Here is a 72,089-nt window from a genome sequence, read left to right on the forward strand (position 1 = left end):
GTTGCCCATGCAGCTGTTTTCTTCAACATGTGTGTACTTGCATTGTGTTGAAGTTCTGAATTGTAGAATTCGGAATATATTTCACCGAATATAGCAATCACATGCAAAAGAAAATGATTCTACTGTCCTCGTCCCTTCATGAAAGTATGCATTAGCCCCCAACAATGTCACCACTCATCCTTATCAAACAAAGACAATATGCTTCCTTTTCCCCAACCAACATGTCGTCGATTACCACCAACATCCACATCAACCATCTCGCCATAGAATAGCAAAGGCTTGTACATACCAAAAAACATAATGACACTACTCTCTTTATCCCCTCATGAAATTCCGCTTCTTCCCCCGACACCATCGTCGCTCATCCTTTACCAAAATAAACAATGTTCTTCGTTTTCCACATCAAACGTCTGTTCGTTTACCACCAAAGTCCTATACAAACAAAAATATAGTGAATGTGATGTCCTCATCCCCTCATAAAAAACTGCTTCAACCCCCAACCCCACCATGAGTCACTTATCCTTAGAAAATAGAAATTTTGCTTCAATGACCACATCAACCATCTCGTTGTATACCACCAAGGACTTGTACCTACCAAAACTGAATGAAACTACTCTCCTAATCCCCTCATGAAATTATTCTTCATCCCCCTACACCATCATCACTCATCGTTTACCACATCAACCGTTTATTCGTTTACCACAAAAATCCTGTACAAACAAAATTAGAATGAATGTGTTGTCCTCATCCCCTCATAAAAATCTAATTCAGCCCCTGACAACACCAACACTCATCCTTACCAATTTGAAATGCTTCAATGACCACATCACCATCTCATTGTATACCACCAAAGTCTTGTACCTACAAAAAACAGAATGAGACTAAAATTGCTTGGTTTCCACATCAACTGTCATCTCGATGTTTACCAACGAAATCCATCGGAATCCTCGACCATCTCGCCGAAACCACCAATATTGAATAAATATTGTGGACTTCCTATTAAGTCATGTAGAATTTTTTGGCTTGTTTAGATCACAAAATGTTTAGTTAGAGCATCAAGAATGTTTTGTGCCAAATGTTGCATAATTGATCAATCCTTATGAAGTGCCAGATCTTTTATGGTTACCGTGTTATCGTTACTACGAAGATCTTTTAGGTGAGTAACATTAAAAACAGTATGAATGTCAAAACCATTAGGAAGATAGAGGCATTAAGCAAATGAACCATTATGTTATAGAACTATGAAAGGATCACAATAGCGTAGGACTAATTTACCACACTTACATGTATAAATGTTGAGAGATCAAGCTCAACTTAGTTTAGTTAGTTAGTCAAGAGGTAGAAGATGGAGATCGCTTCAAACACATGTTCGAAGAAAGTTCGATTACGACCGAGCTTAGTGGGCCACAAGAGGCCCCACACGACCCAAGCACGTCGCGGCCAAGTACGAACTTGGACAAAGGCAAAGGTAAGATGCTCGAATACGAAGTCGATCACCCCGACGACAATGATTCGGATGGATAGGCTCCCTCACTAGATAGTGAGTTCGGTGTACCCATCATGCATACACCCGGAGTAAAGAAGGCGCTCACATCGGCAAGCGAAAAACTTTGACGCTCTTCTAGAGAGAAGAATCTCGTCGCTTGGCTCGGCTACAACGAGTATATGGCCCATCATTACGCCTTCGCTATGAAGGTAGTGGCCGATCAAGAGCCCAAGAGCTCCACCGAAGCGGCTCGTAACCCACGATGGGTGGAAGTAGTCGACCTTCACCCACACGCTACAAGCCTTCGTCACCGGCTTGAGGGGGAGGACTCGAGATTGCCAAGGTGAACAAAGCCGAAGGCCGGACGGAAGCCGCACAGAAGCCGACATCGAAAGTCGGACAACGCCGAAAACAACACCGGATGTCGGAAGCCTCACACTTGAGCTTGAGGGGGCGTGTTGAGAGATCAAACTCAACTTAGTTTAGTTAGTTAGTCAACACATGTAACTTAGTAGTTACCTAGATAGAATCTAGTTAGTGTGTTGACCATAAATCCTTAAATAGGATTTTGTACTCGAGTGGGATACATTGTAGATCCACCACTCCATGCTCATTTAATATAGGACTTACACGTTGTACCTATATTCTCCTAGCACATGTGCACCCTTGCACATGAAACCTATATATACCTCATTGAAGGTATTTTTGTATTTGATGATAGTTGATGATATTTACCTTTTAATATACTTTATCATCCCCCATCTTGTTTTTGTGTTCATAAGTGTACTTCTCTCTCTCTTCCTCTCACGCACACATAAACGCACATATCACTTAATCTTCCGCTACGTAATCGCTTAACTTAATCACATAATTAGGTAATAATTATTCCTTAATTAATTACCTAATCCTTAACAATAAACTTTTGGAATTTTGAGGTACATGCAAGAAGACTTTTTTACAATGATTAAGAACATACAGATGCTTATTATTAATAATCAACAATGGTTCGGCTTGAACCGAACTGAACCACGAAACCACAGCTTAACATTTTAAACAATTTGGTTCAAGTTCAGGTTTCTTTAAACAGTTCGGTTTGGTTTCGATTCGGTTTCAACAATTAGAAACCGCAGTTCAATCGGTTTAACGGTTTTTTTATTTTTTTATTTTTAAATATTTTGAAATTTTGAAAAACAAAATATAATTAAATTATTTTTTTAAGACAATCTTTTCATTTTCAATCCTTATTCTCACATTTTAGGAAAATCTTTAAATTTTTGAAAAGTTAAAATTTAAAATAATGAAATATTTTAAATTTTTAAATTTTGAATTTTGACCAAACCACGAAACCTCGATTTTAACGTTTTAATGGTTTAACTGTTTGAATCTTTTTAAATGGTTCAGTTTAACAGTTTCGTGGTTCGGTTCGGTTCAAGTTTCAATTTTTTTAAACAGTTCGGTTTTGACACTCTCAAACCAAACCATTACTGATTGTTACTTATTATGATTGGCACAAAAATATGTCATTTCTTTGGCAATCTTAATAAATTACCATTTGCAATATACAACATTTCATGCATATACTCTCTAATCCTCTCAATGAAAATTAACATCGATGGGGGCTCATGGTTAAAAGTCATACAACAACATAAAAAACTATTATCCAATTGTAAGTATGTTTGGAGTTGTTGTAAGCAAATTCTAATAAGGGGAGCTATTGTTCCTGTTTTGTTGTCTTCTTTGCTACATAGCCTCAAAGCATATCCTCAATTATCCGATTGTAAGTATATTTGGAGTTGTTGTAAGCAAATTCTAATAAGGGGAGCTATTGATCCTATTTTGTTGTCTTCTTTACTACATAGTCTCGAAGCATATCCTCAATTATCCAATTGTACGTATGTTTGGAGTTGTTGTAAGCAAATTCTAATAAGGGGAGCTATTGTTCCCTTCTTTGCTACATAGTCTCGAAGCATATTCTTTTCTTGTTTCTTCCGACTCGGTCGGAAGAAACAAGAAGGTGGCTCGAGTCAGGTGTGGTTTCGACCGACGTGGTCAAGGGACCATCCAAGGGCGTAGCTCTGGAGGAGGTAACGAAGATGGTACAAGACCTCCAAATTGCTCAGGCCCGAATGGAAGGCGGCGGCCAAGCGCGAGATCGGCGCCCACCAATAGATCAGAGATGCATGTTGTACGATGTTGTCAACCACGTGTGGAGAGACTGCGCTAATTTTACAGACGCACTCAAGAACAATGTTGTGTACCTGTGGAACGGCCGGGTATACGCTTGTGAGACCCGAAAACCCCTCGAGCTGAACACCGGCCGAGGGGGGATGAAGAGGATAATGGACGAAGTTACGGCACGACATGTCAAGGCCAACCACTACTCGGCCTCGGCCAGCATCCGGGTAGACATAGAAAAGGGCACCGCCCCGGAATTGACACCGGATTTTTGTCGGTTATACTGGAAAGATTCTCCAGGAAGCAGTTGAAGAAGGAAGAGGCGGACCGTGCGGAGATGCGAATCCAAGAGGTCACCGGGTGGAGGAGAAAACCAGTTTCGTGGAAGCAACGTGCTAGAACTACGAGGTTCTGGTTGAAGACAAGCGAGTCATAGGGGCCAGTTCCTCTAACCAATACGACACCCGGAGCGAACCAAAGAAAAATGACGGGGGGGCGACCGGCTCACGGGAGAAAGAGAAGATGAAATTCTCAAGCTTCCGGTTGAGCTCGGAGATCGAGAAGACAACAGAATTGCGGAAGGTCTTAGAGGAGTGGATCCTCGATAGTAGGGTGGAACTCTCGTTAAGAGAAGTATTGGGGATCGCAAAGAAGGAGTTCCACGACTCGATTATCGACCTCGTGAAGAGGAAGCAGCTCTCAACAGAGCCGAAGCTAGAGAAGCCAGTCGAGGTGAAGACGGCCCACATCGAAGAGGTGGCAATGGAAGAAGAGTTTTCGGAGGCCAAATTGGGCAACAACAACAATGGAGACCCTTATTCGGATCGGGGACGTGAGAGAACCGGTAGTGACTATGATCGACCACAGATCGGAGATAAACCTGATGTCAATTGACTTCTATAGGAAGGGAAAGTGGTCGATCAACACGAAGCACAACTGAAAGATACGCACGACGACCCACACTACAGAGGAACTACACGGAGCATGTCGCATGTCCGGGTGAAGGTCGAAGACGTTGAGATCGACCAACACTTCTTCGTACAGGAGACGTCCTCCCATCCAATGATACTCGACGAACCCTACATCATGGCAGCTCACATGGAGACGAAGGTGCTAGATAACGGTTCAGCATACGCACGGTTAACAGCCATGACGGATGGCACTCCGTCCAAATTTTGACGGTTCGGCCGAATTAGGAGCGGAACCATGACTCTTTCGGCAGCGAAAGCTGAGAGGATTTTTTAAGAGGACTATCAAGGCGTGGGGCCACAATAGTCCAGACATTCAGAAGAATCCCCACACTTGTACATTAGGTAGGAAATTTTGGTTCTCCGATAGCAAAGGTTGTACACTAATCGACATCGGTGGTCGGGAGAAGAGACAAGTCAAAGGCATGCGAAGCCTTGGGCCCCGACGACAAAGTCAGTGGCGTTGTGGAGGTGATCTCGTTAGATGACACCCTCAGGGAAATCGGGAGGGTGATCGATACGAGCTTGAGCGAAGACCGGATGATTCTGGCTAATTCCACTGAGATGTACGAGGTCATCGAGGACTTCGGGAGGCTGGTCGGACTATCGAGTCGACACCAAGTACAAGACTGTGGACTGGAAGGTGAGGCCAGTCGTGGCTCCCTTACCGGAGGACAGTTAGGAGCGAATGAAGGGGGTCGCGATCGACCTAAGTCTACGAGATCCGGTCGGCCTAAGGCATCGGGTCACCGACGAAACATTGCGGAAGTTGAAGATCGGTGGGGGTGGCTTTCTACTGTCAGCGGAGGAGGACCGGTTTCGGAGGATGCTCGAAAGGCACAGGAAAGCCCTTGCATTTTCGTCGGGGGAGATTGGGTGCGTCGACTCGACAATCATGGAACCAATGGTGATCTTCATAGTATCACATGTACCATGGAACCTCAAACCAATTCCAGTGCTAAGAGCTCACATCCCAAAGTTGATGGAGCTACTCAAGGAAAAGGTCAACATGGGGATTCTCGAGCCGTTGAGTGCCCATGACTTATATCATTTCTAGATATTTAAAGACTTGCGTTCAAAAATTACTAGCAAACATCAAATCTCTATCACTAACTATATCCATCAATAACATATGAATTTAGAATAAGTCGATTCATTAAATTATCATGTATTTAGTTTGTATAAACTTGGCTAATACGATTATTCAATCAACACCTCATATAGAGTCATGATTACCTCTTTGTGTTCAAGATAGATTAACAATAAAATCTATAGTGTAATTTCCCATTTATAGTTAGAATATATAGTAGATACGAATTAAGCCTTTAAGCCATTGTGCTTTATTTAACTAACATTGCAAACATTTTATTATAGAAATTTACATGTTGTGGCATAGTTTAGGCTAGAAAAAGGTTGTAGATGTTAGAATAAAGGTGTATCATGGCATAAAGAATATTTTTCTTTCTTTTTACACGAGGAAGATCTAGAACACAACCTTTCCCATTATGATTGAGAAAACTGCTAGAAATGGAAATGTCGACTTTGTGGGCACGGTAATTTCAATGTTTTCTTTACAATATTCAACTCTCATCTAATCTCTTTTAAAGAACCCGTCATCAAGTTATTTTCCTCAAAGTTCAAAAAAATACCATATTTTAATTAAGTGAAGCTAAGGATTTTAACTTCACAAATCCATCTAAGAGCATTAACATTTTTTTATCATTGAACGTTTGCAATGCTGAATGGAAAGTTTGAAGTCTTGGATGAGGTTTACCCATCACCCTTTATGATCAATGAGATCACACTAATTGCAAAAATAGTATAAAGGTTGGTGGTTTGTTGTGACTACAAAACGGTTTCAATATATATAAATAACACCTTCCAAGTTATAAGTGCATGAATCACTGCAAAAAAATCTTTTTCTTGAATTGAATATTGATGTTGAGTAGAATCAAGTTTCTTCCATTTACAACCATTAGGTTTTTCATCTTGTTAAAGAACAACACCTATAACATAATTATTAATGTTGGTTTCATCCTTGAAAGGTTTTGAGGGGTCAAACAACGTAAACGTAGGAGCAATGGATAAATGTTCCTTAAGAATGTTAGACTATTACTGTAAATGGTCATTCCTTGGAATTGGTTTAGTGGGCTTAAACATTTGATCTTTTAAAATATCACTAAAATATAGAGTCAATTGTATTGCGAAAAATTACAAATAGATTTTTGTAGAGAACTAATGAAAACCAGTAATGACTACAATTGTCTTGTTTGCCCTCTTTTGTTGTAATATCCACAAAAATAGAGAATGGTCTTAGTGTTTGATAAAACTCGTTCCTTTTATGTGCAAATTTGAACTCACATTTAGTATGATGAACATAATCCTTGAGGGAACCAATTGACTTATTAGAGAGAATCATTACATTTTGTATTGATTTAGTATGAGAAGGCAATTATAGGGCTTGTTGTTTAAAATAGCAACAAAGGACAACATATGAACATAAAATACCATCGGTGTCCTATACCACAGAATATTACCTCGATGAAAGAATCCAATAGAAGAGAGCTTTGTCTCACCAATAAAGTAGTGGCAATGTCTCAAGGTGTCCTAACAAAGGGGGTAGCTAAATATCCCCTTTCTATAGCCCAATAACTTATTCTCCTAGAGCACAAATGTCTGATGTCCTTATGGTTTGTCCCAAGTCCAAATATAATTGGTTCCCATTTATGTTGCCCTTGAACCATTAAAATAACCTTATCCTAAGGTTATTCGTACAATGGATAACTTCAAAGTAAAGCTATCTATCTAGGTTCATTGTATGCAATTAAAGGGCTTTAAGCATTAGAACGAGATTGTACTTATTTATTGAAAAGTCTATTGATTATTTCCAAAGAAGGCGTAAGAATTTTTGCTAGTGAATTTTCTTAGCCTTCGAAGCAAGCATATTCGAAGTAAAAAATAATGAGATCTCAAGAGGCCGGACCCCGGTGAATGAAATATATAGAGATAGAATATGGTTGTTTGCGTAACAAGTAAGGAACTTTAAGAAAAAAAATGAGAGTGTACTTGTTTATTTAGAAGTTCCTTGATTCAATTCCAATGAAAAGGTACAAAATTTTGTTTGTGCTTTTTGTTAGATATTTGCGAACATTCAAAGCAAAAATAATGGGCCTTCAAGAGGAAGCCGGTGAATGACATGTAAAGAGCTTTCCTCCAACATTCTTACAAGAGAATACATTTTGCCATTATTGTGAACGTATCATGCATTACTAGGAGTTGGTACCACATTCTTCAATATGACAACCATTGTCATTGGTCACATAAATGGAAAAACTTGGCCCTTACTCGTAAAAAAAATCTCCAATTTAGTTCACTACAAGCAATACAAGATATTTAACTGACATGATCTCTTCTTCATTTCAAAAGCTTAATTTACTTATTTTTGAAACAAGGAAATCAAGAAAAGAACTTTGTGCATGAGCATAACATCCATACTTATACTAGCATAAAGGAAGACTAAAATTTAGTTACCCAAGTTTACTTGCTAAAGAAGAATGTTAATTGTCAAATGAGAGACATTTGAAATTATTGCATGTATTGCTGAACACTTATGCCTTACAACTTAAGATTGTACACTCAAGTCTTCCACAATGGCTTGATGTTTGTCCATAATGACTACATTTCATAAATCTAGTTTGTGATACTATATTACTACACAGTAATGACCAGAAAAACATGGATAACAAGTATGGCATTTTAACTTTAAATATTGATTCAGTTTGAGGTCAAGCACAATAACAACGCGCTAACCACATTTATTCTTACCTTAAAGCAACAACACTATAATTAAATGGATACTTTGTAAAACTCTTACAACTTTAAAATAGCACAAATTTGACTTAGAACATTTATTTCATTGCACTCCACATTTCATTTAACAAATTTGTATTAGAGTGATTAACCTGAATGCAACTTGTTTGTAGTGGTTGTGTGGCTTTAAAGATAATGATGAGTTCAAAAGCAATGCATGTCCTCAAGTTGAGGATGTCTCCCTACAATTCTAAGGCTCAGCCGAAAGTACACTTTCAACATGATTTGACATTTCATCAATGAACAATTGTGAAATAAACAAGTTGCATGGATTTAAGGATTCCTATAGCTTATACACCAATGGTTGACAATCCATCCAAAGCAAAGTTTTACATCACAAAAGCAATTGTGTACAAAATATTAATGCCATCAAAGATAAGTGTATTCAATAGGTTGAGCCCATGGTGAGAGAGAGAGATGATTTATTATCTTCAAAGGTCAAATATGGGCTACGAGACCAAAAATATAACATTTTCACTTAGCACGTGCCAATGAATTCTATAATTGAAAGTGCACACTGTAAATATATGAGAAAATGTTCAAGGATTGGATGGGATCAAAGATCTGTGGAAAGCACAATCAAACATGATCAAAGTCAAAGTGTTGTATCAAATTATGATACTCAAACTCTTAAATTTGCTCCAAGAGAAAGATGCATAGTCGACTAATCTTATCACGTGTGCCTACATGTCCCATTGCACATCAAAATGAGTGTGAACTAGGTCATATGGAACAAATGGTTCAAATGGCGGACAATTAGATGGGCTCTAGCATGTGGCAATTTGTGTTATTTCCCCCATTTGACATTGTACACGATTTTGTACTTTGGTGTAATATAAGTAGCTCAATGCATGAAATGTGAGTTCCACATTTTTCCCATGTCATGATACATTAGGGTTGCAAAAAGACCTTGCTCACACAAAGGAATTTATTGTTGCATCATGGGCTGAGTGAATTGTATCCCATGTTTCATGTTTTGCATCCCGGAATACAAAAAATGGGGTTTATGTGTCTTTTGGACATGTTTACACAATTCCCATGCGATTATAGGAAGTTGGGTTTGAATATGGCAAAATGCTTCCGGGATCTATGGAGAATGGATCATTGAAAGCAATTATAACTAAAACATGTTTGAACATGGTCCATTAATGGTTGATAAATGTGCATATAAACATATGTCATTTGCCTCCTTGCCATATTGCTCATACAAGATATATAAATTGTTCATATCATACCATTATATCACGTTTTTTAGTGTAGCAACCATACACAATGAGAGAGAAATAGTTTTTGACCATCCATCCATTGTTTATTGTGTGCATGCAATTATATGCAACCCTTGCAAATCATCCCATCTAAGATCAAACATATTCAACTTAGCCTCATTCATGTACAGATGGCCTCTAAACATCTCTTGTACATATGGCAACCTCATTTTTTGTCATCGACAATGACATCACTATTTACCTCCGAAGCAAACATGTGGTTGATCCTTTTCGGCTCGTGATAAGTTTGAAATCTTTTATGGCATGTCTTGTCCAACGGACACAAATGTCTATTCTGATTATAAACGTGAGGATAGATCGTCCATTTGGCATTGCCGTGTATGTGGAGCGTGCACGAGCAAGCACTTTTAATGCGTGTGCGAGTAAGTATAGGGCTTCACAGATGCGTGTAGGGTGTCCCCATATACACGAACAAATGCATGTATATCTTTGATAGTTGGGATGTTAATGCGTGTCATATTCCTCAAATGTTTGGGGGATGCATGTATATCTTTGATAGTTGGGATGTTAATGCGTTTCATATTCCTCAAATGTTTGGGGGGGCAGCGGTATTTGGGGGGGGGGGGGGGGGGGGTAATATGGAAAATCATTCCACGTTATTTGTCATAATATTGAAACTACCATTGGTCAAATCATAGAATGTGACTAGGTGACAACACTTTCTAGGCCTTGATGGAAGGGACAAAGTAAAGACAAAGTGTTGGCAAGTTGGGTAAAAGGGGGGGGGGGGGGGGGGATCCATCACTTAAAGATCGTATGCCAAATCGAGCCTATTAAGGAAACATCCACACTGTTTTTTGTTGTTGTTGTTGTCCTTGTAGCACACTGAGATGGGCGCGACCCTTTGGGTGTGGACATTCTTTCGGTCGTGAGGCGCAATAAATGATATGTATGGAAGAAGGGCCGGGCGGGCAGGCGGGGGGGGGGGGGGGGGGGGAGGCCTTGGATACTAGGAACCGACCCACCCACATGAACCTCACTCGCTCACTCTCTTGCTTTGCTTTCAAAACGGAGTCTGTCATGCGTCATCATCACCATCCATCTATTCCATCATTATCATCATATGTACACATACATACATACATTATACATACATACATTATACATACATACATACATACACATACATTGTACATACATACATTCTTCCATCTCTCTCTCTCTCTCTCTACCTTTCGCTTTCTTTTCATTCTCCCTCCTAGTAACAGAAAAGAGAGAGAGAGAGAGAGAGAGAGAGAGAGAGTGAGACACAGAGAGAGAAGAAGAAGAAGAAGAAGAAGAAGTTTGAACGTGGGAACTGTGGCGGTCCCTCTCAGTAGAGGGCGGCGCAACTCTCTCTCTCTCTCTCTCGTTCGTTTAGGGTTTCCCTCCTCCTCCTCCTCTTCTTCTTCCGTAGGGTTTTGCTTCCATCTCTTCACCACCACCAGAAAGATCAGTATACCCCTCCCTGTATTCGCTCGCGTTAAGGTCGCTTTCTTCTTGCTTCTGTATGCAGACCACAGATCGATACCCTTTGTCATCGGCCTTAGCCGTTTCTTCTTGCTTCATTTGCTTGTCAACGTAGTTCGCGTCTTCTTCGTCTTCTTCGCGTTAATCTTGGAGCAGAAAGAAGATCCATATACCTCCTCAAGTACAGACTATTTCTGCTTCTCCTTGTTGATCTTCGAGCAACCTCTCAAGCTTTATACTTATTGGCCAAGCTTCGATCTTTCTGCATTCTGTGCTCTTGTAGCGGAAAGAGCCAATTAATTAGTTTCTTTTCTGATCTGCGTGCAGCAACACCGTACAATCCACGTTTCACACAAGGTTTGCTTCTGTTTCTATTTCTTGTCTATACCCTGTCCTATTCAATCTATGATAATATCCGATTCTGTTTATTCCTCGTTTGTGAGCAGAAGGACCAATAAATAGTACAGGCCATTGTCGATCTTCTGGATTCTTAACAAATCTTACTCATGGACTTGGATCATCATCATAATAATGGCGCCGGAACCTGCGCAGAGGATAGCGCCCAGCCGTCTGATTCACAAGTCCCTTCGAGAGATCGAAAGAAAGGTAGGAAAGGTAAGCAGATTCATTCCATTCCTTTCTAGACTGGTTGAAATGGATCAGCATTGTTAACTCTGTATGCTTGAAGTTCGATCTCCGTCCCTTGTCATTCACAAGTTTACCTCCATTTCCTTCGTCTGGTTCTTGATGCTCTAAAAGCGTCTTATGTTATGGCTATACTTGTCTTTTTGGCTTCGCCGCGAAAATACTACAGTGCTCTTCGTTCCATCTTCTTTTTCCCTCCATTTTTCTCTTTTCCTTTTATGAGCTTAACCGTCATCAATTTCTTTCTTTGCCTTTTTTTTCCTTCGCGTTTATCGTGCAAATACAATGCGCATTTTTCTGTCAAGACACTTGCAACGGCTTTGGATTTTTCCAGTACTCTCTTTCTCTATACATTGAGTTCTTCTCAAAATATCCGACTTTCATTCTCGCTTTCTTACTCTGCTTGCGAAGCTCTTCGCGGACACACAATGGATTCATTTCTCGCAATCTTTCTTTATTCTAAGGTGATATGTTTTTTCCATTAGTTTTGGCTTCTTACTCTAAGATCTTAGTTTTGTGACCGGAGTTCGTTTCTGACATAAGAAGGTCTATGATGCCTTCAATATTCTGAAACATAGATCTATTTAAAGGGAGAGAAAAACAATTTTTTCTTGATCCAGGTACTCCATGGACCGAAGAAGAGCATCGTATGTTTCTGGCTGGGTTGCAAAAACTAGGCAAAGGAGATTGGAAGGGAATTGCTCACGGATATGTTACTTCCAGAACTCCCACACAGGTAGCCAGCCATGCTCAGAAGTATTTTATCAGACAATCCAACATATCCAAAAAAAAGAGAAGGTCTAGTCTCTTTGATATCACATCTGAAACTGTAAGCACTTTCCTTACCTTAGAATACATAATAGCACATTTTCCATTTATTTGAAATCTGAATGTTTCAGATTTGTTGCTGATGAGAATATCTGGATGTCAAAATTTTGAGACAAGTTTTGCTGCTATTTTTCTGCAGACAGGACTTGCAGAAGAAGAAAGGGATGAATCATCTATAGCAGACTGTCCTCATCAACAGTCTCCTTCTTGCACTGAGGACCCTATGAATGCAGCTCCTTGTAGTCGAGATATGAAAACTGATGCTTCTAGTATAGGTTCTGAAAGTGGGATGTTGGAAGAGGAGGTTCAAAGGTTAGCTGAAAATGCTGCTATGCCACAGTCCATGCAAGAATGTTTTCTAACAACACCTCCAGCGTTTGCCTTGCTTGTCCCTGGATGGGGTGGCTTTTCATCGTCATCATCACGATGCCCTATTGTCAGACCTACACCTATCTTGCCGACTTCCCCGATTCAGATAGATTTATGGAATGGTGTTTCAGAGCTTAACCTCAGTGCGTTCCCTTCACCTCCACCTTTGTCTCTTAAGTTGTCAGAGCATTCTGCTTTCCAAGCAAATCCTTGCAAGAAAATTAATCAATCAGGTGGCAAGGTGATTAGTGTGGTGTAGGTCGTTGCAGCTGAATGAATGTTATAGGACACACATTATTATTGATAAATCAATAGCTTCCTTAACCATGGAAGTGCAGAGTACTAACAGGAATCGGGAAAATGTTGTAAGAGCAAGGGTGCTTGAAGACGCTCCAAACTCATTTATTGGTTTAATGTGTTGTAAGTTTTGCATCTCCAGGATGTTGTTAAAACACATTTTCAGAGCTTTTCAGTGTTAGATTACTGAGAATACTAACATGATTGAAAATTTTATCTGTAAGAAGAAATCTTAAAGAAATTTGGAAGATCATATGTCTCTAGGCTATTCAAACTTGGCTTCTTCATGGATGATAAAAAATCTATTGTATTTATTTCATGGGCTTCAAATGTATTTCCAAGTGCACGACACACCTATGTTAATCTGAAAATATATTCCATGGATTTCTCATATATTTCCGAGTGCTTGATTGACCTTTCTTTATCTGAAAATGAGTTGGTTTTGTAATGTAATAATTGAAGACGTGGAAAAGGGGTAATGTCTGAGTGTCCAACCCTTCTGCTGTAGTGCTTAGGACTGTATTGTGCCATGTCCCACTGTTTAATCTTTCTGTGATTTCACTCAGAGTTTACACTATGAACCTTCATTATGAAGTCTTTTTATTTTTCACAGCAGTGCATTTTTCAATCTTCATGTATTTTTCAATTTTTATAGTGATCGCTCTAACTTTAGGATTGATGTGGTGAAGCATTTAACCTAATGTATTCTGATATTGACACTCACTAGTTTTCTATATATTAATGAAATGCTTTAATACCAAATAAAAGTATTCTGATGCAGGAAAATCACTAGTGACGAATTAACTTTCATATCTAATTTATTAAAAGCAATGGTGCCCTAACTTGTGAGGGTTTTTTTCTCCGACACTGATGTGTATAGGCACAACACCAGTTCATTGTCTTGTTAGAGTCTATGGTGTTTTTGGTCAATGACTAGCAAGAGAATGAAAATTAACCAGCCAAAATTTCCGTAGGTTCAACTGAAGCACTTGGTAATGCCCAAGCAATACATGGTTACTAAAGTAAATTTATATATTGATGATTGATAGTTCATTATGTCACGTCCATGGAGCATGTTTCCAATATTGTAGCTTACCATTAACCAAACTTCCAATATGACAAGTTCATGTGGTGTGTTTCGATTTGTGTTTTAACTTTTAAAATAACATAGAAATGAACTTGCATAAACAACAGAAAAAGCACCATCCATAGCCATTCTATATGTTTTCAACGAGTTCTTCAAATTCTAAGTAATGAACTTTGTAAGGCAGGGGAGAGTGATTCCATGCCAAAAATGAAAATACAATATAAGAGGAGAATTCTTGTTAGGAGAGTGATTCTACACCAAAATTGAAAATAGAGTATCATGAAAGTAGTAATGGGTGGAGTTGGTGAAGACGCTTACATAGGTATGCCACATAGAACCATTTTAGGAACCTACAGGCATGTTTGAGATTTGTGGGTTTGTGTAGCTTGGATAAGAAATAAAATCTGTGTACTCTAAAGCCATACATACATAACAGTGAAATTACACATAATTAAATGTGTATAGGAGACTTAAGATGATGATACATATCTTGAATGGGAACTTTATAAAGTACTTGCAGTTGGTCCATCGAAAAATTTGCTAGTTATTGATGCATTTTACTTATATACAATTTGCCAATAGACATACCCTCAAATTCTTTTCCTTTAGTATGATCATGACAGCTTATTTCTCATGAATTTGTTTGGGCTATATGGATGTGCAAGGGTAGTTGGGTTGTTTTATGTTGAAGTATGATATACTGGATTGAAGAAGAGAAACCTCACTGAGGCTGAGAAATTTTTCTTGAGGGTAAATATGGCTTGGGTTCCAAATGGATTAGGGATCGGAAAAAAAGTTTAGGGAAGAATAACCAACAAAGCTCGAGAAGGCTTGTTTTGTGTTTGAAGAACCATAGTCAAATGAATCTCTAAGATTCTCTGAAGTCACTCACTTCATGCTACTTGCATCATTGAAATCTATTGAGCAGTCTACATACATGCCTAGAAGAGTGCACAAGACGGGGCACACCCTTTGGCCCAAGGTTGTGTACAAAGGCATCGATAAAGCTATCTTAGGTTTTTAGCATACAACACACTTGGTTATGAAGAAAAGATATCCTACATTGTATTCATTGCTACAAAAGTATTATATTCAAAGCTTTGAGGTATTATATTCAAAGCTTTTTTGAGATCCATAGAGAGACAACAAAGGCTTCTCCTTTGAACCATAAGGGTAATAAAACCGGTTTGGCTAATAGATGTTTTATCAACCTCCTTTGCCCATATACAAAAACAAAAACCCATGATTATGTGTTTAGTTCCTTTTTCCAGTGGCCCAATAAGGCAAAATACATATACATTCATTTGTGAGTACAACAGATTGATTTACACAAAAAACTAATTTGGGGTTTGTATAGATTGTACGCAAAAAACAAATTTGCTAAAACTATTTCTGTTACATCCTAGCCATATTTAGATTTTACAAAGGTTGGTGTTGCATTCAATGCAGTCTTACCCTGTAGTTTGAACCCACTCATTATGAAACGAATAACTACAACGGGTTTGTTTGCTTGCCTCTTGTAGATCCAAAGCAATGAATCATAACCTCTTGTATGGTTGCATGGATCTTCCAATTCTGATGTAGTCCATTTGAATAACTACTCTTTGAAATGTCAGCCACTAACCCCAGCATACTCTTGTTTCTTCACAATGTTTTCACTATCTGAAATTCTGAATCTTCTGAGATTTTTAGGGTTAATCCAGATAAATATCCACTCGTTTGAGCCAGCATTTAAGGAAAATAACACATATCCTCAATATCTTGAATCTTAATTACTTTGCCATTATGCTTATCACTCTCTTGAACCAAATGCTTACTGTGATATTTCCCGATTAGATCCCTAAAATAGTATAAAGCAGACATGCTAATTACGAGCCAATCTCTATCATTTAGCATTGTCATTATCAGTGTCCTTTTGAGGGGATCATACAGCCATCATGAAATGGTAGTTTGCAACCCCTTTTTATAATGAGTAGCAGCCCATCAAGGAGAAGGCAAAAGAGATGTTGATGAAACCCACACATCCTGTTACATTTGTGGGTTCACACAACATTAGGGGTGCCACATTCACATCCTACAATTACAATCCCAAAATGCCAGGTTTGTTGTGAGACAACCATCAATACATGAGCTATTCCTAAGAAAAGCAGTGGCTTAACAAAATACATGAGCAAACTTGACTTAAGAAGTCAATTTTAACTAGTCGTGATGGAACAAAGAGAAAAATTGGATGAGACCTATGATCCTGATTTCAGAACCAAAATATTACAAAACAGATATTGAGAGAGCGAGAGAATGACATTCCAACCATGATGACTTGGAACAAGATATACTATCTTAATCAAACAAGCTATATCAGATGCAAAGAGTTTGAACCATCTTAATCGGACAAAGTTGCCAGATGCAATGAGATTGAACCCTGAAATGTCATACCAATGGATTTATGGTTGTTCTCTATAGTGCGCCCTATAGATACAAAGAGACGCAAAGGAATATAATTTTTCTCTGGGTGCACTAACAGATAAATAATTCTCTGGATGTAGAAATGGAGAACCTATCTTTAGCCTTCAGCATTAGATTGTCGTTTCTTCCTACGTTGATGTACATCCCAGTTATATACCCTAGCAATTGTCACCTACAAAATAGTAAAAAATATATAATACAATAAGAACACTAATTAGCTATTTTTATCTAGTGGATAGTTTGGTAAAGTGATGAAAGATCACCTCCGTGATGGTTACTTGATCTCTTAAAAATAATGAGTCCTCAATAATGGCTTGTAAACTGACATTTGCATTCTCCAAGTTCCTTTTCAATAATATCTCAGCCTGAATTTACAGTATATGAGGCCATTAACAAAAAAGCCAAGAAAATGTCCATTCAAATTATAAAAATATAAATATTATTTGGTCCCTCGAACGTACCTCACTACAGGTATACTCTAACATCACGTTCGCACCCAACCATAAACAAACTGTTTGAGTCTCTTCTATCCAAGCTTGGGAGTATATTCCTTCTGCAAGCTCAAAATCTGCTATTATTGCCTGAATAGAAGAGGGTGAAACTTTAAAAGAGATACCATGTTAAAATTAAAATAAATTGCTCATAATAATTGACATTATATACAAAAAAAGAACCTCCAGCTTCTTATTTTAACAATAAAAACAAAACAATAAAAAAGCCCAAATACTCCAATGGGGCAAAGTTGACACAACTATATTTTTCCTATAGAATAACATTAAATCGAAATATAACTTGAACAATAAAGTAATGTGCATTTACTAATTAAAGTACTTGGGAAGAAAATGATAATAATCATGATATTTAATCATGGTGATGTTCTTCCATCTCTAACGAAAATTTCTGATAAGCCTCTCAGTCATCGAAAGCATCTGGGCATTATTTCACTTGCCACAATGATCCTCTCTGATGCCGCAAACATTTTTTCCTTATGCTGAAAAGAAAACAGAGTTATGGGCTCGCCCAGCAACAATATACGGAACAGTTCTATGACATGCTATTTGTCAAAATAATCCTGTTGGACATTTAACAGGTATATACATACATGCATGCATATAAACAAAAAAAAAAAGCTTTCCGAAATGCTACATGATGACTGGGCAGCATTAAACTGTGACAATGTGAGTTTCCAACGCAGCCTTAATAGTAAGTAAAAATTTATATTACTAATGGGAAAACTTAATACTTCATGCATCCATTTATTAAACATCCTATGGATCCTTGAGCCTAAGTTCAATGTGCTGGGCAAAGCATTTTTGACCTAAGATAAGTCAGCTTTACTTATTCAAATCAAGCTCAATTGATCTATAACTAATGTACTGCTCATGACATATTCACAAGAAAGACCTAATGCTAGTGATTTAGAAGCATTGTTACACTTCTCAACAGTTAATGAATCAGCTGCTGATTTGTAATTAAGGTCAATATTTATTTGAAAGAAACCAATAAAAAATATTATAGCTACACAAATTAATATCATCGTCAAACTCTAACAGAAAAAAGGGTAAAATACTAAGATTTCAATGATATTTCTAGAACATTGCTAACCTAAGCGAATCAAAATTTTAGTTCAAAATATTGAAGTTTCATGGCATGTTATTCATGGATTAGAATGAGTAATGAGAACGGTATGTGTAAACAAAAATAATGGTAACAACAGATTTTTTATGCAGGTCCAATGGATTCAAACATGGTCTTCACTAGATGCTCAAAAATCACCACAATAGTAAAGAAAGACGGAGAATAAGGTAAAGAAAGATGACCTCCCCAGTCCCCTGTTTCGATATCAAAGACTCCAGAATAGCCAGACACTTCTTGATATCTGGGATCTTTGCCTGAGAACAACCAGACAGAAACAATTTCCAGCACATTCTCAAAAAAGAAGAAGACTAAATCAGCTTCTGGAGTTGTAGCCAACCTGAAGTTCTCTTTTCTGAGCAAGTAGCTTCATCTCTGCGATCTTGTACAGTTGAAGCCTAGATCAAAGTAGAACCGCGAGAGATTCAATATTAAAGGAACACTTGGGGAGATAAATACTAGCAATATCGAATCAAAATTCCTTCAAGTACAAGGAATTAACATCAATAGTCACTTCATATATCTGTGTAACCAGTGATCAACCCTACAAGACAAAAAATTTCAAATAAAAAGGAAGACTGATCTTAATTTTCCTACATCTTTAATTTGGGCATTTGCAGAACACTTGAGTTGTTATGCAGCTAAAGCAGACATTAGGTGGCACGTCTTTTGTTTGCTATATTAGTAAGACACAGTTACTAGTGAAAGGAAATGCAGTACCTTTGCAATAGTGGCAAAGATAACATGAATACAGTTTCACATCAGGATTCAGGTAAAATTGATGTTACTTCTGCATCAATAAGGCTTACGCACCTTCTCCTTGCAGGCTCAGACAAGAACTTCTCTTTCTAGAGTGCAAAAATTCAAATGTGATTTTACATCAGATCAGAATCCAAATCACTAGGTAAAAGAAAATGTGGAACCTTTTGCAGCAGAATCAAAAGATTTCTATAAAAACCGGTTCTCTTCGAAAAGGGGTATCACAAACATCTGTCTTATCAGAAATATAGTAGTACCTTTGTAGCTTGCCACATCAGACATCATCAAATACTTACACAACTTTTCTTTCGCAAGATTTCGACAACCTCCCTTCCTACTGTGTCATAGACCTTGTGCAGTTTACACCATTTCAAAACAACGACTTAAAAGAAACGTGGTGCCTTTGCAATACACTCAATGGTTTTCTTAATGCCATTACCCTCGGAATAGGTATAATTCTCTAAGTAACACTTTCCTGATTGATCAGAATAGTCGGACTCTGTCAAGATGTACATATTTTACATTATCATAGTGTGAATAACCTTGTGCAATTTACATAAGATGAAAACAACTACTCAAAAGCAAAACATGATATCGTCTCGATCCTGTCGAAGTCTATTCGAAGCCCTAGGCCTCCTCATAAAGAAAACAAAGATACAGATTCATCCCACAGAGCATATGATAGCATTTACACGCTTTGAAAATTCTTATGCAATTTAAAAACCAGATCAAACAATCTATAACTAAAGGGCAAACGTGGCAGCTTTCCAACACAATCAAAAAAATTGCAAACCCCAGGCCTCTTCAAAGATGTTGTCTCATCACAAACAAAGTGGTGCCTTTCATGTTTTCTGTGTCAGTCAAACCAAGGTTATCCATAGGCAGAAAATTCCTATGCAATTTGTAACAAAGCGCTTGTTCTCGAAGCAAGAGATTAACGAAATCATGGTAGATTTTCAATACTGCCAAAGCTTTCTCAAAAAACTACCTCTCATCGAGAAGAAGACAATAAAGATATATGTTTCCATCCTCCATTTTGCATAGTGTGAAAAATCTTAAGAAGTTTAACACCAGATCGAAACAGCTATACATACAATCCTTCATCCCATATAACGAACACACCACTACATAGTGTGGAGATTCTTATGCAATTCACATAATTATGCGCACGCATACATGAATGCATGTACATAAATAGATGCGCACATACAAATATACATATGTGTGTGTGTGTGTGTATGGGGAAGACAACTAACCTTTCTTGGAGAGTAGAGAGAGCAGAGTTAGCATCGAGTGCCGACTGCGAGAGGTAAGTTTGCACATCGTGAACAAAGGGAGCCGCAGGGATACCTCTCCTCTCTGAAGGCGAGGACGCCATGGCTGAGCTAAATAAAAGCAGCACAAGAAAGGGAACCAGGAAAAACCAGAAGAAGAAGCAGGAAAATAAAACAAAATTGCTTCTTTTCTGTTTCGTTTCGTTTGTTTCGTTCTCGGCCGTCGAAGCAGAAAGCAAGAAAGAAAGAGACGGCAAACACACTCACACACATAGAGAGAGAGAGAATAGAAACCAGGAGGAGGTCATGGGTTCAAACCCTTAGATTCCAGAGGTCATGGGCATCTCTAGTGAATTAAGAGATATGTATGTAGAGAGGTAAGAATTTTTTGTTTCGAACCCAAGACGTATTGTTTGTACTTGTAGTTTAACAACTTACCACTGAGCTGAAATAATTACGACAAATAAATTGTCCCTCTGTGCATGTGTGTGTGTGTGTGAGAGAGAGAGAGATGGAGAGCGGTTGTGTATGGGTGAGAGAGAGAGAGATGGGGGCCCACGGGCTATGAACAAACAAACAAAAAGAGCGAGCAAGTTTGTTGTAAGCTGTCGTTTTTTTAAGTCTCGTTATGTATGTTTGGTATTAGAACACCATAGACACACCAGAGGACCCTTGGGCTACATATTTCTAACTCTACTTCAACACTCATGATATATGAAGAACAATGATTTCGCTCCACCCAAAGCCTTATTGGCATCGTCTCGTCGATCATGTGTTGTTGGCCCACCCCAATCCATGCATCGTCTGTCCCATTCCGTGGCTAGGTAGTATAGTAAGCAGCGAAAAAAACATGGTGCACGCGATCCTAGAGGAAACTGTAGACACCTCCATATACGTAGTAGCTATCAATTTCTGCCAAATGCTTTTGCACTCCAAATACTCAAGCCCCCCTCCAACATATTGTCGATGCATGGCATTTCGTTCTCTCGTGTTGTTCCAATGACACGATCAATCCACGCACAACACATCTCCCTTTTCCTGTTGCTTTGTATCCGCACATGCAAAAAGCCAAAAATGCTTTTATGCTCTTGTTCTTTTGTCACCCTAACAGTCTCATGTGATAACAAAACTACAAACATGGCCAATGTGCCACTAATGCTAATCACAAGGTTATCATACAAAATTTTCACTTTTCATTATTCCAACGTGAATTGTTCATTACAACATTTAGGTTGCAATTCGAGGCATTGGCCTTCATTTATTATTCATAATTTTGTTTGAGATTGTGAGTATTATCATTGTGCTCCTAAAACAACCATTGTATTGTACAACCTTGAACTTGTTGCATTTTTTACAATTAAAATAAAGAAAACAATACCATTATGATAAGAATTTAAATTAGCAATAAAGAAGAAAGGGTGCAAGACCACACGATCATCCCTAATAAAGACAAGTGATGGGTTTAGAGTCCTCCATGGATGTCCCATACCACCGAGTTTGAACATGGATCATACCTTGCATTTAAAGGAGGGATACATTTATGATGCTAGAGCTTTACCACACCACCAAAGCCTCTATGCAACATAGCAACAACCTACATAAAGGTAACTAACCTTTTTTATAAGCATAAACCCTAATCAATTATCTTTTTCATACTTGATTGTGTTCTAAGGTTATCTACTATAGTAGGATTGAGAGTAGCCTCAATCTTTACTTCCATAGAAATTAGCCCACACCAAAGAAATCTTTACATTTCTTTTGGTTAAGTGATGAAACACTCTAAAGTTATCTACCACTATAGGATTGAGAGTAACCTCAATCCTTACCCTTCATACCATATAAATTAGCCGACACCAAGGTTTGAAAACGACACTTCCTTTGGTTATGCCGGTAAGAATTACATTTTAAAAGGAAACATGAAAAAGACATTTTTATGCTATGCATGTGCTCAAGCATAATATTGTGTCTTTACACATTCTACGAAACTTTAATCAAAGAGGGAATTACAATTCTCTCAATAAAAAATTGTTGGAATAGATTTTCTTGGTTTGAATTGAAGCAACAATTGTTGGAAGCACATTATGGATCTACGTGGTGGTTGAATGTAGATTCACAAGCATACCTTGTGAAGACGTAAACAAAATTGATAAGCATGATATTTTATGGGTCACAAACGACCAAATTTTCTTCTTTTCAATAAGAGAGTAGAGTAATCCAAAAAAACAAATTAGGGTTATTCTAGATAGTTTGAAAAACATGTAATTTTAGGTGCATTTTTTCCAAGACTCAATTCACACATACATATAAACCATGAAATGCAAAAACCTCATCTGCAGCACAATACAACGCAGAGATACACAATGGTACCAATCCATATCCCAGCCATGGAAGGCTGAAAGAAGAAATAATGGCAGCCAAATGTCTTCTTTTTTGTTATGATTTTCATACAGAGTTTATGGTGTCTTGGAATAATGGCTTGCATATTGCCAATGGTTTTCTTTTTGCAGTTTTTGAATACTATATGCCCACAAAAGAAGAGCAAACAAAATCATATCTTTGTCGATACCTCTCTATATATGGGTGTTTGCTTTCCATGGACCAAGAATACGGGCCTTGTTTTCTTTCTCCTATCGTGGCATGAACTGACCACATAAACCTCTTCAATGAGGGTAAATCAAAACCCTTATTGATGATCATAGCTCATCGATTTCTCGCAGGGTATGAATGTTGTAGATGACAATGGCACAAGGAAGAGCCCTTTAGCATGTAAAAATTGCATCGCCAAGCCCATATCATCTTCCATAAGTTTCACAACTTGGCACTCAGCTGTCATTATTCCATCTTCATCAACCATGGGTCCTGCTCCACCTAGCCGACTCATGCTCAAAACCTGGGGAAAAAAACATGTAGGCGATTAGGTTCGTAAAGGAAAACCATCAAAACTACTGCATCTTCGTCTTATATTGTAATTATGTTTCTACTCCCCTAACTTGTTGGGTATTTATGTTACCAGAGTACCCATAGGAAATGAAGCTGAAAGTTATGAATAGGTTTACATATACAAATGAATCCAATTTACCTTTACTTGCAATTGAAGGAATTTCACATAATCAATTATCTCATCAAGCATGGATGCCTTGTCCGACTACATTAACAAACATTTAGTAACTCTTCTGACAATGTTAGATGGGTTCGAAAATGAACTAGAAAACATAACATAATACAATATACTAGAAAACAACACAAACATAAACACATAGAACATCTAGACTTGGAAGCTCTTTTTTGCTCACACACTTTGTTGGCATTTGGAATGAGCTCTTGCAAGGATTTCATTCTCTCTGCAATTCTTTCTCGTCGATGCTGCCGATGGACGAATGTTCAGAGAACTTCAAGTAGAATTTAGGAAGATCAAAGAGAGAAAGAGAGGAATATATACCCTTTCAGCAATGCTGTGAGGATCAGTGGCTTGTCCACGTCTTGCTCGGACTCCAGACCTCACACCTTTAGCTCCTTGAGGCAGATCTATGGTTGTATGAGTGCCAACCAATGTCATGTCAAGGACCCCTTGGCCGCATTGCATCTGAAATATTATTACACACACACATATCTCACTCTAAAAATGGTGATGGTGATGATTCCCAATTCAAACAAACTAGAAACCCCACAATCTAAAAGTTGCATAAGGCTATCATAATTGATAGGTGGTCATGAATTACAACATAACCAAACTAAAAATCAATAAAGCAACTACTGAAAAGTTTCACAAATATTATCAAAACGTACTGAGTTTCCCCCTTGTGAATTTTCCCTACACCTGTCTCCATTGCTTTGAATTGGGGCTGTGGCCAAGGCTTCGATGCCATGAGATTGACGCCATGTGCTTGAAGTAGTAGCTAACAGAGTATTAGGTGTTCCTTGTTGTTGTTGTTGTTGTTGGTTATGTCGATGCGAGACCACCCCATCATCTTTTATACTATTAGCACCACATTGATCAAATGATAATACTTGATTGATGCCTGAAGATAGCAGCATGTGATTAGAGTTAAGATGTTGTTGTTGATGTTGAGAGATGAATCTATCATATTCATTTCCATTTATACATCGATCCAATGAGAGTGATTGCTGTGAGAAAGATGAATCAGTTGTTATGACCGGTGGGGTGGGAGAAGTAGTGACCGCCAACAGATTAATGGTGACCTTGGAAGTATCCGTGGACATGACACCCCAATCCTCCACAAGAGAAGGTAGATGGGGATTCAGCATTGCTATTTGTTCGGATATCTATATAAACTCTGAACAATCAGTCAATCAATCGGCAAAACAACATTAATCTTTCTCGTTCTTTTTCTACCCCATTATGGAAGACGGATTAATATTTTTTTTCATCTGCAGTGGCTTGAAATGAATGAATGGTAGCTCCCACCATAACCAGGAGCTTTTAAAAAAGATCAATAATAATAATAATAATAATAATAATAAAACAGTGACAAGAGAAGCGCTCCTATGAATGGGAGAGCGAGTGGGTGGGTGTTGTGATGGAGGAGAGGATTAATGAATGAATGAAAAAAAAAAGAGCAAGAGCTTTTGTTCTGTTACTCTGTTGTTATTTTAGTTGAGAACAGAAACAGAACAGCAGGGTCCCTTTTTCCTTCTTCTACTACTACTACTTCTTCTTCTTTTTCTTCTTCTAAATTTGGTGGAAGTGTAAGTTGTAACTAACGCCTCTTTCTCTTTCTGGATCCCCCCCCCCTCCCCCCTCCCTCCTCCCTCTTGCAATTTGAATGTGAGTCTCTTCTCTCCATTTGTTTTGTTTGGCCTTGTCTTTGCTTGCCTTTTGCTTTGCCTGCCAATTGCGTCCTGCTCTTGAGTTCACACTCGGCCATCGCGTACTCCCGACCATCACGTACCCACTTCTTCAAAACCATCTGCTCGTCCATGTCCTCCTCTCATAACCACGATTCCCTTCCGATTAGCAATACCTCTTGCCATCTTCAAGGCTAGGTGGCACATCAAATATCCATGTTTATGTAGCATTTAAAACATTGCGCAACCTAAATCCTTGTTACAATTGATGGGGTTGGACAACAAACACATGGGTGCGGGCAAGAGCAAGGAAAGTGTGCCATCTAGCAAGACAACTAAAAGTAAGATATTTATCAACCAACCTCATGGCCATCTATAATTTGTTGCAAATAACAGTTTGTATGATGTACTTGGAAAACACATCGTAAGTCCTTATACTTTCACGTTTTTATTCAACAATTTTCATGTGTCTCACCTCTTCGTGTTGATCTAAGGAATTTCATTAATTCATTTCGTGTCATTCGTAATTTGTATTGTTCTTCTTCACATTCGTGTCATAAGAAATCGTAGGCTTCCAAGCCAAATAATGAAAGACTTGTCGAAGAAAATGGGTGGGCCACAAGAATGAGAAGTGTGTGAAACAATGAACTAGCAAGCGTTGTTAGGGGGAAATCTTATAATCTAAAAATGTTTACCACAATGTTACAAAGTGGAAGATGACACCAACATAGCGGTTTGTGGCAAAAGTGAACAAGTACAATGCATGGGAATGCATAAATCTACTCGTGATATGTTTTCAAAACATTAGCTACACATAGTCACCATAGGTAACATAACCACGAGGAACAAATTGATTACATATGAACTCTTATAAAGCATAGGGTATGTTGTCATGCCAATATCGCACAATTGTTGTAGAGCACAAAGTTGATTTAGCCTTATTTGTCATGTTATCACACGGTACAAACTAAATCTCAAGTGGATGGTATCATGGATCATATTGAGATAATCTAATATCTATTAACCCAATCTTGACAAATGTCAAGTTTTTCAAGAGGGCAACAAAACAACGCGATGAAGAAAAGGGCTAAAAATAGTGAAGGATTTATTGAATTTTATCCTTCCATGTCTCTTTTGGTTTCACATGTATTGGATAGCTTTAACACCTGTGAAATATCCGAGACTCTCCCTCATTCTTTTCTACGTATATCACAAAGGTTTTTGTCATATCCTCAAATGTGTCGGCTCTCCAAACAAATTTCCTTTATATTTCCCCAATGCCCTTAGGCAAAAGGCATGGGCAACAAGAAATAACAACAAAGTGGCTCGAGTGAGCAACACAGAAAATATAACGAAAAACATGAGTGGCCATCTCTGGCAGATGCTAGAAAGAAAGAAAGAAAGAAAGGGAAGAATATTGTGTGTTTTTCTATTTCTAGGTCGTCTTCTTCTTATTTTAGTGCGAGACGCGTACCAAAAAGAGGCAAAAAGGAAAGGCCGGGCGGCCGCGTGTGAAACCAAGGAGGTATGGGCGGACAGGTGTGAAACCTGAACGCGAATATAATTCTATGATTTCTTCGCGGACACAGCCCACGCACACAGAGAAGAAGAGGAAGAAGAAGGAATCGGAACAGACGAAGAAGACGAAGAAGAAGAAGAAGAAGCGGCTATGGCGTCCGCAGCATCCAAGAAGGCGTTTTCGAGCATCTTCTCCCTCATCCCGGCCAACATTAGACCTCAGACCGCAGATCTCTCTGCTGGTGTCCTATGGGGAGCCACTCTCGGCGTTGGTGCCCTCTGGCTCGTCCAGGTTCCTTTCGTTTCCCTTCCCTTCTTCACCAATCTTTTTTAGGGTTCATTCTATCTTGTTTCTCTTCCCTTCTCTCTCTCACTATAATATTCAGGGTTGAATCCTGTGTTTTGTTGCCTTCCTTTTATTTTTGCCATTGTTGTAGGGCTGTTTGTTGAGTGATTTCTATTTCTAAGGTTTTTCCTCATTCTGTATGTATCCGTCAGGCTTAATCTTTTATTATTATTATCCTTAGCTCGTTTTATGTGTTTTCTCGATTTCCGTTATGTTGTTTTTCTTATGCATGGGATATAAGGTTGGTTGCCCTCATCAATTTCAATGTGTTCTTCGTTTCTATGTATATTCTTGGAAAGTCCGTTTTTTCTGGAAGTTGCGTGAAGTACGAGTTTTTTGTATGATTTAGGATTAATATTTCTCGTGTTCCTTGCTGTGCTGGAAACACGTCTTTGATGTGTGCATTTCCTTTTTACAAAGTATTTGTACTGTTACGACATTTTCTCTTTTCTGTGTATTCTTCTTTGTTAAAAGATTACAAATTTTCCCGCTGTTTATATATATTATATATATACGTATATATGTATTAATTTCTGTATTAATTGCTATATCCGGTGCGATATTTATATGTTTTTAATGGTTAATCTTTCTCATTTCTAGTTTAGTTCTATATGTCCCACTATTTTCTTGTCTCGTTTAGTATTTTGATGTCAAATCTTTTCCTTTTTGTGACATTTTTTTATTGTCTTAAATTTACAGCCTTGTTTTTGGATTATTGTTTTGATTCTTGTAATGATTTAGACTCTCCCTATGTTCTCAAATGATCTGTTAGCAGAGACTTTCTCCATGATTATTCTTTCTTTTAGGTACTTTATTCTTGAGTTTGGCGAAAGTCGCATCATGTTTTTGGCTAGTCTTTTCTTTCCTGCATAGTTCGGGGATTAGCATTTTCTACATTGGATGATTTACTGAATAAAAAGTGTTGGCATTCAATCTTTTGCACTGGTGTGTTTCATGATCTCTGTATGTAGTTTTGGTATATTTCAGTGTTTGCGGTTAACTCATAGTTTTCTCATGCGGAAATTTCATGACTTTCTTAAGCATTTGTATTACTTATGGTAAATATTCACAAGTTCTCCTGCACAGTTGTATGATGTAGAATTTGTTTGTCCATAGCGGTGATAATATATCTTTAGTTTTTAAATCATACCATGTATGTAGTGGGATTCCATAGCTGAATGTTTTGAGTTGAACGTTTGTATGCACAATGACTCTGCTTGGTTTGTGGACTTTCTCATAAGAGTGAATAGATTGTGTCATTTTTGTTTCATCTCTAAACCTTCTTTGACTCAGCATTTCTACATTAAAATTTAGGGAAAAAGTCCTACTCCATACTGTGGCTGATTTTTCCTCAAGTCCCAAATATGCATAAATTTCCGTAATTTGCTCAAATGTCTGTGTTTAACCTTGCTCTCCCTCTGGCAATTTTAGATGTTACATGAACAATTATATGGCCAATGCGTACCTAGTTTTTACTTTTTTCGGGGGATGAACATGAACTAGGGGTAACATTTGTGGAAAGAAAGAGTTGCAGTGTATTTTGAGGTATTTTCTAGTTTTTGGATTGTTAAATGTTTTAGTATGCACTTCATCTTGCAATTGCCAATGGTTTGGTTCAGGTGAAACTAGTTTGGCACTTTTAGATATCTTAAGATGAAACCAGAAAAAGGAGCAGAGACTTCAACTCTACCAAACCAAACATGGAATTATACACCTTTTTTAAGAACGATTCAAAACCAAATCACTAAAACTGTTTAGGAAATAATTTCCATAGCAAATTAAAATGAAAATCATAAATTTTAAATTATAAAAAATATGAAAACAAATTCTTGTGCTATTATAAAATGAAGACATTGTACTACATTTATAGACCTGCACATAGGGTGAGATAACTTGTAAGAGAGGTGCTTTATATTAATTTATAATGTCTAATGACCATATAAGTACGTTTAAGCCTTTTACTTGCCATTTTCGGACTAACCAAACTGAAATGTTGAACTCCCCAGTCAAACTGTTTTAAATCAATGCTTCATGTTTCCTTTTGGCTTAAACCGAGCCATTACCTTTTGCTGATTTCTATTGGCCATAGCAAAAAATAGGTTTAACCCTCTTCTTAATACTTACAAATTAAAGAAACCCCTTCAGGTTTTTTAATGTAGAAGTAATTATGTGGAGAAGACGATACTAATATAGCTGCATAACATGGAGAATAGATAATAAATCACAAGTCATAGGACTTGCAGTGAAATGAAGACTATGTCCTTCGTGGAGAATAATTCTTATGTTGTGATCTCTTAAGTAAGGCAATCATATAGATCTTGCTGTGAAGTGGAGAAAATGAAATAAAGGGTAGGATTGGTGGGGTAACAATGACTATCCTTCGCTTGAAAATTTACAGCCCTTACCTTACAAACAATCAGAAGACCATGAAAAGGAACCTAAGAAGAATGTTTGACAATGTTTCAGAGATTCTTTGAGACATTTTGTGGTTAGCACTTATTGAGGGTTGCTATTTTTTCATAGAATTATTCATGTTTTTGTCATGTTATGGTGTTTTAGTCTGATTGTGTGATTTGTTACTTTGCTGCTGCTATATGTTCATGATTGGTCTCATTCATGCAATGTTTTTTTCTAATTTTATTCAGCCTTTTGATTGGATCAAGCAACAATTTTCAAAGAGTGAAGAGACATCTACCTCTTAATAGTAGTCATTTGCAACAGCAACTTCCTACAATAATTTCTTGGCGATTTTAACTATTTTCGAATTGTAATTCTCTGCCATTATTTAGTGGCGCATTGCGATTATTGAACCATTGTAAAAGAGAAGAATGTAAGGCTGGTCTGAACATATTTGAAATAAGATTGTGACAATTTGGACCCTAATCTAGTTTCTTTTACTGCTAGTTATTGAATTTGGAGGACTTAAAAATGCTGAATGCATTATCAGGATTTATATGCATAAAGCAGTAGCAAGATTGAATGTGGAACAGGGGCAATATACCTTGTTGAAATGCTATAGAGAGAAAACTGAGGTGCTAAATGTCAATTATAAGAATGTGGTATGTCATTTATCTTGCATTTCAATTGTTATAAATTCTCTATACCCCCTCCCCTGTAACGCTTGAAATTTTTTATCTACCAGTTATTCTTTAGCCTGGCCCTCAAATGACAGTGGAGGATCCTTCAACTTATAGAACTTTGCCCTTGAAAAACTTGTAAACTGTTCCAAGAGCATTTTTTTATGAAGTTATTGCAAATGAAAACATAAATGCTGTACATGGTCCTACTTAAGAGCACATGTATGGACTGGGATTTTGAATACATGTTACATCAGGTCAACCATTCTTAGAATTGTATAGGAAGCCTTGTTTAATGATGCCTTCTTACATCCCTTCATGAATGAATGTTCTTTGTGACAATAAAAGAATATGGATTGGGGGAGATATGGATGCTTGGATTTCTCATATTACATTCTATGTCATATCTCACACCAAACTAGAAAACCATATTCGTGTATGAAATTGTAAATTGCAGTCACTTTACACTGAAGGGCCTATTTGTTTGTCTTCTATTTGCACCGTTGGTTTTATGTCTCAGGTCACATTTTCTTTAATGTGAAATGGGGTGTTGTAGAAGGTTAATTGGTCTTGTTCATAAATTAACTATAGGTGACCAATAGGGTTTTGGCTCCTTTATTAGACTTTCCAATAGGTTTTGTTACCCCGTTTAAACATACGGGTAGTTATGGAATTTATGCAGGTTACGAGAGGTTAGGCAATAACTTTTCAGATGAACTTGCCTTATAGGAGTTAGGGGTAAATGAAAGGAAACATGTTCACTTGTTTTGTCTAAACAAATTTGTGAGTTTCAGTATTAACATACTACAATCTTCCTATTTTTTCAAATTCTAGTTTGCTTTTTCCACATTGTCAACGAGCATTGATTTGCACACACTATTCTCTTGCAATCACAATGTGAACTAGGGCCAACTAGGACCATTTCCTCCATGTGTCAGCATTGGTGTGCAATGATAGGAGCGGTTGTTGAAGCGGTTGCTAACCATGTCCAGTAGCCCTCGTAGGTAGTTGATAATTGCAAACCATATCTCCATGATCAACCCCTCCGGCGGTTGTACCTGATCTTGGAAGACCCTTCGACAACATGCTTTCCGCACATACAAGAAGGTGAAGCCTGCAATCAACGTCCACATCTCTTGGAAGCGGGGGGAAGCAGTTCTCAACCCTCTCTCAAACTGGGTCTTGACTATTTAGCCTCATGTGCATTTAGAGCACCAATTGCTTGTGTTGAAAGTGTTTGCCCAACAATCAGGCGAGGGAATGATCCAGGTTGTTACGCTCCACGATGTTTTCCCATCCACCTTGTATGCTACGAGGAGCTTGGGGGCAATCCCATTGATAGTGTCTTAGAGTCTCAATAGGTGTAGGGTGGAGTGGGGTCCCAAATCCCTCTCACCAAATTTGCGTAACCCATTCGCCAATGGGGACCACTTTATGGTTGATCTGCCACCAAAACAACTTGATCTTCTCAAGCATGTGGAGATGCTAGAAGGCCGTCTAGAATGTACAGAGTAGCTTGTTAGGATTGTCCAATGTCCACCAACCATTGCGCACGCGGCCTTCCAAGTGCATTTGTATAGCTTGCCCTAGTTGAGTTTGTAATCAAAGAAATGGTGCAACCTACTACCATGTTTCCACTTGAAATCCCTTGGGTCCCATTTGAGTTCCTCGAGGGGGCGATTATCATAGACCCACAACTTCCATTGGGGTTCCACTTGATCTTCCAACCTGGGCCATCACTCGGATCGGTTGCCAAGTGCCACAACTCTGGCTCTCCCAAATACTAGCATTTTATCTTCATTGTTTGCCTTCGTTTTTTTGCATGCTTTATAAAAAACTTTTCCAAAATGTGAAGACAACAAAAACGTTTTTTTGCAAGCTTGATAAGTTATTGGTTGATGCACATACTGCCAATTACATAGCATACAAGTGCAACCTTTTATTGATCATGCCATATGGATTGATACAATAAGGAAGAACAAAATTCCAAAACAATTCTAATGAGTGGGGCAGTAATAAAGAGAGCAACTCTACGTAAATAGAGCTATGGAAATAAATAGGGAACAATGTTCGACGATATGGTCACGGCCCACTTACGCTTTTTGCAAAAATGGAGGAACATGCCGATGGTGACGCGAGGAAACTACCAGGCCCCACGTTGGCTGTTTCCTACTCACCTCCCACCCTCCCTTCGTTGAAGGCTAGAGGACCAGGCTCGTGCTGGTTGACGATATTAGAGACATGTACTAAAGTAAGCATTAGATAATGATAAATCTAGGTAGATAGAAAGAAAGGAGAGAGAGAAAGAAGGGTGTTGATCCACCCAACCACCCTCGAGCGAAGGGATCGAGACGGACTCGAGCCTCGATTGGCGTCCCATACCACCGTCGTGGCGTCAAGTCGTACCTGGTGCTGGCGTGCTCGTTACAAGAGTTGACCCACCACAAGACAGAGTCTCGACGTAGTCAACAAGATAGTGAAATGAGGGTAGCTAGGCCTCTTATTTATAGCGATACCCAAGGCCCCCAAGAAAGTTCAGACTTGGCCTAATGGGTTGTCTCAATCCCGAGGATTTAAAAGTAATCCTCCCCTTCTTTACACTCTCGATCCACGTGTATAGAATACTACGGTAAATTCTTACCACGAGATATTATATGGTCATGCCCGTAACATACTCCCCTCCCCCTCTTTAAAACATTGCACTCTTGCAATGGAAAGTTAGGGAAGATAGTTCTGAGAGTATTTTCGCGTTCCCAGGTGGCAACTTTTATTGATGTATCCATCCATTTTATTTTAAATTCTCAGATTTCTTTAGTACGTAATTTTTTTGTTTTAACATCGAGAATTCTTTCTGGTACATGTGGTTTAGAAGATAATTGTTTAGAAGTAACTAGAGTTTCAGTTGTAACTGTATTGTTGCCAGAACCTAGAAGTTCTTTTAGACGACTCACATGAAAGTCTAGATGAATTCCAACACCATCGGGAAGAGCGAGACGATAGGCTAATGACCCAATGTGTTTGAGGACTGTAAAAGGTCCACAAAACCGTGGGGCTAACTTAGCGCACTTACCTGTAGACAATGTCTTAGAATTGTGAGGTACACGTAAAAATACCTTTAGGTTGCCTATGATGATCGACGTATGAACGCGCTCTATCTTGAGCCGTTTTTATATTATCTCGTGCAATATGCAACATATCTTGCATATCCCGAAGAAAGTTTTGCGTACTTCGCAACTCATCATGATGTATATTAACATCAATCGGGGCTCGTGGCTGAAAATCATACATCAACATAAAAGGACTATATCCTGTCGACGTATGCTTGGGGCTGTTATAAGCAAACTCCAATATTGGGAGATACCGTTCCCATTTTTTGGTTTTGCACCAACATATGCTCGAAGCATGTCCTCAATAATTTGATTTACTTGTTCTGTTTGTCCATCGGATTGAGGATGATCCATGGAGCTCATGCTCAACGTAGTTTCTAACTTCTTAAAGACTTGCGTCCAGAAGTCAGTAGTAAATTTTGGATCTCGATCACTCACGATATCCATCGGTAAGCCATAAAAACGAAATAACTCGTCAACGAATTGGTAAGCCAATTCAAGAGCTGTTACCGTGGTTTTAGTAGCAATAAATCTGGCCATTTTAGTTAGTCTATCAATCATAACCCAAATGGCATCATGACCTTTTTGGGTGTGAGGAAGGCTAACAATAAAATCCATGGATATACTTTCCCACTTATTGTTGGGAATGTCCAAGGGATGTAAAAGTCCTGCGGCTTTAAGTCGCTCGGCTTTGTTAACCTAACATTGGTGACATTTAGTCACATAACTATGTATGTCAGGGCGCATCTTAGACCAATAAAATTGAGTGGAGATGAGAACGAGTGTACGATGTATTCTAGGGTGCCCTACTGAGGGTGCATCATGGCATTAAAAAAGAATTCTCTTTTTTACCTCAGGCAAATCTGGAACACAAACCTTCCCATTATGGTAGAGCAGACCGTTAGCAATGTGGGAGTATTCATTCGAGGATGTGGTGGTGTTTGTTCCAGACTCAACTCTTGCCCAATATTTTGCGAAATAACTGTCATCAGGATACTTCCCTCGAAGGTGATCATAAAGATCTGATGTTATTTCAGTGAAGCTAAGCATGTTAACTTCACGGATGTGACTTAGTGCATCAACGATAGTATTCATGGAACCTTTACGATATCGTATGGAAAAATCAAAGTCCTATATGAGATCAACCCATTGTGCCTTACGACCTTTCAGGTCTTTTTGGTCACAAAAATATTTCAAGGACTTGTGGTCTGTAGTTACCACAAAGCAATTTCCATAAAGATAATGGCGCCATGTTTTGAGCGCATGTATAACTGCAAATAATTCCTTTTCTTGAATGGTATACCGACATTGAGTAGAATCAAGTTTCTTACTCTCGAATGCTATTGGTTTACCATCTTGATATAAGACAACACCTATAGCATAATCGCTTGCATCTGTTTCAACCTCAAAAGGTTTTGAAGGATCGGGTAAAAGAAGTGAAGGAGCCTTGCAAACCAGGTCCTTGAGTTCCTTAAAGGCGAGGTCTAGTGTAGCATTCCGCACAATAGGTTTTGTAGACTTATGCGTTTGACCTTTTAGAAGATCAGTAAACGACGTCGTCAATTGGGAGTAATGACGAAGGGATTTTCGCAAAAACCCGACAAAACCAAGGAATGATCGAACTTCTCGAATGTTTCGAAGAGTGGGCCAAAGCTTGATTTTCTCGATGCGAGAAGGATCAATTTCAACTCCTCGTTCGGTTATGAGATGTCCAAGATAAGTAATTGATTTCTTGAAGAACTCACATTTTGAGATCTTCGCATAAAATTGTTTGTCACACAATGTTTGTAAAACAAAGCAGACATGTTTAACATGTTCTTGTAATGTACGACTATAAACTAAAATATCATCCAAGAAAATAATGGCAAATTTTCCAAGTTGTTCTCGGAAAATGTCATTCATTTCTTGTTGAAATGTAGCCGGAGCATTGGTCAAACCAAAAGGCATAACCAAAAACTCATAATGGCTATAACGCGTACGAAATGCCGTTTTAGGAACATTGTCCCCACTCATACGAATTTGATGGTAGCCAGTACGGAGATCAAGTTTCGTAAAATACCGAGCTCCCTGGAGACGGTCAATTAGATCGTCAGCCCGGGGCAATGGATACGAATTCTTGATCGTCACTTTATTCAAGCGTTGGTAATTAATACACATACGCCATGTGCCCTCTTTCTTTTTAACCAAGAGAACTGGTGCACCCCATGGAGATTTACTATAACATATATAACCCATTCGTAAATAGTCCTTGAGTTGCTTAGATACCTCATCCTCTTCGGATCGACTTAAGCGATAAGGAGGTATACTTATTGGTGCAACACCAGGTACAATATCTATACGATGGTCTATATTACGTTTAGGAGGTAAGCCATCTAGTAGTCCACTTGGAAAAACATCACGAAAATCATTTAAGATTTCATCAAGTTGTTGTTCAAAATATGTTAATTGAACCGAGACATTATCGATATTGTAAACGTGAATGTCTGGATCAAGTACACAATAAAATAGAGTAGAACAAGACAACTCAGATATTGATGGACACGAGGAAACAATTGAGAGGGATTGTTTTTTTACACATTGAATAAAATGAGTACAATTGTTCAGTACAAATGTAATTGAATGATGAACCCAATCAATAGATAAAGAAGAGTTTTTATTATAAAACCAGGGATAACCCAGTATTACATCGGTGGTACAAAGATTCACTACAGAGAAGTCGACTTCCTCTATATAAGTGTCAATAGAAATTCCTAATGATTGAATCGCCTCGTTGATGTACTGTACTCTTCCATCAGCCAAGTGCCATCACTTATAGTGGGTTGGATTCCCCATATCTGAACCAAACGATCATTCACAAAATTGTGTGAGCTTCCCGAATCAAATAAAAATTGTACGGGAGATCCATTGATATACCCGTTTGCACGTAGTAAATCATTGGGACCCAATACATAGTGAGGGAAAGAACATTGACAATTACTTAAATGATGTGTATAGACCTGAAGGACATTAGGAATCTGACCTTTATGGTCTGCAACTTTAGCTTTGTTGTCGTGCTCTTTCCGATGGAGCTTTCGACATTGATCTTTTGTACAACCCTTCTTTTTGCAGAATACGCAAAAAGGATGTTGTCGCTTACAATCGTGATCCATGAATTCGTTGGGTGTCTTGCGTTTCCCAACGAATTGCGACTGCTTAGTCCCGAGTGCTTCGTTGGGTTTGTTGTGGTCCTTCTTCGAAGTGCGTTAATAGCGAAGAACTATTTCAACGGCCTCTTCGAAGGATTTTGGATCCTTATCGTGCATTATCCAGTGATAGTCTGAATTGGGGATGCCATTGACAAAACAAGCTATTAACCAATTATCCCCCTCTAGACCCGATTTTTGAATTTGGGTTCTAGCATGGTGGACATAATCTTCTAGCGAGGAAAATTTCTGACTAGAGAGGTTCATTAAAGCTTGTGCTGCCTCGGTTCGAGAGGGAGGTTGTAGAAATTGGCCCTTGAAAACTGTGACAAAATCTGCCCAGGTATCGGGCAATTTCCCCAATGTACGGAGCCCACACCACCAGGCGGCGACCTTACCCCCTAGTTCTCGGCCGACATATGCAATCTTCGTACTATCTGGCGTGGGATAGAGCTCAAAATGAGACTCCCATCGGCCCAACCACGTACAGATTGCTTCTTCGGTTCTTTCCTTTTTGTCTCCCGTAAATGGCTTAACGACAAACGATGGTTCACCCTATCGCTCATCAGGTCTATTAGTCTCACATTGTAGACTAATGACACATGCCTCGAGAGCACTTTGAGATTGCCGAAGTTCGGTCATCTGTTGAGCGGTGAAACTAAGGTATTGGGTTATTTGTGAAAAATACATCTCAATGGACATTTGTATCAACGATGTTGTATGGTCTTGGTCATATTTGAACCCGAGACCTCGAGAACAAATGCATTAAACACTTGAGCCAACCAAGTAGGTTGCTCTTCTTGAATGTTTAATGTTTCATGCGTATAAGAGATATGCGAGGCATTTGCCCATATATGTTTTTTTAAAAGAAACATATATGTTAAGAGTCCTTATTTCGCCCTCATTTACTACAACTATGTTGGTATGTTACCTAACCTCAAGTCTCGTAATTATGATGGCATATGCCAAAGTGCAACCTAATGGTCAAGCCAAATGAGCACTCCTTTCGTAGTAGGCCCACGTGGCCCATCACATGGTCACGTCAATACGAATGCCTCTCGTAAGAATGATCTCATGGTGGCATCGTATCCATGAAATGAGGGAGGGATGTTGGATACGTGTGTCATAAGAGCAACCTCACATGAAGTGGGTCAAACCCTACGTACTCACCATCATTATGGCTATTGGCGTTTCTTTACGTAACGAAATATCGAAGTCACCAACGGGGATTTCAACAATAAAAAATTGTTGAAAAAAAAGGATGGTGACAACACGATTCTCACAAAAATGTGAGGACGGCCATCAAGAACCTTTCCCCGAAAAGGAAAACATTTGATTTAAAATCACGTAAGAACGTATATACACATGTATATTATCAAATATATACGATCAACTACGTATACACGTGACCACATATGCCTATATTAAAGAAATCGTTATATTTAATAGCCAAAAATGACGTAATCGAGATACGTAATCGAGGCATATACCTCTACGCACACGAGACATCAAAAAATAAGGGTTCAACATAATACGCAATTGACCTCTTACGCATACGAGACCAAACACATATCATTTACAACAAAATCGAGGTGTTGACCTCATACGCAAACGTAACATATGTTCGTGAACGTAATACGTAATTGAGGTATTAACCTCGTACGTATACAACACTCATCACATATTATTTATATGTCAAACAAGGTATTGAGCTCGTGCACATATATAAACGTTTTAGATAACCAATTAAATACCACTACAACATCATTTAATTAATGAAAATAATCTACATATTAACCATACACATGATTAGATGGGAGAAAAAAATAGACAAAAAATAACAAGAAAGATTACCAAAGTTCCTTGTTGATCCTTGTTTGCATGAAGGCCAACCGCACAATGATCGATCGCCATCCATCGAGAAGATAAGACCAACAAAAGAAAGATTAGTACATAGGCTCGGATACCAAATATTAGAGACATGTACTAAAGTAAGCATTAGATAAGGATAGATCTAGGTAGATAGAAAGAAAGGAGAGAGAGAAAGAAGGGTGCCGATCCACCCGACCACCCCCGAGCGAAGGGATCGAGACGGACTCGAGCCTCGATCGGCGTCCCATACCATCGCCGTGGCGTCGAGTCGTACCTGGTACTGGTGCGCTCGCTACAAGAGTTGACCCGCCACAAGACAGAGTCTCAACGTAGTCAACAAGATAGTGAAATGAGGGTAGCTAGGCCTCTTATTTATAGCGATACCCAAGGCCCCCAGGAAAGTTTAGACTTGGCCTAATGGGTTGTCTCAATCCCGAGGATTTAAAAGTAATCCTCCCCTTCTTTACACTCTCGTTTAACCCTCACACTTATCCATGTGTATAGAATACTACGGTAAATTCTCACCACGGGATATTATATGGTCATGCCTGTAACAGATGATTGCCATTAGTTTATAACTCTAGACACCTATTTACATTAAGTAAAAAGTAAGAGAGGATATGTACGCAGTCTCATATTCTTGACTTCGGTCGGGGTGTGATTCCCCGTTTTCTTGTATAATCTTTCTTTAAAAATCTCATAATAATGGGAAAGTAGCTCCTTTTTTAGAAAAAAATAGGGAACAATGTTTATGAGGTTTTTTGAAGAAAACACAAAATGCAATTTTGATAAAAGAGTATTGTGAATGTATCTTCAAATAAATGAACACAATACGACCTATATTGCTAAGTGAGTCATCGATGTTCTAAAATGAACAAGAATTATATTCACTCGAAAATGCGTATGCGTCTCCATATCAAATACATATTTTCTTCTCTAGTGCACCTTGACCAGATTTAAGAAATGTGTAGTGAATGTGAGTAAGCTAAGACTGTAAGTGAGGGTTTTCTTTAGCATTGTATAGTCTTTCATTTGAGTGGACCGTTTGACATGAGGAAGATTCAGGGTTAGGTATTGGGGATCGAAACATTGGAATGGTAGCACCACTAGATATGGAAAGGGGATTGAGAGATGAAGCCCTATTTAGCATCTCTTCTTGATGAGTTTTAGACCATTTTCATCTCTTTTATCACCTTATTCTCTCCCTAGGTTTGCTTCAACATTAAAATGTTGTCAATATTTTTTGAAGGTGGTGTTCGGCATTGAATATTTTTTCACAACAAACCAAGCTTTCAAAAGTGACCCATGTGAATAGATATTTGTGGATCTTTACCCACCACCACCACCATAATCTCATTTCCACAAACAAAAACAAAAAGATGATTGGGACATTTGCCCTTCATGTCTTGACATTATCATGCTATATAGTTTATTTTTTCATTCTAAGGGTTTGAAGATGGGTTGTAATCACTTTATCACATGGACATTATAGGTTGATTTTTAGGTTCACTAGATTGTTAAGTATACATGATATTAGTGTGCAAAATTTCCCATTATAAAATACAACAAGATTTAACCACAAAGAAATTCATAACCTTTAACTTCCAAGTTAAGAAAATTCTCCTCTAATATTGTAATGTGAAACTATATATCCTCCATTGCGCACTTTTATATCAAGGGTATATGAAACAATATGTACTAAAATGTATTCAGAATGGATAATGTCAACAATTCAAAACAACGTAACACCTCTCATTTATCAAATGATTTTTCACTGACTAATGGGATACATGTTGACATAAACTAGACAACATGTTTCAAATGGCAAGTCACTCGTCTTTTTTGGGTTTGGTTCTCTTGCTTTCAGAAAGTTTAATACAGTAGCCGGAAAACATGTCAAGAAGATGCAATAAAAAAAGAAATTGGAATTGTGAGTGTGTTGTCGGAAGCCAAATTGTACGTAGAGTCTCTTTTCGCTATTTGTCTCTATTTAAGTAAAAGCCTTTACCTATAGGTAGTATAGTTTGACCAAATGTTCACTTCAATATTATATAGGCTTTTGAAGGTGCGCGTATTTGGTGGCCACAAGATGCAAATGTTGTAGCATAGGAAAAGCCTAGAAAATGGGAATAAGTATGAATACGACGGGGAAAGAATATATTGTAATGTGAAACTATATAAAGAATATATACTTGATTAAACTTGCATCCCTCAACATAATCTCATCCACATGAGGATCGAGCCATAATTATATATCTTGATTCCTTTTTTGATATAATATAAACAAGGACCACTCACAGTGTGTAAGTGATGTACATTTTCAGCACAAGGGAAATTGTCTTTATGGAAACTTGAGAAAGTAGTTGGAAGGATAAGGAGGGGACGAGCTCCCTTTCAGTCTCGCTATAATGAAAGGACTTCTATCAATTGTGTCAAATAAAGATCTTGAAAACAAGGTACATTCCCTTTCACGATTGTCCCTTTCAAAATCTTGAAAAGCATGAGTGAATAATAAGTGAATCATATTGAAAAACAAGATTCAATTCACTAAAGAACTCCCAAGTGGAAATTTCTTATATGATATGAATAGTTCAATCAAAGTTTGATCAAGCTTTTCTCCATATATAAAAAAAACTTCCAACTAACTCATATGATATGAATAGTTTGTTATATATGCTTATGCCTATGAATTTATTAACATTGGTATCCAAAGGACAATGTTAAGGTTTTAATCCCTTGTGCCATTCACCGTTTAATCTCGTGTTGTGGAAAAATGTTAAAAGTCAAATTTTGTAAAGAGAGTATACGAAAACACCATCAAATCTATTGCTCAAGACTTGAACCCAAAAACTCAATACAAACTTCATTCTTCATAAACTAAATAGTCATTTGGGTGAGATCAAACAACAGACTACACTATCTTGTTTAGAGTTTTATGTTGAATAAGTTAACATAATGTATACAATTTCTAGAGACATGTAGCAACTTGCATATTGTGTATATTGACCAATATTCCATATTGTGCTTTAGGAAAAAAGTGGTGTTCTATTATTTTCCATCATCATTAATTAATATATTGTTTAATGCCAATGTTTCATTCTTCAAGAAGTACAATTTTGGTGAAAGGCCAAAGGACTCTTTTCCCCTCTATTCATAAGGACACAAAAATCTTGATAAATTGTTGCTATCTCACGGTTCTAACATTAATAGCACAAATGGAACATTAATAACTTTGGGTAAATGGAACATTAGTAACTTGCATATTGTGTATATTGACCGAGATTCCATATTGTGCTTTAGATAAAAAGTGGTGTTCTATTTTTTTCCATCATCATTAATTAATATATTGTTTAATGCCAATGTTTCATTCTTCAAGAAGTACAAATTTGGTGAAAGGCCAAAGGACTCTTTTCCCCTCTATTCATAAGGACACAAAAATCTTGATAAATTGTTGCTATCTCACGGTTCTAACATTAATAGCACAAATGGAACATTAGTAACTTTGGGTAAATGGAACATTAATAACTTGCATATTGTGTATATTGACCGAGATTCCATATTGTGCTTTAGATAAAAAGTGGTGTTCTATTTTTTTCCATCATCATTAATTAATATATTGTTTAATGCCAATGTTTTATTCTTCAAGAAGTACAAATTTGGTGAAAGGCCAAAGGACTCTTTTCCCCTCTATTCATAAGGACACAAAAATCTTGATAAATTGTTGCTATCTCACAGTTCTAACATTAATAGCACAAATGGAACATTAGTAACTTTGGGTAAATGAAATGGTTTGGTGGGTTAAGCTCTAGATTTGCATTTATGATGGATTATATTCCCACCTTGTCATTCCAGTGAATAGTGACCATGGATTTTAACAATGAGAGAACATTCCTTATCAATTTCATAAAGAGTGCCTTATATGTCTCTAAATTTATTTAGAATTAGGTATACTCCTTAAAGGCATTTCCAAGGAAACCTTTTTCCAACTTACATGTTGTCATCTTTCTCTTAGCTAAGCTTTTCAAGAGGAAGAAGATCAAAAGAGAGCATCAAAGTCATTAATGTGATGTGTGGAAGGACAAATTTTGAGTTTGGAAGGTTGGCTTTTATGTCTCAATGTAATATCAAAGTTTACCCTTCATAAGATTGGTTCAATGTCACAATTTTCGTCATGACTCGATTTAGGAGGATTCAGACAAAGCAAAAATGGCAAGGTCAAAGTTTTTGTTGAAATGGGGGTGGTTCTCCCATGTTGGGCAAATCTTCAACTGGGCCTAAGTGGAACTACCAGGCACCCATGTGGCAGCTTCCACTGATGGCTCCCAATATTCTACAAGAGATGTAAATATGTATAGTTGCGTTACAAGTAAGTTACCATAGTCGTGTTACCTGGATAACTTTGTTGTAAAAGAGTAGGTGGGATAATTTTGTTGTAAAAGAGGGGGTGAGGATAATTACAAGATTCGTGGGGGGGAGGGCAATGTGAGTTTTGCTGAATTTGTTGTTGTTTTTGGAGTTGTTGTATACATCGATCCCTCAAAGGTTAGTCCTTGTGGATCTTAGTGTATGAACTTTGATGTATTTTGTTTGCTAACTAATGCGAAGTAGTGTTTTTTTTTTGGTAAAAAAAACTCGTCATAAATATTAAACCACAAACATTAACTCTTCATCTTTACCTCTAGTTCAAAATATGCACTCAAATTTTGTGGGATATAACTTCTTTGAGGTTCCTAACCTGTAATTTTTAACTCTATGTTTGCATATAGTGATGTGTGGTTAAAACATACTCATTATCAATAGAAGAAGGAGAGTTGCATGTATCGTCAACCTTTCTCTTTGGTCGACATAATGAATTCCAGCTATATAGTCTTACAGACATAAACTTATTATGTATCTCTATCTCTCCCTTTTCTTACTCATAAATAATGGCGTAACACACATCTTACTTATTCTTTTTCATTATGTATATACATTTGATCCTCTATAGAACTTTATCATCTTTTTCTTCACATGGTAGTAGAGTGTGAAGGTTATTAATCTCCATTGTCCTCGTTCCTTGTGTGTACCCTTGAAGGTGTCCATTCATAGAAGAATTGGTTCATTGTGACATGGTTGTTCATCACTATCATTGTGTGAATACTTGTGTGATCTCAAGGTGCACACCATTGAGAGCATGTCTATTAATCAATTACGTTCTACCTTCATTTTGATGTCATGAGCCACAATATTCAGACCCTCGTAAATACTTATTGGCAGCAAACCAGGCAAGAGTGGTCTTCATTCACTCTTGAGCCTCTAGTTGCATAACCCTAACTTCAAGAACTCTCACTCACACTTCGTTCATTCACATTTTGAAATACCTTTAAACATCGAGCCTTCTAAATATACCAAATTGTAATACTACTTACCAATTGTCATATTTGAGGTTTATCATTTTGTATTTGTGAACTTAAAGGGATCAAATTTTTGTCCATCAAACCATATCTCATCACAATAGCATCTACAACCTCCTCTTGTCATATACCATAGGTTTATCATGTACCACCGCCCATAATATTGCACCCCATCCATACACTGGTGTAGGATATACTTGAGTTAATAATTTTATTATTTGTTTCCATATTACCATAACAAAACCACAACTCCATAAACGATGTTCTTGACTACATTTCCTACATTTCCTTTTCGCCACCCATTAACTAGTATAGCTTTATGAAGCAACAACCATCGGAAACAAACAATTTTCCTACTCTTTTTTATACCCCATAGCCATTTCCGAAATTGTTTGAGATGTTGTGGAGAAAGACCATTTCGTGTCCAAAAAACAAATTTTGTTGTTGGCTCTTTCCATTATCTAGCACCTAATATTTTCCTACCAATCTTCACAGAATATTATAAGAAAGGCACATATTTTATGTGATCTTGCACCCACAACTTCCAATACAGTTGTCCAGGATCCCAAGTTAATTGAGATATTGGTCTCCTTTCCATAATCCAAATCCTCCAAAAAGAATTCACCTTTTGAGGATCCGGGTCTAAGACCCAATTTAATCCATCATTTGCAATCACCCTCACTTCTTTATGCAAACAAAACCTAAACAAATTATGTTCCTTAGGTGTAAAGATTAACCTACCATCATCTTGTAGATAAAAAATCACACACATTCCAAATTAGGGGTTGTCTATAGAATTCAAATTCTGTTTTTGACAATCTCTTAACTAAATTAAGAAAACATCTTTCCATGCATTAAGAACAGATCGAGCAAATCTGACTTCCCAGTTTGTGGCAATAGCCAACTTATTATGTTCCATAAACGCCCATCTAAAACTAGGCCTTCAATCCCCACCAGTTTTGGGACAAAACTTTTGTAATTCATAAAATAAGTCATGTCATTCCAAATCAGGGGTTGTCTACAGAATTCAAATTCTGTTTTTGGGCAATTTCTTAACTAAATTAAGAGAAACATCTTTCCATGGATTAAGAACAGATTGAGCAAATCTGGCTTCCCAATTTGTGGCAATAGCCAACTTATTATGTTCCATAAAAGCCCATCTAGAACTAGGCCTTCAATCCCCACCAATTTTGGAACAAAACTTTTGCAATTCATAAAACAACAATTATTTCAAAGGTTCTGATCTTGGCAACAATCCCCGAATCACCAATTTTGCAATCAAAGCTTTCGTCTGATGTAATCGATCTACAATCCCCAATCCTCCCTGATCCAATGGCGTAACAGTCGTGGACCAAGAGACCTTTGCCCTGGCATAACTTCCAACATTACCAAACCACAAATAATTTCGGATCAATCTTTGTAATTGTCACATACATGATCTGGAAAAAACTCCAACATGAGATAATATACCGAAGGCTAGATAACAAAACTTGATTAACTACTATCACTCTACCCGCGAATGATAGTTTAACTTTACTCCAAAACAATAGTTTTTTCCTAATTTTCAATAGCAAAGAAGCAACCTGAATTTCTGAAGAAATATTCAAACCTACTTAGCATCCCACTTCATCTTGTTAACTCTTAATTAAGAGACTAATTCAATCCTAAGAAGAGCTTCATCGTGTTAACTCTTAATTGAGAGACTAATTCAATCCTAAGAAGAGATTTAAAAGTACACATGCACACATATAAGTAAAGACAAACAATATATGTGTTCATGTTGACACCATCTCAATTAATATAAGAATTTCCAACACTCTTATAAAAGGAGGATTGATTAAAGTATAACTAATTAGTACTTAGCCTTAATTCCTCTACTCACTTAAGTGCAAGATTAAGGAAGGGGGACAAGAGAGCTCAAGTTATAGAAATAGTGAAAAACTGCAAAAGTAACCAAAAGTGTTTTAACTCTTAATTAAAAGACCATAAGTCCAAAGAAGAGCTTCATTTTTACACATACACACATTATTTAACACAAACAAGTTATGTATTAATCTTGATCCTAGTGTCTATATTAATATAAGAGTTCCAAACACACTTACAAAAGGAATGATTAAGGTATAGATAATTAGTGCTTACTCTTAATCACTCTACTCACTTAAGTGAAAGATTAATGAATGGGGAGGAGAGAGCTCAAACATAGTTTATTGGAGGAGAGAAAAACACAAGAGGGAAGAAGAGCTACAAAAGTTACTAAAAGTGACTTTTATGGATTTTTACCATGAGGTTTGACCTCTTTGACATTGGGTTGGCCCTTTCACCTAGAGCTTTGAATAAAGTCTTTGTTATATTCCTCTTTTCTATAATGTTCCATTGAGCTTGGTCCCTATGCTAATTAATTTTGATGTCTTCATGAATCGTGTTATGTACGACGGGTACTTAACAAGTCACACCTTGTTGTCATTCGATATAATAGTAGATTCATGGATCTGATAGGTTTGCCAAATTGTGATCAATGTAGCTCCAATATCCGAACAACTTCAAGAATAACATAAGAGCAACTTGAAATCTATGTTCACTGTTAATAATTAGGTGATTAATTATGGGTTAATTAGTACCTAATTATGTGATTAAGTTAAGCAGAAGATTAAGTGATATGTGTGTGTATGTGTGTGTGTGTGTGTGTGTGTGTGTGTGTGTGAGAGAGAGAGAGAGAGAGAGAGAGAGAGAGAGAGAGAGAGAGAGAGATACACTTATGAAGAACACAAGATGGGGAATGAGTAACTATATTAAATTAGCATTATCATCATCATCATCAAATACAAAAATACCTACAATGAGATATATATTGATCTCATGTGCAAGGGTGCACATGTGTGAGGATAATATAGGTACAAGGGTGTAAATCCTATATTAAATGTACTTAGGAGTGGAGGATCTAGAATATCCCACTTAAGTACAAGGTCCTATTTAAGGTGTTATAGTCAACACTTCTAACTAGATTCTATCTAGGTAACTATGAAGTTATATGGTTGATTAATTAACTAAACTAAGTTGAGCTTGATCACTCAACACGCCCCCTCAAGCTCAAGTACAGGGCATCCGATGTCCGCTTTGGCTTTCAACGTTCGGATCTTCGATTTGGTCGAATTGGCTCTGGCTTTGGATGGCCGGTATTGTTTCTTTCAGGGTCGACATTTTTGTGGCAGTTTCGGTTCCTCCCCCTCAAGCATGTGATGAAGGCTTGTTGTGCGAGATTGGTTGATTGCGTTCACCCTTTGTGGGTTACAAGCCACTTCTGTAGAGCTCTCGGGCTCTTGTTCGGCCGCTACCTCCATGGCGAAGGTGTAATGATGAGCCATATACTCGTTGTAGCCGAGCCGAATGACGAGATTCTTCTCTCTAGAAGAGCGTCGAAGTTTTTCTGTGAGCGCCTTCTTTACTCTGGGTGTCCGCATGATGGGTACACCGAACTCACTGTCTAGTGAGGGAGCTGACACATCCGAATCACTGTCGTCGGGGTGATCGACTTCGTATTCGGGCATCTTACCTTTGCCTTTGTCCAAGTTCATACTTGGCCGCGACGTGCTTGGGTTGTGTGGGGGCTCTTATGGCCCACTAGGCTTTGCCGTAATCGGACTTTATTCAAACATGTGTTTGAAGCGATCTCCATGTTCTACCTCTTGTTCGACGGATTCCGGGTCGAGCGAAGTCGGAGTTGTAGTTGTCTCTGGTGCGTACCAGGATGCAGACTTGTCGAAGACTACGTCTCGGCTTACCCGAACCGCTAGGGTAGAAGGGTTGTAGCACTTGTATGCCTTCTTCTTGGACAAGTATCCTATGAGGATACATTCCTTCGACTTCGTGTCGGGCTTCTGTTGTTGTTCGTTTGGGATGCGTACATTCACAAGGCTTCCGAACACCTTGAGGTGTGACAAGATCGGCTTCCTTCCGATGAGGAGCTCGTATAGAGTTAGCTCATGCACTCCATTAGTGGTGCATCAATTCATGAGATAGACAGCCGTGGATGCCGCTTTGGCCCAATAGAAATTCGGCATGTGCTTCTCATCCATCATGGCGCATGCTACCTTGAGTATTTGCCGATTTTTCATTTCGGGGATTCCATTTTGTTGGGGTGTGTGTCGGCATGATAATTCTCTACGAATGCCTTCACTTTTGAGGTAGGAGGTGAATTCATCGGAGAAGTACTCCTTTCCTCCATCCGATTGTAGGCATCAAATGTGTCGACCGGTTTCTTTTTCGACTTGCCCCTTGAGCTTTTGGAAGTGGGAGAACACTTCGCTCTTCTTCTTCATTGGGTAGATCCACGCGTAGCGTGAGTAGTCGTCGATGAAGGTTACGTAATATCGGCATTCGTCGATCATCGGCGTTTGAGCCGGTCCCCATACATCCGAGTGTATGATGTCGAGGAGGCCTTTGCTCGTGTGGCTCTCCTTCGGGAATGGGAGTTGACGTTGTTTGCCGAGTTGACATGCTTCGCACACTCGGCCGACGCGTTTCGACTCGAAGGTCGGAAGTCCGATGACGACTCCCTTTGTTTGCATAGCTCGAAGCCGTTCAAGGTTTATGTGGACGATTCTCTTGTGCCACAACTCGATGTTGGTCTCGGTTTTGAGACCTTTGGTGTACATTGCTGATTTCACCTCGTTCGAATCGAGGATGAACATTCAGCCGTCTCTCTGTCACTCGCTATGAGTCGGCCATCTTTCTCGATGAAGCATCCTTCTTTGTTGAAGCGAACTTCCATTCCTTGCTCCACGATTTGGCCTACCGAGACCAAATTCTTCGTTATTGTGGGCACATGCAAGATATTCTTGATGCAATTGTTCTTGTCATCGTTGTCGATGTGTCGAATGGGATGCGTGGTGTCGTCTCCCGTCTCTATATAGTTGGGTCGATCTGGTGTACGCAAGTCATTGAACCACTCTTTGTGGGATGTCATGTGATGTGAGGCGCCGGAATCGACGAACCACACGTCTTCCGAATTGGAGGTGCTTGCGGAGTCGGAGGCCGTCATAGAGTTTGCTCTATGCCTCATTACGAATAGTCCGTCGTAGTCATCGTATTCGGAGTTGACGGCGTAATTCGGGAGTTGTCGACTTGTGGAAGCTGACTCGTTTCTTCTTTTTCGGCACTCCTTCTCGCGGTGGCCGATTTTGCTGCAATAGTTGCAAGTTGCAGGCCTCATTTGCCGACCTTGTTCAGTATGGAAGCTCCCCCTTCTTCCGAAGGTTCCTCAATGGCTTCCGTGAAGGTTTGAGTTCCCTTCGTGTGATGGGTCGAATTGGCCTCTTCTACCGCCGTGACCTCCTCCTCTGCCACCATCCAAATTCGAAAAGAACATTTGTCCTTCCGATGTCTTGGTTTTGGTTTGAATGTGGTTCTCTTCAACCATTGGCATTGATTGAAGGTCGACGAACGAAGGAGGGTTTTCCCTCGCCAAGATTGCCGTCTGCAACGAGTCGAATCGTTGTGCGAGGCCGCCCAAGCATACTTGAACCATCTCATCTTCGTCGACGTTTATTTGGATGGAGCCAAGTGAGTTGCAAATGCTCTTGATCTTGGCGGTGTAGTCCAACACGAACATGTCTTTTTTGCCGAATGTTGTTCAACTCTTGTTGGAGTTGAAGCTTTCTGGCGGTTGTGTTGGCGGTGAACATTTTCTTTAAGTTGTCCCACGCCTCTTTGGGCGTCTTGGCGTCTTGAATGTGGCTAAGTATGTGGTCGTGGACACATGTTGCCAAGCAATACATGACTTGACTGGCCGCTTGCTCCCATGTTGAGTAGTCGGCGTTCGTTGAGTCGGGTCGATTTTCTTGAGCGTCGTTGATGTAGCTCCAATACCCTTAGCCGACGAGGTATCGGGTTAACTTGTACTCCCAAGATGAATAATTGCTCCGGTCTAGCTTTTCACTAGGGAGCATACTACCCATTTGTGTGTTCATGTTGATTAGTGTCTTCTCTTCTTTTGCTTTTCTTCCTTCGATCACGTGCACGTGCTATGTAGTGGCACTACAGTAGCCGATAGCCGGATTTTGTTGTTGGCGTCTCGAACACACTATTATGAAGAGGCGGATGGGTTTAGTGAATGTGCTAAACCACACGATCTGATACCATGTTAATAATTAGGTGATTAATTAGTACCTAATTATGTGATTAAGTTAAGCAGAAGATTAAGTGATATGTGTGTGAGAGGGAGAGAGAGAGAGACTTATGAAGAACACAAGATGGGGGATGAGTAACTATATTAAATTAGCATTATCATCATTATCATCAAATACAAAAATACCTACAATAAAGTATATATAGATCTCAAGTGCAAGGGTGCACATGTGTGAGGATAATATAGGTACAAGGGTGTAAGTCCTACATTAAATGTACTTAGGAGTTGAGGATCTAGAATATCCCACTTAAGTACAAGGTCCTATTTAAGGTGTTATAGTCAACACTTCTAACTAGATTCTATCTAGGTAACTACGAAGTTACATGGTTGACTAACTAACTAAACTAAGTTGAGCTTGATCTCTCAACATTCACTAAAAACATTGATGCTCTAATGTCATCTAAATAATTTGACGTTCTTTAGAGGATTAAGTGTTTATATAGGTGTGTTCAAGAGATTGATAGATAGATATCTTTTTAATGTCCACTGAAAACCTATTGTTATCTATGAGAGGGGTCCTATCCCATGGCAAGGATCATATCTAGAGAGAGAGAGAACAAGCCAATATTAAGAATTTGCCATGATAAATAGGGAATGATTAAATTAACGAATACTTCAAAAGATAATCAACACTTGAAAACAAGAGGGAACTTGGTTTAACTAGAAATTCTATGAAGGTACAAACATACGTTAAGCACAAGCTAGTAAGCATGTGTGAGTGAGTGAGGTATCTACGTTATTTTCGCACACATAAGATAATCCTCTTTTATTGAGTCCCCTATTTAAGGCTTTCCGCGAGTTCACCAATGTTGGGATGGGTGACCACATAGTGCCATTTGGTGATCATATCATGGGCTCTTGTAGTGCACGTGTGCATGTGCGTGTTTCATTATATAAAGGTCAAGGCTCAAAACCAGCCACACTTTTTTTTTGTTCCTTTACAAATATCTATAAAAAAGACCTAGCAATAATGTAAAAAGCCCAAGCTCTAAATTGATTGACAACAATAACTAGCTCGGAATTCCAAGTAATTGAGAGACTTACACTAGACAATGTTGGACAATTGAGTAAAAATACCCAAGGGATCATAGATGGTGTTGGATTTTACCAATATGATGATGTTTCTTTATTGTTGAGAAACCACACATGTTACTCATCAATTGGTGTAACAATACAACTCGATTGAAGGGAACTCGGATGAAGCAGAAAGGGCTCGGTCGAAGTTTTTGCTGAAATGGGGTCGTTCTCCTATGATGGTAAATTCAGCGTCAGGGCCTAAATGGAACTACCAAGCACCGAGATGGTTGTTTCTGCCATTGGCTTCCATGAGTGGACAGGAGTTGTAAATATGTGGTCACCATGTACAAAGTGTTAGCGGGATACTTTTGTTGTAAATAGTAGGGTTGGGATTATGTTGTTTTGATTATGGCTGATCTTTGATGTACTTCTTTTGCTAACTAATGGGAAGTAGTGTTTTTTTTGGAAATAAAAATAAAAATGTACATCACCATCTACTATGACATTCTAAAATGCTCCATCATGGTCACCAAATGTTGTTGGCCAATTTGAAAACATGCACGTTGCTCATCAATTATCAGAGGTTATGTTATTAATGCAATCATCAAACATACATCGCCCTTAGTGACTATGTTTTGAAAAGCTCCATCATAAAATGTTGTCCTCCCATCTCTTTTCAACTTGTGGAGGTTATATTGTTCCGATCATTAAACATACACCATCTTTTGTCACTGCCTTCTAAATACCTCCATTGTGGTCACTACATGTTTTTATCTTTTCTTTTAGGCCAAGGTTATGAGTTCTGGGCTCCAGCTATGTGTGCTGATCTACCACATCAATGAATCTCCAACTCTCTATTAAGTTCATTATTGTTCTAACCTACTTAATATACAATTGGAGTTATGTCATTTACTCATAGCTACATGGATTAAGCGGCGAGATCAACAAGACAAGGTGTCGATCACTCTTGAATGTGTCAACGAAGTATTAACTCACCTATAGAATTGTGTTCTCACAATCACTCTACACCTTAAATAGCTAATTAAATGTGTTTAACCAAAAAAACTAAACCAACATTCTCGCCCAGTAATTAATTACTTAATTCTTGATGAGACCAACAAGACAAGGTGTTAATCACTCTTGAATGTATGAATAAAGTGGACTAGCTCACTTAGAAATTTGTGTTCTCACATAACATACACCATTAATAGCTAATTAAATGTGTTTACAAAATGACTAAACCTGCATTCGCAAAACTAATTAATTGATTATAACTCTAGTAATGAAGAAGATACAAGAGCACATAAATAACATTTATAATCTTTTGTAAATTTTGGACCCTTTCTCACTACTATGGCCTCAAAATCTCCATCTCTTCCCTTTTGCCTCTTACCCTTTTTCCTTGCCTTGAGACTTGTCTCCTTAACACAAATGCCAACTAGATGACAGTAAAGGTATGTGGTGTGAAGCATACAATTTGTATTTAACATCCCCAAGCCATGGAAAATTAAATAACACCATATATACTAATCGTTAATAGGTTAGCAAATTATCACATTCCTAGATGTTTTCCTACTTCTTCATCTTTTAGGATTAGGAGAAGGGCGAGGATCCCCTAAGTGCCATTTGACCACTATTATTCTCCTCCGAATCTCTTACACATTACCACTCTATGCATGTCTGCACTTTACTAGAACATGATTGTAATGTGGAAATCAACTTAACCATTGTAGCTTACCGTTATTTGCATTGGTTAGATTGTTTAAACCATTATGTACATACATACATACATCCATCCTTGCGAAAGAGATCAAGGCCTTTCAACACATAAAGTATATATGCCTTAAAAAACTCAAATCTAAGAGGTTGTGGGTTGTTTGGGATACTTTTGATGGAATTTTCCATTTCAACACATTAAAGTGTGACTTGATTGTGATCTTTGATTGTTTTTATAGGTCAAGCTAGTTGGATGATTGATTGATAGAGTTTCCAAAAAGGTTTGTTGTGTGATACACTATTCTTCCATCAACTCTTTTTTTTTTTAAATGCACTCTATGGAAAACACTAGACTTTTTCATTCTATAACATGTTTGAGTTGTTTTTGTTTTACAAAAACAAAACTCCTTCCATGAGTTATAAAATTCTACAACGGAGGATGTGATATACAAATCCCAGTAGGGACACAATAGTTCTATTCTATGTGGAGGTCCACTAACTCAAGAAAGGGAAAGGACAACCATTATTGGATGAAGGCTAATCGTTGTCTTTGGGCTCCATCACTTCCGCTCATGATGCTATCGTATTGGCTCTTTCGTGTGGCTACAACCTCACTCTATATTTCTTGCAATAGCATCGCTTGATGCACGGTTTGATTGGAGAAGACCCATCTACAACGTTGTTTCAAGAGAATCCATAGTGTTATTGGGCTGACCAATTCCAGCACAACTTGAGCATTGGCATTACGGGAGTTGAGTGGATGTTATTGATGGTGGAAAACGAGATCTGATGTGCCTTTATCACCAGCGTCATCCCCTCCTCCTGATGTTCGTATCTGTCAATTGGGGCGTGCCATGATAACCAATATACATTCCCCCACTTGAATGTGCCTTGCACCTAGCATAATTGCAATAGTTGGCCAACCCCTCACCATATTTGATAAGTCTTTGGGAGTTGTTTTTACTTTCTTAATGTTTGATTCATGAAAAGTTTATATTTCTAACATGTTTGGATTCAGTTAATGTATTGGGAATTGAACATGTTTTAAATTGTTAGTTTTTATTTTTGTTAAAGTCGCGTGTTGTCGCCATTATACGCATTCTTATTACAAGAGTCTTTTCAAAACGAGTCAAGGATGTGAGAGGACATATTGCCATACAACTTAAGTGTGGCTTATAACTATACAATCAAATATTGGAATTTTTCAATGCAAGTAAAAGAGTTTTTTGTTTTTGTTTTTGAGAAATGAATATACAACATTCATATTGAAAATTATAGAGTATGTCTCTCGAGCATAAGGTTGTGGTGTTTTTGCTTGCCAAAAAAGGAAATGACAACACTTAAAAAGACATTCCAATTCTATAAGACATTATCAACTTCTAAAAAGGTGTGACATGGCATTGGTTACAAATATTCTTAGAAAAATATCGATCCATGAATTGAACATGTTGAGGATGTTCAATGAGGACATACCACCAAGCATAGTATGAACCATACGTATCATACGTGCATTCGCATTCGTGTAAGAAAAACACCCTCAAAGAATGATAAATACCATACTTTTGGATTAACTATTTCTTATGAGGTAAATAAGCCTAAAAAATGGAAAAAAACAAAAAAAAGGGAAAAAGCAAAAAAAAAAAAAAACATGAATGTTTGAATAACATTCGCATTCGTTTTCCAACGTAGGAAAACGAATGTTATGCTACACGAACACAAATTTTACATACTATGCCACCAAGTATACTTTCAGTATTGTTGATTACCATACTTTATGGAGATTGCAACATCGTGAGTACCCGTTAAGACCTTGATTAAACATTCGTTAAAATATGTTAATTGAACAACAAAATTTCAACTCACTAAAATATATTTTCTAATGCAATCCTGAGTACATATGTGATAATATCAAAATTTTCTTTTAAGGAGAGGGATCATGGTAATACTTTCATGTGATTATGTGTGTACGAGAGAGTGTGTTCAATGCGAAATGATCATCCAGCTCCCCCACAACAATATGGCTTAGCATTTATAATTGTTTTCTACATCCAAACTAATCCACTTCCTCGTTTCAATGCGTGATCTTTAAAGTATCCAAGTCAAATTAGAGTTATAGTCCGTGTAACTCATTTTAATATAAGTGCATTGCCCTTTGATTGGATTTCGGTTTTCTTGTGTGTGTGTGTGTGTGTGTGTGTGTGTGTGTGTGTGAACATATGCTAACCCAAACTTAGATATTTTCCCTGAGATTACCTACTTGATGTGCACATTTGTAAATGCCCGTGTCCATCTACGTGCAACATAATTCATTTTATATCGCAATAAATTCAACACATATATAATATGTTATTTCTTGAGCCAACATCTAACGTCATGTGCTCAACTCTATCCTAACAAATTACTATTAATTCGTTGTTGTCTCTTAGGGCTAGCTTCTGAGTTGTCACTCTCATCTCATAGGTTCCAATCAATCTCCATCAAGAATCTTGGCAAGGTAAACCCTCTAAATTCTTGTGGGAGTATCAAACACAAAAACAACTGCAATGATGATGAATGTGAGATTTGCCAAGTTAAATTTCCATTTAGCCTGCATACATGTTTGCGTTTTCTTATATTCAACAACAAAATACAATAAAAATACAAAAGTGCAGCATCATTATGGTTGTTACTTTTATGTCACAATTATGTGCTACACATAATTATTTCAATTTTTATAACAATATGTTTTATAGTGCGTTCAGAACATTTGATAATGTAACTATTTTGCATTGATAATTACATTTTTGCAATATCTATGATGATATAATATTATTCCTATATTTAACATTTGTTAATGTGGATGGTCTTTCATGTTTAACAATATTCTAATGCCTCTCCCTCTACATAATTTCATATACTAATAATTTGACACACATAGAACCATATATAATGTGAAATGAACTAAAGATGTGGATCTAATCCATTAATAATGTTGGTTTGTAAATCACTATTTGTAAGTAGTTGTTAGTTTGACCATCGATGTCACTACGCCATGCGCGCTAGAACAATGAAAGGATGCAATAAACATATACGTGAGAAAGATGCAATCTCTGGTCAACACTGTTTTAATTGTTCAAAAAGCTAAGATATGGATGGAAAACAATCTCCCAATAGGTACATATATTAGACATATTACTCCAAATCTAAAGACATTAATCTAGTCTGATAAATGTCCCTTATTTGATTTCCAATCTTACTTGTAATGCTTAAACAGTCAATGATCATTCAATTGTAGTATTTCCTATTATTCGGTGCATCCATGTATAGCCAATGCATACTAGTAGATAATGTGACACCTCGTTAGGGTTGTGATTTAAAATTTTTTAACAAGCTATTATAATAGAACTTATAATGTTTCCAAACTAGTCAGCATAAGTCGCCATTGGGCATGTAACTCATATGCCAAAAGCCTCCGATCAAGAGTTTTAAAAGGAAGTTGATATTGAATGATTCATGAAAATTCTCAAATGTTAAATCAAAATCCGTCATCACTTTCTTACATGTATGGACATTCTCTAACTAAAGACACTTTTTTTCTTTCTACTTTTCCCAACGCGCGAAAGAGGTAGCACTCATCATGCTTGCTGTTTAAAATACTCGTTAGGTGGTTCCGCTTTTCTTTTGGGGAAGGCGTGCGTTTCAGGCTTGCAGGGAAAAGTGCCATTTCCGAGTTCAAAGATTGCTGCTTTAAAGTGGAAAGAAAAGTGCAAAGCATCTTCTTGCCAGTGATTCATCAAGATTGCCGCCGGCTCGGTTTAAAGTGAAAACATTTTTAAAGATGAAACTAAATATCCTTTAGGGTTGATGGTGAGCATCCAATCAATTGTCATGGCACTCTTTATTGAATAAAATGGTTATGTCCATGTTATAAGTATGGAGCACATTTTTACCGGAAATTTGAAGCTTCTTGTTATTGTTGATAAGGTATGTTATGAAACCCAAGTAAGTATGTTTCCATATTTAGCTATGAATTAATGCACAATGGATAAAAATAGGCATTAATGCATAACTAGTCAAAGTGTGCACTTGATTGATCATTACACTCCTACAATTGCACGTGCTCATGTATCGATTCTCGTGAAAGATTTAAAGTTGTATTTGTTAATAACATCATTCTTATGCTTGTGCACATGTATCAAGACACGTAAATGTTCACAAGTATACAATAAATGTTGTGTAAGACGCTCCGATATATTTTATGATAATTATCTACTTGCCCTCTCTCAAAATAAACCAATGCATTATATCCACATATTTTTCTACAAGTGTTGATGCATTGGTGTGTGTAACAAATTGTACTCAAATTATTTTAAGTTTATATATATCATTTTCAGCCATACCACACACCCCCACTCTCTGTCTCTGAAAATTCGCAATTATTTTAATAAATGTGTGTGAAAAATACTACTTACAATGGGTATCACAATGGAGTATGAATGGTCACCACTACATGGGTAGTAGCACACATTGAATTGTCAATAGGCAAGATGAACACTCTTCCTCTTCCGTTTAAAGAATTTTTACTAGATCCAATAAATGTGTGTGAAAAACACTACTTACAATGGGTATCACAATGGACTATGGTCACCACCACTACACGCGTAGTGATACATATTGAATTGTCAATAGGCAAGACGAACACTCCTCCAATAAAGAATTTCCACTACATCCAATAAACAAAGTTCTCTCTCTCTTTCTTTATAGTAATTATCTTACCCTAGTGGTAAGTTGATAGCACTACAAGCACCGTGCCTTGGGTTTGAAACCCAATTTTCTCACCTCTCTCTATTATATACTTCATATATATCTCCTATTTCACTAGATGCCATTATGGAATGTAGGAGTTGAACCCATGACCACCTGGTCTCCATTGGGCAACCTTACCAACTGAGCTACATCCAACTAGGCTCTTTCTCTTTCTCTCTCTTTGGTAAAAGCACACAATTATATTAATTGTATGTAAAATTCACTTAGTTACAACACTTCTTAGTCACCTCTAGCTATCATATGCATATGTAGAGAGAGGGACGTTCTGTAATGCTATTAAAAAACCTGAATATGCATTTGAGGAAATGATCCCCACATTCTCTAACATCCAAAAATTCAACATGAGCCTTTAAGCTTCTTTATATAGGCTTTCACCCCATATGCATTTGAGGAAATGATCCCCACATTCTCTAACATCCAAAAATTCCACATGAGCCTTTAAGCTTCTTTATATAGGCTTTCACCCCATGTCTATTGTCAAACATGAAAGCATTACACATATTCCAATTGTGTTGTAGACCCCAATAATGTAAAAATTGGAACAAGATCTCCATCTCATCATTTGAACCATTTTGAACATATTGAGAAAAAACCCATTGTTGAGGTCTCAAACAACAACGGGTTAAAACTTGCCAAATGTCCGATAAGTACTTCCAAATGGTACACACAATAGGACATTTAATGAACCTATGTGTACTATCCTCCAATGGAATGATGCAAAAGAAACAAGTGTCGAACCCTAGTCCTCATCTCTTTAAGGCTGAACCTAATGGGATCCCACCAATCATGACTCTCCATATGAATACCTTTGCACGAAATGGTAGATGGGAATGCCAACTATGTTGTAATATTTTCCACCACCTTGCATCTGACTTACATACATTCCACAACTTCGTTGCTTTAGGAGATAGCCAAGATAATGATGTCATCGCATGATGATACAATATATTTGTAGTGACCTGTAACAAGCGTGTACCATCTGGTAACCGCCAATCCATCCAAGGTGCAAAATTTGTTTTTAATGGCAAAGATCCTTGCAACAATGGTATATCTTGTAATTTGTCCCAAATAAATCCATAATTTGGGTGAATACATAACCATGGCTTCGCATCTTCAAAATATGACAACCTTTGAGATTCATTATCAACCACATCTTCCAAATGTGCAATCCCCAATCGAAATAAACGATTGAATTGAGATCTCAACTTCTCTTTCCCATGCCAAAACAACACTCGAGAAGAAACATGCAATTCATTTTGTAATGAATTGCAATATTCTCGATCGCTTGATGGTCCCCATTCAAAAAGAGATAATGCATCTTGCCACGATATTACCAAATGTATTCCACATATAGAATGTCGAATCTTTAGAGGAATACTTCCATTGAGTAATGACCACCAGGATGTTTGAATCTTTGTTTTCCCGTGCACCGATCCTTCATGCTCAATAAAATATTTCATCTTAGATATCCATGGTTGATCTTGTTTACATATATCTCGTAATAATGCAAATCTATGAGCCATCAAATGCCTTTCCAAATCCAATATTGTTGCACCACCTAACCTTTTAGGAGTAGCCAAATGGTCCCATGAAATCCATGCAACTCCCATCATTTCTCCCTTCCGCCACAACATGAACATAATAGGTTGTAAAATGTTTCGTAATGCCTTCTTAGTTCAAGGTAGTAAAAGCAAAAAATATAGTAACATGGGTATCAAGATACATTGCACCACTTTGAGTCGTACAAGAAAGGGCCCTAATTGAGACTTCCAATACATAAATTTGTCCTTCAATTTACTATAAATCCAATCAAGCAATTGAACATTTGTAACATCAACACCCAATGGATAACCCAAATGTCGATAAATTGATCCTCGTGTAACCACTGACCGTCGCCATCCCAAACATTCCAAATCACTCTTCGTACAAGAAATAAGGCGAGACTTCCTCCAATTTATATACAACCTTGAAGACAAAGTAAATTGATCCCAAACTTCCATACTCATTTCAAGATTTTCTTTTGAGGCTTGTAAAAACATAAAAGAATCATCAGCCAATGCTTGTTCCACCAATTGTCCACTAGAAGGAAGATGCAAACCCACAATATCACCATTAGTCGCAAGATTTGACAACATTACTAACAAAGGATGTGTAACAATAGCAAATAACAATGGGTTTAGTGGACATCCTTGCCGCACGGATCTAGTAAGAAACACTTTTAGAGTAACTCCGCCACTAAGCATCACACACAAGGTCACATTTTGCCCTAGCAAAAAGATAAGTTGATACATACGAGGACCAAACCTCATATTATACATCACATTTGAGAGGAAAGACCAATTAACATGATCATATGCTTTTTCCAAAATCTAACTGGCCACCATAACCATTTCTTGATGTGTAGTCATTTGAACATTCAAAACATTATGCAATATATTTCTACCTGTAATAAAACCATATTGAGATGGATGAATAAGTTGAGGTAAGAACTTCTGAAGTCTGTTGGATAATATCTTTGCAAACACTTTGTATAACCCTCCCATCAATGAAATAGACCTCCATTGATGAAATGACTCCGGAGATGGTACCTTTGGTATCAATTTGATTAAGCCCACCTTCCAACTCTCAAGCATTAAACCAGAATCCCAACATTGTTGAAACATTTGTATGAATGGACTCTTAAGCATGCCATCATACTTCTTAAAAACTTCATTTGTAACACCGTCCCAACCAGGGCTTTTACCATTTGGAAGGTATAACAATACCTTTTCCACCTCAGCTTCTTCATCTCTCTCTCTCTCTCTCTCTCTCTCTCTCTCTCTCTCTCTCTCAAATAATGACTTTCATTACGAAAGAAAAAAAAACATCACCATGACCAACTTACTACAAAGTATAGAATCCTTCTAGGGAGCTAAATACTACTACAAATACAAACTCAATGCCACCCTACACACCAATTCAAATGACAAATATGATAATATGTGACCTTGCAGAGTTCTCTGCCTTGATGGTTGAGATTTAGTGACTTCTCTAGCACTGTCAATTGCCACAAAAAATGTCTTTTTAACTTTACAACATATTTTCTTACCCCAACTTGCAAATCAAAAGTGAAGGCATTCCGCATAGTCCAATTGAACCATAGCCCCCAATACCTCAAGAACTCAAAAATAAATTGGAAATGATGCATTGGTTCATTGTTCTCCATATGTGCAAAACCCAACTAAAAGAAGGTAGGCTTACTCCAGTTAGAGATAGTCACACTAACTTAATACACCTAACAACAATCCAAGCCATCAGGCATGAAAGAAATCAATGCCTATTGTGTTCCAATTCCACCTAACAAAAGAAACACATTCCTCTAACAATGTTTCCTTTTTTTAATGCATCCCCTAATGGTAAAGCTCCAACTATAACTCTCCAAATGAAAACCTTGACTCATAACATCAACCAAGAACACCAACCTGCCTTGATCGCATGAAACCACTAGGTAATGGGCTTATAAAACCCCATATCTTTATAACCTTTCTTCCATCCACGTATGTTTGTCAATCAACTTGTGATAAACATTGTTTATTGTGATCATAGTTAATCTCATGTTTCCGACAAATGTCCAATCAAGCTCTAGAGGTCCCACATCTAAATCAGGAATTGGCTCATACAAATATAGTAATTCTTGTAACTTATCCCAAATAAAGTATAACCTTTTGGAATACGAAATGGTGATCTTGTTGTTTGAAAGGCCATTAATCTTCTTTGTGACACCAACATCGCATCTTTGATTGTTACCAAACCCAATCTAGAAATCTAATTAAATTGAAGGCTAAGAAGTTGTTTACCTTCCCACCTCAACAATCGTGGTGTCGCCAAAACGTCCATTTGCAATGAATTGGCATATCCCCTTTTTTGTGGAGGATGCCATTGCACAACATACTTTGCCAAGATGTCAACAAATGATTAACTATCAAAAACCCCACACATTTGACATCCCTTTCAGAATTAATGACATTCCACCAATTAGCTTCAATCATCATGTTTCCAAGCTTAATTCTTATCTTCTCTATAAAGTATGCCAACATGTCTACACAAGGTTGTAGACCTTCAAACATAAATAGACTGAAAGTAAATCAATGAGCTACCATATGCTCATATAAATTCAATATCGATTGTCCACCAAGATGCTTCAGAGTACAAACATGATCCAATGCCAATCACAACATGACATTTTTACCTTTTCTTTTCCATAATAACATTCATATTGGCATTCGACCATGGTAGCAGAGGAAGATAATAAAGACAACAAAGAGACCATCATTGATTGGAACACCTTAAATCGTACATGAGAAGGCCATAATTGAGACCTCCAATACATAAACTTATCCTCCAACCTTTTGGATACCCACTCAATAAGTTTCACATGAGAAACTTCCACCCCAATTGGATATCCAAGGTGACAACAAATCGTACCACGATGTATTAACTTTCATGACCACCCTAACCATAACACATATTGTTGTGTACATGAATGAGGACAAATTTATTCATATTAATTCTCAACCCTAAAGCATTTGAAAATAGTTCCCACACATCTCTTGACTTACTAATATTTCCCGATTAGGTGCCTAAAACAGGATGCGGTCATCTGTGAGAGCTTGAACAATGCATGGCTTCCTTGATGGCCACGAGAAATTCTTCCTCCATAGCCATATTTGTAATTTAACAAGAATATGATGTGTCACAACAGTGAATAGTAAAGGATTGATCGGACATCTGTGTCTAACTAATCTCCGAATAGAAATAGGTTGTGTTACTCCTCCATTAAACATCACATGTGAAACTGAATGCCCCCCTAATGTGTATATCAACTTAGACATACAATCACCAAAACCCATATGAGGCATCAACTGATTTGTAAATTACCAATCCACATTATCATAGGCTTTCCCAATATCCAATTGTAACAATACTAATTCTTGTTTAGACTCTTTTGCATAGTCAATCGCTTTTGAACATTTAAAATATCATGTAAAATGTCTCTTTTTGCTAAGAACCCATATTGAGCATTATGAATAATAGAAACGAAAAACTTATGTAATCTATCGGTCATCACTTTAGCAAAAAACTTGTACATTACCCCCATCAATGCAATAGGCCTCCATTGAGCAAAGGAAGATGGACAAGGCACCTTTGGCAAAAGTTTTATCAAACCAATCTTCCAAGAATGAAGTATTTCCCCATATGTCCACAGTGCACTCTCTCTCTCTCTCTCTCTCTCTCTCTCTCGTTCTTTTTCGTAAATCAATGTTTGTTATTAAAACAAGATGATAATACAACCCTTGATATCTTTGATACTTCATAAATAGTGATAGTGCAAGGGAAACCTACTCAAGTGTTGTAAAACTAGATGACATAATTCTATCTCCTCTTGGGACAACGTCCCCATACAATATCTCTCTCTCTCTCTCGTTCTTTTTCGTAAATCAATGTTTGTTATTAAAACAAGATGATAATACAACCCTTGCTATCTTTGATACTTCATAAATAGTGATAGTGCAAGGGAAACCTACTCAAGTGTTGTAAAACTAGATGACATAATTCCATCTCCTCTTGGGACAACGTCCCCATACAATATAGACGTGAAAATTGCTAAATCAACTTCCCTTTCATCCTACGGAGTTGTTGTGTTACCCCATGAAGTCCATCAAACAACAACCCATTTCTCATGGTCCAATTAAACCACATCCTCCAATATCTAAGGTAGTAAAAAACAACCTTATATGATGGTGTGGGCATAACTTTATCCTCATCAATAAAAACACACTTATAAGGTGACAAAATATTTCTTGTTATCGATGCCCAAATTTGTGATATAATCACGCAATTGGGTTTAGCAATCGGACATGTAATGAACCTATGTCTGGCATCTTCTTCAACCACCGTACAAAAAACACGTCCCATTCGAAATATGTTGTCGTTTTAAGGCCATCGCCAAAGGCAACCCACCAACTATGACACTCTCTCTCACTCTCACTCACACATACTCTCTCTCTCTCTCTCTCTCTCTCTCTCTCTCTCTCTCTCTCTCTCTCTCTCTCTCCCCCTCTCCCTCTCTCTCTCCCTCCCTCTCTCTTTCTCACATTTTGATACAATGCTCTGCCTTTGATCATATTCGACTATGCTTTCCACACATTTTCAACCAAACCCAATCCTTGCATGAATTTCTCTCACAATCACAATGTGTCCTCTCGATTACAATATTCATTGGTGAACTTCTTGAACATCAAGAGTCGCTAGTCACTTTCATATGTATTACGTGAAATGTAATATTTCTGGTCTAATAGATCATATTTGACCTCCAAAGAAGATAATAGAATAAATCTCTCTCCCTTGCTATTGTAATTAGCTTACCCTAGTGGTAAGTCTTTTAATACACTAGTAACACTACATCTTGGGTTCAAAATTTGTGATATAATCACGCAATTGGGTTTAGCAATCGGACATGTAATGAACCTATGTCTGGCATCTTCTTCAACCATCGTACAAAAAACACGTCCCATTCGAAATATGTCGTCGTTTTAAGGCCATCGCCAAAGGCAACCCACCAACTATGACACTCTCTCTCACTCTCACTCACACATACACACACACACTCTCTCTCTTTCTTTCTTTTTCGTAAATAATGGCTTTCATTGCGAAAGAAAAAACACCACCATGACTAACTTACAACAAACTATAGAACCCCTTTTATCTAGGGATCCAAAGAAAACTACAACACCAAACTCAATGCCACCCTACACACCAATTCAAATGGCGAATATGATGATATGTGACCTTGCAGAGTTCTCTCTCTTCCTAGTTGAGATTTTGTGACTTCTCTAGCACTGTCAATTGCCACAAAAGAAGTCCTTTTAACTTTAGAACATATTTTCTCACCCCAACTTGCGAATAAAAAATGAAGGCATTCCGCATATTCCAATTGAACCATATTCCAACACACACACACACATTGATACAATGCTCTGCCTTTGATCATATTCGACTATGCTTTCCACACATTTTCAACCAAACCCAATCCTTGCATGAATTTCTCTCACAATCACAATGTTTCCTCTCGATTACAATATTCATTGGTGAACTTCTTGAACATCAAGAGTTGCTAGTCACTTTCATATGTATTACGTTGAATGTATTCTGGTCTAATAGATCATATTTGACCTCCAAAGAAGATAATAGAATGAATCTCTCTCCCTTGCTATTGTAATTAGCTTACCCTAGTGGTAAGTCTTTTACACTAGTAACACTACATATTGGGTTCAAAACCGAATTATCTCACCTCTCTATTATTGTATAGATATCTATGATTTCACTAGATGCCACTGTGGAATGTACGGATTGAACCCATGACCACCTGGTCTCCATTGGGCAACCTTACCAACTAACCTACATCCATCTGGGTTCTCTCTGTCTCATATACACACATGCACACATACACTACATCTTGGGTTCGAAACCCAATTATCTCACCTCTCTATTACTTTATAGATATCTCTAATTTCACTATATGAATGCCACCGTGGAATGTACGAACTGAACCCATGACCACCTGAATGCCACTGTGGAATGTACGGATTGAACCCATGACCACTTGGTCTCCATTGGGCAACCTTACCAACTAACCTACATCCATCTGGGTTCTCTCTGTCTCATATACACACATGCACGCATACACTACATCTTGGGTTCAAAACCCAATTATCTCACCTCTCTATTACTTTATAGATATCTCTGATTTCACTATATGAATGCCATTGTGGAATGTAGGGGTTGAACCCATGACCACTTGGTCTCCACTGGGCAACCTCACCAACTAAGCTACATCCATCGGAGCTCTCTTTCTCTCTCTCATACACACATGTGTGCCCATGCACACATTTTAGTCAAGTTGAATAACATGCATTAAGTTGTCTAGCTTTCGTGATGGTCTCATCCCATTTTGGCTACCCTAAATAATGATTAGGCATAGTGTAATTATAACCAACTTAATAAATGGTATGTGTTGCATGTCAAATGTTAGGATTTCTTTTTAAATATTGATACCACAAAAAATAGTTTATGAGATTACGAAGTTTCTTGTCAATTTGTCATGCAAACATATTAGTTGACAATTCCTTTTTTTGAACATGCATATTAGCACATTGAGTGGGCTATACGAACGTTGGTCACATTGTACATGTATGTTAATATAGTCGAATAAAGCTTCTACATGCACACGAGGGTTTTTTTTCCCACTATTAACAATATCCACTCAACTCCTATTACTACCAAATCTCAAGTTGTGTTGGAATTGGTTAGCCCCAATAACTCTTTGGACTCTATGGAAACAACGGTGTAGATGGGTCTTCTCCAACCAAACAATGCGTCCAGTAATGTTAATACAAGAGATATGGAGTGAAGTTGTAGCCACTCTAAACAACCAATACGATGGCCTCAAGGGCAGCTCCGATGGAGTTAAAAGATAACAACTAGCCTTTATCCAACAATGGTCATCCTCTCCCTTTCTTGAGTTGGTGGGCATCCACATAAGATGGAACTATCGCATTGTCATGAAGAAAACCGACCTTAGACGGAATTAGTGAAAAGGGTGTATGAACTGGCCCTTGCGGGCGGGCACAAGTATTGATAAGGTGTACATGATTAGGAATATGTCGACTGATGTAGATATACTAGGTAGTACAGATTTATTAGCTAGGAAATCAATGCATATCTCTGTTTGAAGGGACAGAGAATAAAGGTGATATGACTAGGATGTAACGGTCCCTCCCCTGCAGCCTATAAAGGGAAGGGGAGAAGACTAAAAGGGTATCACATTTTTGGCGAGGACGAGGTGTTGTCGGACTGGGAACCGAGCTCTCTCCTCCTCTATTGTTGTTTTCTGCAGGTTCTCTGAGTCGGTTGCCTCTGCTTCGAGGAAAGCTGCGTGCTTCCGGCAAAGGCTCTACTACGTGTGTGCGTGGGTGTGTGATTGTCTGGGTTGGGTCTGTCGCCGGCTATCCGGCTATAATCTTGCAAACATTGTACCCTTTACTGTTATTGGAAGCAAATCTCTTGTTTCCCTCTCTCTGTATTTCTGTGAGTCTCTCTTTTATGCAAGTGCATATCTTGTTCAGATACGCATTGGTGGTTCATTCAGCCGGCAAGCGATGTCAATTGCAAACGGGCCTAACCGGCCCTACGCTTGCGCTCTTCTCCTGCTCCGCCTTCTTCTCTCTCTTACTCCTCGGTTCAGGGCCCCCGCGGTCCCACCTTATTTCCTATGCGAAAGTAGAACAACACGACAATGTCCTTACATTGTATATAACACCCTCATCTACAAAATTTTATAACTAATGGAATGAGTTTTTTTGGAAAAAAAAGAAAGATTCTACGTGCACATTTTAAGGAGTTCAAACTTCAAGAAAAACATTAACCATATCATTTTTTTGTGAAAATGAATGAATATTATAAATTTAGTGATGCCTATTTCCTCTTCTTATTCTCTGAATTCGTAGAATTTATCTTTGTGAAAATGTCACAAGTTTTTCTCAAGGTCCATTTTGTTTGAGAAATTCTTATGGTGTAAGTACTCCTCAAATGAAATCAACTTTTAGGGAAGGGTGATCATTAGAATAAACTAGCTTTGTTGAAGGATAATGATTTACTTTATTGGTATAGAGCTAGGAAAGAACATTTAAAGTTTAGCACATTCAACAGTGTACTCAATAAACTATAGAGTAAAGAGCTATCAGTAACATACTTAGTAAACAAATTGTAAATAATTTTAGGGTTGCTTTATGAATATGTTTGTGCATGTATAAATACTCTAATTCCAATGTTTAAGTCCTTCCACTTTGTATCTCATAACTTCAATTCTATGCCTTTAAAGCCATACATGTGAGAAAATAACTCTAAGACTAAGGGGCAAGCCCTCTACAGTAATCTTGGAAGAGGCCAAGGAAGAGGCCATGGAAGATTTGGTTCAGCCAGAACCAACAATAATTATCAAGGAAGAGGACAACAAGCTACAAGGGGAAGAAACAACATCAGAGGTAGGGGGAACAATCGCGGCAGAGGTAAGCAAACTTTTTTGAATGATGATGGCTGTTGGTATTTTGGAAAACCAGGCCATACACAAGCTGAATGCTATAAAAATCAAAATGATGAAAAAAGAGGGAAGAGAGCAAAATAATTATGCTACAACTAGTGAAAATTGTGATAAAGAAGGTGCATTTATGATACAACATGAGACAACAGCAACGGTTGAATGTTCACAAAGATGCAATGAAGATTATATGTGGTGTGTGGATTCTGGGGCATCTAATCATATGACTGGACATGCAAATTGGTTTGAAAGTCTAAGAGAACTAGAGATTTCGGGTTATGTACAGACAGGTGATAATACCACTCATACAATCGAGCATGTTGGAGATATCCCATTGTGGGAAGAAAAAGGAAAAACAAAGTATATGTTGAATATTATGCATGTGCCAAGCCTTGCAAAAAATCTGATTTCTGTTAGACAGATAGTAGACAAAGGAATGCAAGTCAAGTTTAAGCAAAGTGGATGCTTTATAGAGAAACATGGAAAGTTTATTGCAAAAGGAAAACGACAAGGAAGAATGCTTGTGTTAGATGTGGATATGCGTAAAAAGATTACAACCATGTTTGTAGAAGGAATGAATGTAATCTCAGATGTGGAGATGTGGCATAAAAGAATCGATCACATAAGTATGCAAACCTTGAAAAATATGGTGAAGAAAAATCCAATGGTTGGACTGCCTAAGTTGAAAGACTGTGAGATGAGCAAAATATGTGAAGCATGCCAATAGGGAAAGCAAAACAGGTTACCTTTCCCTAATGAAAGACATGTAACCAAACATTTGTTGGATTTGGTACATACAGATGTATGGGGACCAACAAAAAATGCATCAGTTGGTGGTTGTAGGTTTTATGTAACATTTATTGATGATTGCTCAAGGAAAACATGGGTTTACTTCATGAAAGAGAAAAGTGAAGTATTTGATTACTTTCATAAGTTTAAATGCATGCTAGAAAAGCAGGCTGGAACTAGAATACAATGTTTGAGATCTAATGGAGGAGGAGAATACTTCTCAAAGGAATTTTCTAGTTTTCTATGCAATCAAGGAATAAGGAGACAGATCACATGTAGATATATTCCATAGCAAAATGAAGTGGCTGAGAGAAATAACATAACTTTGTGAACATAGCAAGAGCCTTGATGACAGAAAAAAATATGTCATTGTATTATTGGGTAGAAGTTGTAAACACAGCAAACTTTATTCTAAATAGATTTATAACATCTGGAGTACATGAAGTAACTCCTCAAGAATGTTTCTTTAGAAGTAAAACCTAGTTTAGGACACTTAAAAGTATTTGGATGCCTTGCCTATGTCCATGTACCTATTGAAGTAAGAAGTAAGCTTGATCCAAAAGCTAAAAATGTGTTCTTGTTGGATATTTAGAGGAGTAAAAAGGGTATAGATGTTATAACATGTTGACAAAAAAGATTGTAGTGAGTCGTGATGTAATATTTGATGAGTTGGGCAGCTGGTACAACTCAAAAGAAAATGTAGAAACTGATGAAGACAATGAAAATGAAGACAGGAACAAAACTGAAAATGGAAGTGATAACCATGGAAATGGAAGCAATGTTGGACAACAAAGTTCAACATCAATAGAATGTACTAGACCATTTGAAAAATCTGGTAGTAAATCTGAATCAAATGCTTGGAGTGGAAAGAATGCAAGATAGAAAATATGATGATAAAAAGGGAAAACAGAAGATGCCAAAATATGAAATGTTTGATGAAGGATCTAGAAACATGGAAGATGTAGATTCAGATACATCATTGGATGATGAGCTGGGTATACAAGCCTTGAAAATCCTTGGTATTGAAAAGGCAATGAAAGATGCAAATCATAAACTGAGAAGATCAGATAGAGAGAAAAAGATTGTTGAAAGATTTGGTTATGATACATACATGGCTATGAATTATGCATATATGTCTAAAGTGGTACATATTCTTGATCCAAATAGTTTTGATGAAGCAAAATCTAATAAGAAATGGGTGAATGCAATGCAAGAAGAAATAGATGCATTGGCTGAAAATAAAACATGGGATTTAGTAAAGTTACTAAAAGGAAAAAATGTTGTAGGTTGCAAATGGGTCTACAAAACAAAGCATGATTCCAATGGGAATGTAAGTAGACATAAAGCAAGACTTGTGGCAAATGCAAGGAATTGATTATGATGAAACATTTGCACCGGTTGCAAAAATGGCAACCTTGAGGACACTACTTGTTGTAAGTGCAGCCAAAAGATGGGTTCTACACCATAGGGATGTAAAAAATGCTTTTTTACATGGTAACTTGGAAGAGGAAGTATACATGTGTCAACCAACCAGGATTTGAAGATAAGAAGCATCCAGAATATGTTTGTAAGCAAAAAAAGGCTCTCTATGAATTGAAACAAGCACCGAGAGCATGACACAAAGAACTTTCAAAATCTTTGAAAAAAATTGTCTTCAACATATCAAAGGTTGATCCATCATTGTATATAAAGAAGATGAATGATTGCATTGTTGTGATTTTGATTTATGTAGATGATTTAATCATCGGAGGTGATTCTATGGATGAAATAAATCAACTGAAGAAAAATCTGGAAATGCAATTTTATATGAAGGATTTGGGAGGGTTGAGATACGTTCTTGGTATTGAGATGATTAGATCTGAAAGTGGTATAAATATGTTGCAAAAAAAGTATGCAACAACTATGTTGAAGAAGTATGGTATGCTTGGATGCAAACCTATTGATGTACCACTGGATAAAAACTGCAAATTGAGGGCTAATTTGGGAGCCAAAATAGAAGATGTAAACATGTACAGGCCTATGGTGGGCAGTCTCATATATTTGACTATAACAAGACCTAATTTGAGTTATGTTGTTGGATTAGTCAGCTAGTTTGTGCAACAGCCAAAAAAGCCACATTTGGATTGCATTAGAAGAATCTTGAGGTATGTAAAAGCTACTCAGAACTATGGACTGTTTTACAGGCCTGATCTGGACATAAAGCTGGAAGGATATACAAATGTTGATTGGGCTGGAAGCCAAACTGATAGAAGATCCACAAGTGGATATATGTTTACATTGGGAAGTGCAGTTATTTCATGGAGTTGCAAGAAACAAGCTACAATTGCATTATCAAGTATTGAAGCTAAATATAGAGGAGCGGCAATAGCCACTTGTGAAGAGGTATGGATCAAAAGATTGCTTGCTGATTTGGGAGAGTATATAGATGGTGCAGTCACAATTTGGTGTGACAATATGAGCAGCATTCAGCTTGGTGTTCCATGCAAGAACAAAGCACATTGAAGTGCATTATCACTTTGTTAGAGAAAAAGTGATTGATGGAGAAGTGGATCTGTTGTATGTAAGCACAAATCAGCAAGTGGTTGATATTCCTACAAAGGGACCGAGCATAAAAAAACATACACAGTTTTGGGACATGATGGTAATTATAAGCATTGGTATGATAGTTGAAAAGCATGAAGAAAAGAAGATTGAAGATGATCTCAAGAAAGGATAAGTTGAGCTTGAGGGGGAGTGTTAAGAAACAAGCTCAACAAAAGCATGTGATGCTCATTGGGAAATAAGATATTCTAAAGTAGATATTAGGAAATTAGCTACTACTGGACATATAAGTACTCACAACTATTTAGCTATTCACAGCTAATTAGCTGCATATGTAAGTCACTTATATACTTAGGTAAAAAAGTAAGAGTAGTATGAGAGTAGTTGTAAGAGGAGAAGAGTGAGAGAGAGAGAAAAAACAAGAAACTGACGAGAGAGGTTTCTCTCTACATAATGAAATAGAAGCTTTTGGGTTGCTACAGAGGTAAGTCCCCTTCCCCCTTCCTTTTCGGTCTTGAGCACACTAAACTATCTAGCACATCACGATCCGTTGTGCATTAAGAAGAGCCGGAGCGCCTTCGTAACACTTAGCACGGGGGTTATTAACTAAACATACATGTTTCGTGTATAGCCTCGTTGCATTTTCTTAATACTAATGTAATCTTTCTTGGAGAAAAAAAAAAACTAATTGATATACCCATTTTTTTATCCAAGCGATGTCTATTACATAAAGTTATGAATAATTTGTGTAATATAATCGAAATTTTCTCATTTTGGTGGTCATGTATGTGTGAAACTAGCAAGATGAGTATACATGCATTATGCATGATGTGATGGCAAAGCTTTTTAAAGCAAGGTCATTTTATTCTATAAATTTTATTGGCTCTTAACCATGCAATAAACATGTATGCACAATGTCAGTATCATGAAAAGGATGCCAATCGAAATTTAGGAAAAAATGGCATTCATAGAACTATAGTGACAAAATGTGGCAAAAGCATGCATTGAT

At 37.7% G+C, this 72,089-nt stretch overlaps 4 protein-coding genes across 6 annotated transcripts; 2 read left to right on the forward strand and 2 right to left on the reverse strand.

Annotated features, from left to right (window-relative positions):
* Window positions 1-11,288: 11,288 nt before the first annotated feature.
* Window positions 11,289-13,635, forward strand: LOC147869376 (transcription factor KUA1-like). Of its 3 annotated transcripts, none has more exons than XM_087328660.1 (4): window positions 11,289-11,591; window positions 11,681-11,840; window positions 12,500-12,708; window positions 12,847-13,635. In XM_087328660.1, the coding sequence occupies exons 2-4, from the start codon at window positions 11,741-11,743 to the stop codon at window positions 13,333-13,335; spliced, it is 798 nt and encodes a 265-aa protein (XP_087184786.1). In that variant the 5' UTR covers window positions 11,289-11,591; window positions 11,681-11,740; the 3' UTR covers window positions 13,336-13,635. The 3 variants fall into 3 exon arrangements, with proteins under 3 accessions (XP_087184786.1, XP_087184780.1, XP_087184772.1); XM_087328654.1 differs by having other exon boundaries at window positions 11,293-11,591; window positions 11,681-11,849; XM_087328646.1 differs by lacking the exons at window positions 11,289-11,591; window positions 11,681-11,840 and adding an exon at window positions 11,929-12,212.
* A 3,104-nt stretch (window positions 13,636-16,739) lies between these two features.
* On the reverse strand, window positions 16,740-20,760 carry PFD3 (prefoldin 3). The gene is made up of 6 exons (XM_087328681.1): window positions 20,574-20,760; window positions 18,899-18,956; window positions 18,744-18,815; window positions 17,385-17,504; window positions 17,187-17,288; window positions 16,740-17,095 (listed from the first exon to the last, which is right to left on the reverse strand). The coding sequence occupies exons 1-6, from the start codon at window positions 20,693-20,695 to the stop codon at window positions 17,021-17,023; spliced, it is 549 nt and encodes a 182-aa protein (XP_087184807.1). The 5' UTR covers window positions 20,696-20,760; the 3' UTR covers window positions 16,740-17,020.
* Window positions 20,761-23,062: 2,302 nt separating this feature from the next.
* Window positions 23,063-24,835, reverse strand: LOC147869378 (uncharacterized). The gene is made up of 5 exons (XM_087338251.1): window positions 24,378-24,835; window positions 24,031-24,174; window positions 23,889-23,954; window positions 23,671-23,736; window positions 23,063-23,481 (listed from the first exon to the last, which is right to left on the reverse strand). Exons 1-5 carry the CDS (start codon window positions 24,810-24,812, stop codon window positions 23,275-23,277), a joined length of 918 nt encoding a protein of 305 aa, XP_087194377.1. The 5' UTR covers window positions 24,813-24,835; the 3' UTR covers window positions 23,063-23,274.
* A 2,164-nt stretch (window positions 24,836-26,999) lies between these two features.
* LOC147869379 (ubiquinol-cytochrome c reductase complex 6.7 kDa protein) lies at window positions 27,000-30,144 on the forward strand. The gene is made up of 2 exons (XM_087328669.1): window positions 27,000-27,207; window positions 29,907-30,144. Exons 1-2 carry the CDS (start codon window positions 27,067-27,069, stop codon window positions 29,961-29,963), a joined length of 198 nt encoding a protein of 65 aa, XP_087184795.1. The 5' UTR covers window positions 27,000-27,066; the 3' UTR covers window positions 29,964-30,144.
* Window positions 30,145-72,089: the final 41,945 nt, after the last annotated feature.

Source organism: Azolla caroliniana, unplaced genomic scaffold (assembly GCF_043228905.1).
Source record: "Azolla caroliniana isolate FFs.n. ecotype wild unplaced genomic scaffold, voAzoCaro1.0.p SCAF_1, whole genome shotgun sequence".
NCBI classification, from domain to species: domain Eukaryota; kingdom Viridiplantae; phylum Streptophyta; class Polypodiopsida; order Salviniales; family Salviniaceae; genus Azolla; species Azolla caroliniana.

Excerpts from the sequence above, each read along its gene's own strand:
- LOC147869378 (XM_087338251.1), bottom strand. The coding sequence starts at position 24,812 with ATGTCCACGGATACTTCCAAGGTCACCATTAATCTGTTGGCGGTCACT. Across the intron at positions 24,175-24,377 it reads ATTCACAAGGGGGAAACTCA|ATGCAATGCGGCCAAGGGGT; the intron begins GTACGTTTTGAT and ends ATAATATTTCAG. Across the intron at positions 23,737-23,888 it reads TCATTCCAAATGCCAACAAA|TCGGACAAGGCATCCATGCT; the intron begins GTGTGTGAGCAA and ends TTGTTAATGTAG.
- LOC147869379 (XM_087328669.1), top strand. The coding sequence starts at position 27,067 with ATGGCGTCCGCAGCATCCAAGAAGGCGTTTTCGAGCATCTTCTCCCTC. Across the intron at positions 27,208-29,906 it reads GTGCCCTCTGGCTCGTCCAG|CCTTTTGATTGGATCAAGCA; the intron begins GTTCCTTTCGTT and ends AATTTTATTCAG.
- LOC147869376 (XM_087328646.1), top strand. The coding sequence starts at position 12,005 with ATGGCTATACTTGTCTTTTTGGCTTCGCCGCGAAAATACTACAGTGCT. Across the intron at positions 12,213-12,499 it reads AACGGCTTTGGATTTTTCCA|GTACTCCATGGACCGAAGAA; the intron begins GTACTCTCTTTC and ends TTCTTGATCCAG. Across the intron at positions 12,709-12,846 it reads TTGATATCACATCTGAAACT|ACAGGACTTGCAGAAGAAGA; the intron begins GTAAGCACTTTC and ends ATTTTTCTGCAG.
- PFD3 (XM_087328681.1), bottom strand. The coding sequence starts at position 20,695 with ATGGCGTCCTCGCCTTCAGAGAGGAGAGGTATCCCTGCGGCTCCCTTT. Across the intron at positions 18,816-18,898 it reads CTCAGAAAAGAGAACTTCAG|GCAAAGATCCCAGATATCAA; the intron begins GTTGGCTACAAC and ends GGTTGTTCTCAG. Across the intron at positions 17,096-17,186 it reads ATCAAGTAACCATCACGGAG|GTGACAATTGCTAGGGTATA; the intron begins GTGATCTTTCAT and ends ACTATTTTGTAG.